At 38.3% G+C, this 60,898-nt stretch overlaps 3 protein-coding genes, 1 long non-coding RNA gene and 1 pseudogene across 5 annotated transcripts; 2 read left to right on the forward strand and 3 right to left on the reverse strand.

The window, feature by feature from the left end:
• The first annotated feature begins 7,055 nt into the window (after positions 1-7,055).
• On the forward strand, positions 7,056-25,352 carry LOC121055739. The gene is made up of 4 exons (XM_040528787.1): positions 7,056-7,346; positions 14,440-15,579; positions 16,814-19,432; positions 22,743-25,352. The coding sequence occupies exons 1-4, from the start codon at positions 7,056-7,058 to the stop codon at positions 25,350-25,352; spliced, it is 6,660 nt and encodes a 2,219-aa protein (XP_040384721.1).
• Positions 25,353-29,642: 4,290 nt separating this feature from the next.
• LOC102713584 lies at positions 29,643-33,167 on the forward strand. Of its 2 annotated transcripts, none has more exons than XM_006663231.3 (3): positions 29,643-29,919; positions 30,005-30,728; positions 31,325-33,167. In XM_006663231.3, exons 2-3 carry the CDS (start codon positions 30,363-30,365, stop codon positions 32,987-32,989), a joined length of 2,031 nt encoding a protein of 676 aa, XP_006663294.1. In that variant the 5' UTR covers positions 29,643-29,919; positions 30,005-30,362; the 3' UTR covers positions 32,990-33,167. The 2 variants fall into 2 exon arrangements, with proteins under 2 accessions (XP_006663294.1, XP_040385044.1); XM_040529110.1 differs by having other exon boundaries at positions 29,643-29,914.
• A 4,824-nt stretch (positions 33,168-37,991) lies between these two features.
• On the reverse strand, positions 37,992-42,551 carry LOC102720921. The gene is made up of 3 exons (XR_001551437.1): positions 42,355-42,551; positions 41,694-41,961; positions 37,992-38,235 (listed from the first exon to the last, which is right to left on the reverse strand). It is a non-coding gene; the product is annotated as an uncharacterized LOC102720921 (long non-coding RNA).
• Positions 42,551-48,178, reverse strand: LOC107303421 (annotated as a pseudogene).
• Positions 48,179-50,670: 2,492 nt separating this feature from the next.
• Positions 50,671-59,749, reverse strand: LOC102714134 (putative disease resistance protein RGA4). Its single transcript, XM_015842484.1, is given in 6 exon segments — positions 50,671-51,143; positions 51,238-51,400; positions 51,939-54,574; positions 54,577-54,643; positions 54,766-55,914; positions 59,450-59,749. Coding segments are annotated over 5 exon segments (4,176 nt in total). The 3' UTR covers positions 50,671-51,143; positions 51,238-51,376.
• Between the last annotated feature and the right edge of the window lie 1,149 nt (positions 59,750-60,898).

Here is a 60,898-nt window from a genome sequence, read left to right on the forward strand (position 1 = left end):
AAAAATTAGTTCCTGGACTAAAATTATAAAATTATTAATCCCTACTGTTTGGTTCGAGGGATTAAAAGAGACTAAAAGAGCATCATATATAGAAACTTTGGTTAGGGGATATGTGTGAAAGAAAGTTTTAGTCTCAATAAGTATCTCTAGAAGGGACTAATAGACTAATACAATTTTAATCCCATTTAGTCGCTCTTGTTTGGGTTTTTAGGGACTAAAGGAGACTAAAATGGAGGGACTAATGGATTAGTCACCTAAACCAAATAGGGCCTTAGTTTGACGGCATAAGTCTATTTGCCTATATTTCTGCATCATTGAGTACTAGTTAATCCGCTTGTCAATTCTTTATATCAGACTCACTCGTCAAAGCAATTGAACTTCATCGAGGGAACATGGTCTTTCTTTAGGAGATAAATCCGGGACAAATAGAAGTAAGAACAAAAGCCCCTTCTGTCTCAAACACTAGAAAGCATGGTATCACCAAAGCAACAATTGAGCTTTCGATAGACAGAATTAGTCTTTCTTCAGGTCCCCGCTACTCTAGTGATGTAGAAGATTAGCGCCCGATGGCACAAGACGCTTTGCATCATTTAGTGGAAAACACAGCCTCCCCACAGAATTCTACTGCATGTCAGATGGTGGAACTGTCATTTTAGGGAAGAAGAAAGTTGCCTCATTTGACAGCAGAGTGATCAGCATCACTTTCCCTCGCGTAGCTTTGATGCCATGAAAAAGCAGAAAAAGGACAGGAAAAAGAAAAAACAGTATCTTTGAGCAACTCCAAGAGTTTCTATCCTATCCTTCCATCTCTGTTTTTTTGGCAAATTAAAAGAAATTGTTTGCAACAGTTTGCTAGCCGACTTTTCAAAATTTAGCAATTTCCCATATTTTCTCATTTGCGTGTATATTTAAAAGTTAAAGTTTTAGTGGGCATTTAGAAAAGTAAGACGTACTCTTTCTCTCACGCTTCGGCCTGGAAAATTCATCAGCGACGTCAGTGTGATGCGCGTCGTCGCTTGGCCGCCGCCACGCGCCGCCCTCCACTGGCGGTCGAAGCCGCGCCGCGCGCCGCTTGCCGCCTCGGGGCCGCCCTGCGCCATCGGCCCCGCGCGCCACCCCGTGCACTCCGCCGACGGCCCTTGCAATATTCAGAACCATCCGTTGATTTTCTGAAGAATCCATGAAATGAAAAGCAAGCAAGCAAGTAGCTGATGAATTTGACCTCCACGAAAGCGAAGAAGCTACGTATGCACAGTGGGGCATCCATTCTGCAGTCTGCTCCATGTATATACACGTAGGTGCTGTTCTTTTTCTGAAGATGAGAAGAGAATTCTACCGAGAGAGAAACAAACAAAGAAAAATAGAGAATCTTTGAGAAGAAGAACAGAAGGAAGATGTTGCTGGCCACACACTACACAGGCCGCTACCTTTTCCGGGGCTAGGTGCGGCGCCGGGCGGCGGCGGCACGGCTCGTGGGGGCGTGGCGCTGGGGCATCGTTCTTGGGCATGGCGAAGACGAGATATTTTCTGCCGCAAGATCTTTCCAACTTCCATGGAGAAAATAATAATTATGGGCCAACTTTTACTTTTGCCAAATGAATTATCCTAAACTATTGGATAAAGAGTAGATTTTTTTCCCATAATTTTTTGGGACTTGCTAAAATACCATATTTAAGAAACTATTTTTGCCTAGCTCTTGGAGTTACTTAGTTGTCACACAAATCCTCATCAGATTTGAATGGTATCATAAATATATTACTTGTGGGAAGTTCAAACAAGTTTTAACAAAAAAAATGAATACAGTATCCAGGACAGCAAGTTGGGTTTAAACATATTTTTAAACTAAAATTTGGCACTCCAAAGTTCGCCAACCGTACGGCGTTGTTACTGCCATGGTCTACTACTGAGCTAGCTAGTTTTTTTTTCACCTTTTTTACTTTAGTGCTCTGGTAGTAGAAATGGGAGATCTTCCCTTTCTCAAAAAAGAATTATGCTTAGCTTTTTCTTTTGCACTATTTTGTGTTGCCCTAGTGTAGCAAAATCATTTTGAAGTCCAAAACTAAAAAATATATTGGGCCTGTTTGTGGAGTTTCTCTCAGCTGCAGCTTTCCTGTCCAAATGGTCCACAACTTCTGAGAATCTATACTTATAAATTATAAAAAATGAACTAATAAATAAGAATCTGGCTATCAAATAACTGCTTCTTAGAATCTAAAACTCCTCCAAACAGACCCATTATACCCTAGCATTCCGATCAAAGAACATAATAGCATATTGTGATATATAATGTAGGGGTAGGATGGATATTTTAGGTGGCCAAAATAAGAAAAACAAAAGAAAGAATATATTAAATAGGGAAATGTCAAGCTAGACCATTTATAATGTCATTTAGTGTCAAAATCGTTATTTAGAGTGTCGGAGCGTAAAAGCCATACCTTTGAATTGTCAATGTACTAATTTTCTTCATAATTTAGTGAGGCGCCACAAAGGGATAGGCCATTAGGTTTTTTTTTAGAAAAGCAAATGATATATTTACACATGAAAAATAAATTATTAATAAAATTTCATAACCTAAAAAATAAGAAAAAATATAAACTTTGGTGAAAAATCCTAAAATTAACTTTAAATTTAAGGTTAAAAATTTAAATCGACTGATAAGCATAGGTAGGAAAAAAAGGACGAAACAATGGGATTAGAAGATTATTAGGGAGGGGAGGATTGGCAGTCCATTTCAAGGATGAGAATGCACCTTCAGGGTGGTGCGAACAAGTCACAACAAAAGAAGCCCACATGCACTCTCCGAGCCCATGTGCTAGTGCGTGTCCTTCTCCTTAGAAAAGCCCAATAGGCCAGTCTTTCCACCCATGGTTTTACGGCTCCAAAAACATCATAATGGTATTATTCTATCGAGAATTTTAGATTATGAGTGATATTTTAACGGGTGTCATATAGAGGGTGACATTTAATGGAAGGGGTAGCATATTGTTATTAATTCTCATTCATCGTATCCTTCAGTTTGTGGTATTTGACAGGTTTTTACTTAGCTACTCTCAAGGGCAGAGCTTCTAGTGTGGAAAGGTATGGCCCAAACACGCACAGAGCTGCCCAATAACCGAAACCGTAGGCCCAAGACAAGGAGCATGAGACATCCTCACACCGAGGCACCGCACAAGGCAGCGAGGCTAGTGGATTAGTAAATTAGGTAAGTAAATATGAAAACATCGATTTTATTTTCTAATCGTACATTGTGATTTCTTATGCTGGTTTGGAAATTGGAAGGTTCTGATTTCATTTACAGATTAATTTTACTGAATCATAATTGTGATTTCACGTTAGTTTGACAATTGAGAAGAATAGAAGGTGGATAAGAAATGGAAAGGAAAGACAGCAGGAGGCAGGCACGTTTCAATTTCAGTTCTCGCTTCTGTGTTTGCATGTTAAGTGTTAGACTTGGTATAGTTATAGCCTCATATTATCATGTAATTAAGAGAATTGTACTGTGAACTTAGTAATCTTCAACTTAGTCACTTGTCACACATCATTTTTGGTTTGTCTTCCGCTACTGGCTACTCTAGAGAAATTGTATTATTTTCATCAAAACAAATTAAGGTCTGTCATTGAATGCCATAATGTACACGTATGATTCTTTTCGCATATATTAAGCATAAGCGGAACTATTTATTGATGATTAAAACATAATTTATGGGTAAAACGTTTATATATATTCTTAGTGACCCAAAATCCAAAGATGAAAAGTAAACTATGATAAAAAAAAAACCTCAAAACCAACTCCAAATTTATATTTTTAAATTTAAATTTTGTCTTGTAAGCATAAGAAAAAGATGAAAGCTTTCTCAAGTAGTTCCTCCTTGAGCTGTACATACACCTATGGGTCTTTACAAGTAGTTCCTCGTTCATTTTAACGAGAGGTCTAGCTTCTCATATTTGTTTGCTGACTCTTGTCTATTTCCTTTCTAACTTGCAGGTCCAAGCTATGAAAGGCTGATCCGTCTATTTCCTTGGTAACTTTCAGGTTAAATTCAATTGTTGAAAGATTCAACATGCTTACTATTTTGAAAGATTATTTCAACATGCTTACTATTGTAATAAGCTTCTTAAAGCAAAACTATGTTGCAAAAATTTAATTTCTAAATAAGCAATATTACGTGAAACATTGTTCTTACGTGCCACCGCTTAATTAGACCCATGGCCATGCATATGTACATTTGTATCTAGTACAGAAGGAAATATAATGAACAAGAGAGATAATTGTTTAATACAAAACATACAACTGCGTGTAAAGAGTGTATGCGAAAACTATATGCAGGCGGCACACCTGCATATGGTTTTTAAGACTTGCCACACGAATAGCATAGAATTCAACCGATTAAGGCCGGCCATAAGTTAACTTATGTCCCTGACATGAAAAACATAGTAATAAATTAGTACATGATTAATTAATTATTAATTATTAAAAAAATATAAATAGATTAATATGATTTTTTAAAACAACTTTTCTATAGAAAATTTTTGAAAAAATATACCGTTTAGCAGTTCGGTAAACGTGCGCTCGGAAAACGAGGGACGCTTAGTTAACTAGTGGGTATGGCCGCCTAATACTGCAACTTAGACTTTGTTCAGTTCCCAAAAATTTTCACCTAAAAACATTACATTCAATCTTCAAACATTGGACACCTAAATAGAGTATTAAATATAGATAAAATAAAAACTAATTACACAGTTATATGAGAAATCATGAGATGAAGTTAGTACATGATTAGACATAAGTGCTACAGTAACTCGCATGCATTAATGATAGATTAATTAGGTTTAAAAGATTTGTCTCATGGTTTACCGGCCAACCGTGAAATTCGTTTTTTCATTCATGTCCGAAAACCACATTCACGTCTGATCAAACACGTCAGATGTGATATTCAAATTTTTATTTCACTAACTTCACACCTTTAGTTTCGCGAAAACAGAAAAAGAATGCAGTTGACTGACAAATACTCAGTCACAGAATACAGTTGACAGACTACTGTTCATCAACAACCTAATATTCCGTCGAGGTGATGTGGCCTTTGATTTGATTCCTTCATTAGACTATTGAGGTATCCGTAAGGCCGCCACCATTTACTAATTAATGAAGACGTGGCCCACACAAAATATTACAAATAGTCATGAATATCCTTTATTTCCTCGTATTAAAGATTTTTTAAATTTATCTACATTCATTTATGTGCTAATAAATATATATATATATGGATAATCATTGCAAACCAAAAACAATAGCAGTAGTATTTTATTTATTTCTTCACTCTTTTCTAAGTTGTGTTCTTTTGTTGATAAAAAAATAATATGATAATTATAATAACTATTTAATGATATAAAAATCTAAGTTAACTACTACAAAATAAAAAGTCTATTGTATAAGGGTGAGATAATAAATTTCCTATATGAAAACTTTTATATAAAAATTACATCGTTTAACAAGGAAGTGCACGTAACAAAACAGCTGACAAAAACAAATACGATGGCACTGTTATGCATATCTTCTCTCACCTCTATCTTTTTTTTTCCGTTTCTGTTCGAATTTTAGAGTTTATTTTTTGCCATAGTTTATTATTTAGCCTTGTCTTTTAGATCACTGCATGTATATTTATAAAACTTCTTTTCATAAATAATTTTTCGGTTACAAATATACCATTTAATGTTTCACATAAAAAAAAGTCAAACAATCGTCCCCTAGTTCGGTTCGTCCTTGGTGTTAGCATGTGAATCTACTTTCCTACACCCTTTTTTAGTTTCCAAAATTTTTCGCCCAAAAACATCACATCAAATCTTTGGACACCTAAATAGAGCATTAAACATAGATGGGACGAAAAATTAATTGCACAGTTATGTGAGAAATCGTGAGACAAATCTTTTGAGCCTAATTAGTCCATGATTAACCATAAGTGCTACAATAATCTACATATGCTAATGATAGATTAATTAGGCTTAAAAGGTTCGTCTCGTGGTTTCTAGGTGAGCCGTGAAATTCGTTTTTTCATTCATGTCCAAAAACCCCTTTTGACATCCGGTCAAACGTCTGACGTGACACCCAAAAATTTTTATTTCCCAAGTAAACACCCCGTTCACTTTCGCATTGAATTCGACTAGCGCAAATAAAATAGGATCTGGCTTCGAATGTTCTTATTTATTGCATTCCACTTGCCTGCCCAGTGACTTTTGTCGGTAGAAATGGCCAGAGAGAATCTGTACCATTTCCCTTTCCAATCCTATAAATCACATACTTATGAATTTAATACGAAAAGTTCCCTAAACTATCAATTCACACTACTACAAAAAACAACTCTTTTGTGCCAAGTCGTAACGTGCATTTGTGACCGGCATGGACTGGCACTGATGGGGAGCACCCACAGCGTCGTACAATAATCAGTTAATTGGCCATGGATGGAGCAAGCAAATGGTTGACGAGAGGGAGACGCACTGCCCGGCGGGGTCCAAGATCGATGAGAACAAATGAGACCCCGCCGGCATAAATAACTTCTCGTCTTTTTTTTTTAATGCAAAACGAGAACCAGCACAAGTGACATTGTTATTTGGGCGAAGTATTGCCAAGAACCAGCATAAATGAGCTTTTTTTTTATTTTTGAGAAGTACCATGAGGTACAACTGTTTTTATATAAAATTATTTAAGTTAGCAAGATGTAGCAAATTTTACGTAGAAAACAATATCTTCTATTATCTTTTAAAGGATGCTAAAATTGTTCGGCATAAATAGGTGGTGTTTTTGCAAGATATTATCAAGAACCGACACAAATAGCTATATTATTTGGCTGTTCTTATACATTAAAAATCAACGACGTATTTTTTTTAATGATCTAATGAGAACGACACTACTATACACGGTCACGGATTCACTATACGCTGACGGTCTACACGTATATAATTAATTAACCCCTATCACTTGAGCACACTCATCGATTCCACTCACTGAAATTACACCAACTCGCTCGAGATCAGAGATACCTTAGATCGAGCAGCCAGCCATGGCGGAGGTTGGGTCCATGCTTTCCTCCGCCATCCTGAAAGTGGTCTGCGAGCAGATTGGCTCCGCCATTGGTGGCCAGATCTCGCTGCAGACGGACTTCAGCGAGGACCTGGAGAAGATGAAGACGACGCTGGAGACGGTGGAAGCGGTGCTGAAGGACGCCGAGGGGCGGTCCATAAAGGAGGAGAGGGTGAGGCTGTGGCTGAGGCGTCTGAAGCATGCCATGTATGACATCTCCGACATGCTTGATGAGTTCGAACACGACAACAGCAAGGCGGCTGCACGAAAGGTATACATCTCTTTTAGCTTAATTACCTACTTAGAATGCAAAAAAAAAAGTACATAATGCTTTCTTTGATACACTAAGGATCTATTCGGAAAATCAAAGAAATCAATTTCTAAAAATTGAATTTCTTAAAAACCATTCGGTTTATATGAATAAAGTCTAGGAAAACTAAAAAGAGTTTTTCTTTGCTACAAGTTGTACAGAAAAAACCTTAGAAAAATTTCTATCCACTCAAACGTCTTAAAAAAAATTCGTATGAATTAATGTTACTATGCATTTCTATTACTCTATTTTTCTAATTCCTATGGGTTGTAATTCCTCCTAACCGAATAAGCCCCTAGAAAGGAATCCCCATGTCTGAAAACACATTATGCTTCGAATCTGGCTAGTACAGGGCACCCCCTTTGAACATTATCAAGACCATGAGCTCCACCTATATATATATATATAAATATATAATGTGTAATACAGATTTAGTACTCTAAACAACTTTATCATCAAGCTCTAAAACATTGATATTAAACACAGAACATGTTTTGATCCGATATTATTTAAAAAATTCAAAATTTTGTTTTCTGAAATAGATAAGAGAGTTTTGAACAAATATTCAGGGTTCTAAACAATTCCAAATGAGAAAAAAAAATCAACTACAATTCAAGAGTATGGAAGAGTATGTAAGGATTAATTATAGTTTTCATATAAATTTATACTCATCCGACTTTATATGTTTATGATTTTTTCCTGAGATATGGGTTTATTTTCACGGTTTATTTTCCTGGAACAGCGTGGACAAATGATTAGTACAGAATGGATCATGGGAAGTCACCCACATCACAACCAATATGTTTTTTTTATAATCATCTTCAGATTCTTTGGCCTGACCAAACCAATATAAATCGATTTTATGCATTTAATCTTAACCTTGAAAAATCAGTTCAAACATGCATAAAAAGATCTTAAAATGTTTGGTCTGCTCAAAATCATGATTCATAAAAAAGATAAGTAGCCTTAGGGGCTATTTGTTTAGAGGGGCTAATCCATAAGTCCCTCCACTTTAGTCTCTTTTAGCCTCTAAAATATTAAATAGGATGAACTTTTAGCCTCTAAAATATTAAATAGGATGAACTAACAGAGGCTAAAACTACCTAGGTCCATAAGTCTTTGGGAGAGGTGCTAAAATGGACTAAAGGTCTATAGCACACCTACTCCACTACTCTTGGCTTACAGTTATGTGTGTGCTGTGTACTATTGATAGGTCATTTAATGAGGTTTTAGTTCCTTTTAGCTTCTCCAAACAAACAGGATATTACTAAAAAAGTCTTATGTTTTATTCTTATGACTTATGAAAACAAATAGCACCTTAAAGGAATCGGAGACATGGGATGGCCCTAACGAAGACCCTTTCAAGTCTGAAAGTCATGTCCAAAAATATTATCCACTTTAATGTAACACTCCCACGCGTACACTTGGAAATTACATTCTGCGACTGCCACCAGAGTCCCTTCATTATTTAGAAAAAGGTCATTTAAGTTTATCCTATTCTTTCTCTAAGTCTATGATCACTCAAACATGTTTATGTTAAATCTAATGTAAGGCTATGCATGACTAAATGATTATTATGTAGAATTAATGGTGATACTGACCGGTGGAGCTTGATGAAGCGGTATATGCCTATTATGCTAATGGTGTGTAATCTGTGATCTTGACTGGCGATGGAATTCGTCCTCCAATCCCCTCTAACGCGTCTTAGGATCAATAGAATTAGGTTTTAGGGGTAACTTGTCGTGCGTGAATGAGGCTCCCTTTATAATGTGTTGAGTGAATCTGGAGAGATTCCTCTCGAGAAAAATGGCGCGTATGATCATTGTGTTCAATCAAGGAACATGTGAATGAGTATAGAAGACTTGTTCCATATCTTTAAGAGCGTATGGGCTGCGTATGGATCGGGCCCATTACTCGTACTTTTGGCTCGGTGGCTAGATTTCAACCAACAGTTTTATGTTAGCTAGATTTGTGGCTTAAATAAACAATGACAAGCTAATTTCTAAATGTTCATTCTTAACACACAAAATATTAGTTTGTTCTATCGTGTTGAAATAAGCAGACCATTTAGTAGATTTAGCTATCGTTGAGATCAATTAAATTTTAGAATAGCTATAAAAATATGTGGTTTTTTACATTCCAGTGCCACACTTGATTGCAACATTTTATGCATTAAATTTTGGTTAAACCTTAATATGTACCCAATACCATCCATTTTCATTTTGAAAGAGCATATGAGGAATGTAAAAACCAACAATTGTATATGTGAACGTCAATCATCCAAACTAGAGCTAGTATTAACTTTGCATATTTATTTAATGCAAGTAAAAGAATTATATGTCATATATTATATCACTTAAATGCAATAGCAATAACTCATATGAAAACTAAAACACATAGAAGCTAAACTAGTAGCCACAAAACCTCATAAGTATTGCTTACCAACCACAAGAAAATACTTACAGTATATAACAAAACTCTTTTTTAATCTTTTTTGTTTTTATTATTTTTTATTTTAAAACACACCACGCATGAGTTAAAACATATACGCAAAAATAAAATCAGAAGTTGAAAATATGAATACAACAAGAAAAACCAAAAAATCCCCCTCAATTGATGCCAAAAGAACGAACAACTCTGAATTCTCTATGAAAATAGGCAAATCGAGAAGCCTACTACAAAAGCAAATGTCAAAACCTAAGTAACGGGGTTAGATAATAAAAACTTATGCATCTAGGACTAAGACACATGACTAGAAACAACAGGAGCAAAACTAGTAGAAAATTCAACATGTTTTCTGTTAGAAGAAGCTGTTCGAGGCCTATCTGACCGTAGGTGTACCTCCGGTTTGACCGCTGGTACATTGTCGATTTGACTATCCTCCAACGAGAAAAATTCGATTGTTGCCATTTTAATTTTTTATAAGCAACTTCTCTTTCTATTTTTTGTTTTTGAGCAAGTCTAAAAATAAAACACATCTAAGTGTCCATCTTTACCACAAAAAGAACATATATACTTATCATGATGTGAACAAGTTGAAATAATATGTTTAACACTAACAACAAATTTAGTACTAAAGATAGGTTTAGCATTCATAATCTTTGATGAAGATGCACTCGAGGAAGACATGATACCAGCAGATTTAAACACAGTGGTAGTAGGTTCATGTTTAGACAAAAGGGGATGTCTAGAAAAGTGAGCATAACGATTAAATCTTAAACCATGATTATCTGTGCTAATTTATTATTGGTAAAGAATCATGTTGAGTTTCTTTTTACCATCAGAAATTCTTTCAAAAGAACTTTTTAAGTAAGAAACTTCACTAGTCAACTTAACACAATTCTCATAATCAATCTTAACATGTTTTTGGTTACAACATCTTAGACAAGAAAGCACTTCGTCAGATTTCACAATGTTTTCCATGCACTCAACATGACCCAAGGCATTTTTGAACTTCATCTTATTTATAGAGCATGTTGAGCAATTTTCAGACTTCAGAACACTATGTTGTTGTTTTAACCTTTTTGCACAAATCAAATTAAACATCGAATTAAAACATCTTTAGTCAACAACAACTCATTTATAGTGCGTATGTGCATAGCAACTTCAAGAGCAAAAGTAGACTCCAGTTTTTTGTTAACGTATCTTAATTGAGAAATTTCTTTGAGTAAAACCTTATAACTTTTACAATCATCATCATCAGGAATAAGAGATTTTAATTTAGAGATTTCTAAATTAAGGGATTCAATGGTGAACTCCTATTGTCTATTTCTTTCACATTTTTAATTTCTTGAATTAAAAGATAGGATGATTTCTTCAAGAAATTCTCTTGGGGGATTTACCTCATTATCTTCATTCTTGGATTCCTCATCGCTATGAGCCATACGACAGAGATGTTCTTTCCCTTATCATTGTCTTCATCACTCTCGAAATCAACAACAGCCATAAGACAGAGATGCTCAAACACTGCATATACTTGATTCGATAATTTCTTGAGAGCTTCCCTTGATCTCTTTCCTTTGAATGAACTCCTCGGCTTGTCATCCTTGAACTTGTCTCCATGGTTGTCCATCTTCGCTCTCCCTAGGTTGTCCATCTTCGCTCTCCCTAGGTTGATCTAGCTCTTCACATGCAAAGCAACAAACTTGACCTGCTCTTTTCCTGAACCTAATATTATTCATATCTCGAGACAACTTGTTAATAAGTATGGCCAAGTCCTCAAGTTGCTTGAGTTGATCATCAAACATGGCGTTAAAAGCAGAAAAAACATTAAGTGCCAACAAAGAAGAGCCATTATCAATAGAGGATGCTAGAGAACCCAAAGCAAAAGACATATACTCAACTTTACGAGATAGAATATTCATCTCATGAGTTTTGAGTTTAGTGTCAAGCTAATCCAACGTCAAAGTAGACATGTCTACAGATTCCTGAATAGATGTAACTTTCATCTTCCAGATAAACATGTCAAGACTATTCAAAAAGTGTCAAGAAACTTTAGATTGAGAATAATTTGTTTCAAAAGAAGCATCAATCGATCTAAGATTGCTTAAAACTTTATTAAAACGAGCAAGATAATCATACAAAGACTCCCTAGATTTCATCTCAAATTTTATGTAATCCGTTTTAAAAACATCTTTATGAAGTTCCCTGATATTGGAAGTCCCCCATTGAAAATTGTTTAGGGCTGTTTAAATCTCATTCGTAGTTTCGAGATGAGAAACGCAATCGAAATCTAAATGAGGCATTTTATTAAGTAAAATATTGAGAGCTTTGTAATTATTTTCAAATTTAGTTTTTTAAGCAGAAATATTAATCTAATTAGGAATTTCATAGGGATTTGCAAAATTTAACCAAATACCATAATCCTTGGCTATAATATAAGCTTTCATCTTTCTGCACCAATAGGGAAAATCAATACCATTGAAAACATGTGGTTCAGTTGAAAATTATTGGCCACGACACTCAAGATCAAATAAAAGCAAAAAGAGATGCAAACGAGGCTATGCTACCACTTGTAGGGTCGAAACAGAGTTTATCAAACCTACTAGAGGGGGAGTGAATGATAGGTATATCACAAATCCAAATCTCTTTGCGGAACTAAAGGGCTTACCTCAGATTAAATACTCACCGAAGTCTCTGTAAGCTGCTGGTCAGACCACTCACTAGCCACCGGTCTCACCGCCGTTCATCCATCAGTCTAACCGCTCACTAGCCACCGGTCTGATTGTCAAAATCCTAACAAAACATCGATTGACAAAACTCGAAGACATAGATTGAAACCCTCGACTTTATTGATCAACTAGCGTTTACAAAGTGCACCAATAGCACTCCTCTCAAAACTTTACATCTAAATCAAAATCTAGGCTAAAACGTATTATCTCTCAACTAAGTTTCACCAACAAGTGCGCCAGGGGCGTACAGCTCGATACATATTTATACCCTCAACGCGGCGATGCAAAGCCCACATATCCGGCATGAATTAAGACTCCCAATCTCATAGGAAACCTATCCTTAATTGTATCAAATATATATTTATTTCTAATATAACTAATCTTCTCATATCTGAAATCCTTTCTGAATTCAACTTCACATTACCATATGCACACAATCCCTCTTGTATGCCATAAGGAAACTTCATCACCATGTGCATTATACTCTAGCCTCTAGTATCCCACATGATCTCATGATCCCTGGACGTTGATTACTCCCTAGCCAACTCTGATCCTTCACCGGCAATACTCTCCCAACAATAACAACAGTTCACATATAGAAACCATATTTCTAGTACAAGTTCACCCAACTTGACTCACATTAGCATAACAATAGTACACATACTTATAGAAACCATCTAGAAGTCAAATCCACAAATAATAAGTCTGAAACGAAAAAGATCATCCAAAATTGAAATTGTTAGTCAGGCCTGGCGGTCTAACTGCCCACATACCTACAGTTTGACCGCCCGTATACCTGTGTTCTGACAGCCCGGTCAACTTATCACAAAAACAATTATTCATAAATACACATTACCAATTGTTCATCATCAAAACTTATAGATCAAAACCTTGATCTTACACCTTCAACAACCAATATTGTTGTTTCTTGTTGATCCATGATCACGGCAGAATATATAGGCCCTGTTAGGGATAATACATGCACAACCGAGACATAGATTTTACATGAAAAACTCTTACGGGAAAAATCACAGGTACCAGCTAGTAACAACCACAATAATATGATGATTATAATACATGAAAATACAACGGGTCGTCTCGCCCTTCCCGTGCAGCTTACAAAAGATATATAAAGGGGAAATCTAAAAGAGTAATAATAGGAAAAGACTATGACTCTTATTAGGAAACTATAGGAGCCTTAAATGAAAATGACTAGGAGTCATATTAGGAAACTAATAATATAATCCAAATATATTATAGATTACAATTTGGATCATATCTCTAACAGGCTCTGTGTACATTTTTGTGAGAATACTCTTTGCGTATTTTTTGTATTATGATTGGGAGATTTACAAAGTATCCAATGAACCAGGGGAAAAAAACCTGGAAAAGGAAAATGGAAACAAAAAACAAAGATCCTTAGGCCCTGTGTGCAATCAGCCACAAAACATTTGTGCTATCACAAAGCATGCATGAAGCATTTGATTGACCATTCTTAAATCATTTACCGGGTTTCCATATACAATGTAAATATATGCATAAGTAGAAAACTGATGACTACTTGCGTGGCTGGAGATCCACCCAAGTAGAACTTCTTATGAATGTGAGATATTTTTCGAACTTCTCATGAACATGACATTTCGCATTGAACAGAAGCAACTAATACAAGATATGTAAACACCAGTAATATCACACACTATTCAATTCCTCAATTAGAACCATAAAAACTGAAGGAAGAGAGCACTATTATTCCAATTGGATCCCCTGCCATTGTGCTTATATCTCACAGCTTTCTTTTAAAACATAATTATTCTATGGCTATAAAATTAAAAGGATCCCTCCTAAACCAATGTACCTGACAAATGATTTACAAACTATCACAGTTAGCAGGTGTGATCAGCTTTCTTCCCAAAGTTATCATGGCTAACAGGATGAAGTCGATGAGAGATAAGCTAATGGAGATTTTAGATGAACATCAGAAATACAACTTCACGTCAGAGAGCAGCTCTAGAGAGAAGAATGTTAATGATGAACGGGAGACAGTGTCAAAGGTGCAGGAAGGACACATCCATGGAAGAGCAGAAGAGAAAGAGAGAGTACTGTCTTATTTGTATGAGAGCATCAACGACCAAGACATCACAATCTTGCCTATATATGGCATTGGAGGAATAGGCAAGACAACCCTGGCACAGCTGGTTTACGATGACAAGAAATTTGTCATTGATGGCTATATCCAAGCATGGGTGTATGTATCACGCATATTTGACTTGAAGAAAATTGGTAACTCTATAATTACGCAAGTATTAAAAGGTGACACTGAGAGCAACTTAACTGGAAGGGAGAGAATCAATAAGCGGCTTGAGGAGATAATTGCTGGTAAGAAGATTATGATTGTTTTGGATGACGTGTGGGAGAATGACCCAATCAAGTTAGGGGAGTTGAAGAATATGCTAAAGGTGAATGGAAGCAAGGTTCTTGTCATAGTAACCACACGGGAGGAATGCATTGCAAGGGAGATTTGTGCTGTTCAAACACCGTACAAGCTAGAGCACTTAACTGATGAGATGTGCTGGGAAATAATAAAACAAAAATCAGCTTTCGAAGAAAGAGATGATAAAGAACGTTTGGTCGAGATAGGGAAGGAGATTGCAGGAAAATGTGGAGGTGTGGCTTTAGCAGCTCAATCACTTGGATACTTGTTGAGAAAATCCAAGAATTGTAAGGACTGGGAGTCGGTGAGAGATAGTCATATCTGGAATGTATCACCAGGACAGGATTCATCTTCACCACTTGCATCTTTACTATTAAGCTATGAAGCTATGGCTCCATTCTTGAAATTGTGCTTTGGCTATTGTGCAATATTTCCAAAGGGGCACAAGATAAATAAAGATGATCTAATTCGCCAATGGATTTCTCTTGGTTTCATTAAGCCACCGAACAACCAATCTCCCAGTCAGCTTAGTGAGGATTATATTGCCCAACTTTTGGGAACGTCTTTCCTTCAATTTTCAGAGTTGCCCTCGGTGAGTTAATATATATAGCTCTACAATGGAACTGATATAGTTCTTTGTCTTGAACGTCTTAATCTAGTGCATATATTCTTCTGCCTTTGATATAATCTTTTCTAGTGCATAATATAGTTGATATAGTCAATGAACTAAGGTCCAGTAAGTGCGGACAAGCTTTTCCCACGCATAATGCAATATAATACTCTTTGCATATTTTAATAGATGGAAACATTGATTTTTTTATCACATGTTGGACCATTCACCTTACCCAAAAAAGTATACAAATATATAAAAATTAAGGTATAATTGAATATGTTTAGCAATAATATCAATCACAACAAAATAAATGATAATTACATAAGTTTTTTAATAAGACGAATGATCAAACTTGTGCCAAAAAATCAACGGTGTGATCTATTAAAACATGCGTGGAGGTATTAGGTTCATAAGGATGCTCTGAACTCAAATTAAACATGATAGGGTATCATATTTGAAATTGCAGTATATATCAGTGACCATGAGATCCTTACTAGGGTAGGTTGAATTATTTCTTTTTCCTTCAACGGGATTAACCAATTGAAAGAAAATAAAGATAATCTGGACAGCGAGATCATAAAATGACTTAATCGTGGGTAGCTCAGAGCTTGATAATCTGAACCTCAACTACCCCATCTTGTATTTCTTATTACAGCGCTCGATAATTTTCAACTAAAAATTTGTAATTTGGTGCAACTTACTGTTTGTAATAAGGATTATGTGAAAATAAATTTTTTACAGGGTTTCCGAGCAACTTTGTACTGAATGTTAGCATTTTTTGGACGATCAACTAGCCTGTCAGAGCATTTGTAGATTTTAGCAACCATGCTTTACCAAAATTAAAATATGTGTTTTATGATACTCTCTACCAGTAGTACAAGTAATATAGACCATATGTTTTTTCTAATCCAATGGATCGGATCTATTTATACTACCACAACAACTACTCGTAGTACAATATTTTTTATACTGCTAATAGAATTTTAAATCAAGGGTCGAAATTCTTATATTAATGGTAATATTGACAATAGAATAATACCGGTAGAGATTATCGTAGTCAAGGTCTTACCAAAATGAATAGGGGATGCCCTGTTACAGTGGAAAATTAGGGTGCACTATAAGAAGAAGATCAATTTTATCGTCGTTGAGAAAGTACCGAGATGTATAATATTTTTAGTGCAAAATTTGATATATGTAATTACTTTTGCTGCAGGTCGCTGTTGTGCACGACCAATATAACATATCTTTCACCATGCATGACCTGGTGCATGATGTGGCAAGGTCAGTCATGGTTGATGAAGTTTTTTATGGTAGCAAAGACAACAATACTGATGATAGAAACTACCGCTATGCACCTCTTACCGTTTGTAGCAAACCATCAAAGCTGCCTGAATCTTTATTCGCCAAGTTGAGGGCGATACGTTTCATGGACAATACCAAGCTTGAGCTTCGTGATATAGGATTCTCATCTTCTAAGTTCCTGAGAGTCTTGGATTTAAGTGGGTGCTCCATACAGAGGTTGCCAGACTGTATTGGTCAATTCAAGCTATTAAGGTATCTTAATGCTCCAGGGGTCCAATATAAAAATATCCCAAAATCTATCACCAAGCTCTCAAATTTAAATTATCTCATCCTTCGTGGATCTTCTGCAATCAAAGCACTGCCAGAGTCATTCGGAGAAATGAAGAGTCTGATGTATCTTGATTTATCAGGTTGTTCAGGAATCAAAAAACTGCCAGGATCATTTGGCAAGCTTGAAAATTTGGTTCATTTGGATCTGTCAAATTGCTTTGGTCTTACATGTGTATCTGAATCTTTCGAGAGGCTCATCAATCTTGAATATTTGGATTTATCATGCTGCATTAATATTGGAGACCTAAACGAGACTTTGGTTAACCTTTTGAAACTGGAATATTTGAACTTATCAAGCTGCTCATATATTGAATTGATGTGCAGAGAAGAAGTTAGGGGAACCCTCGGTTACTTCGATCTGTCATCAAACTTTTGTGTTATCAGAAGGCTACCTGAAGCATTGACCAGGTTCAACAATCTCAAGTATTTAAACTTATCAGGTTGGTCGAAATTAGAAGAGCTACCAACATCATTTGGAAATATGAAAAGTTTAATACATCTAGATTTGTCAAAATGTTCTAACATTAAGGGTATACCAGAAGCCTTGGGTAGCCTTACCAACCTACAATTTCTAAATTTATCAAAATGCCACAACATTTTCGAAAATGAGTTGGCTATTGAAGAAAAGGCAGAAGCCATTAGCAATCTCAACAAACTCCAGTATTTGAACTTATCGAAGTTAGTGCAATACCATATCAAATCAACACATGTAAGTTTCTTTGGGTGTATCAAGACCCTTTCCAACCTAGAGCATCTGGACTTGTCTGGCAACGATTATCTCGAGAGCCTACCAGACTGCTTTGGGATCCTTAGAAAGCTACATACACTGGACCTCTCGGGCTGCAGGATTCTGAAGACAGTACCAGCAAGCATAGGTCAAATTGATAGCCTGAAGTATCTGGATACCAATGGATGCTCTTATCTGGAGTGGTCCACGTTGCGTCAGTTGAACAACAGTTTAGTATCGTTGCCACATTTCATGGTCCAAACTAATGACGATGGCTCAAGCAGCAACATTGGTCTGCTTCAGGATGAAAATCCTCCTGACTTGGAAATATGCAGTCTTGAAAATGTGAGGTCCGTTAAAGAAGTCCAGATAATAAGGCTAGTAGAGAAGCAAAGAATCGAAGTGTTAAAATTGGAGTGGACTAAAGATTCTGAGAGGTCTGTGGACGACGTGAAACTGTTGGGAGAGCTAGTTCCACCAAGAACTTTAAAGATTTTCAAGATAACAGGTTATAATGGCGCCAAGTTTCCAGACTGGATAATGGGCATGGCTTATTATCTCCCTAATCTTCTCTGTATTACCTTGATGAATATACCCAATTGCATCAATCTACCACCACTTGGCCAATTACCTAATCTGGAATGGTTGATTCTTAGAAATATGGAGAGCATCGTAAAAATTGATGGGGAGTTGTGCGGCGGCCCAAGTCCATTTCCTCGGCTCAAGATTTTTGTCCTAGGGTACATGAAAAACCTGGAAGTGTGGAACACAACATACCCCTGTGACAGTGAGGATGGCATGAGTGAGTATATGTTTCCAAGGCTTTGTGAATTGAAAATAATTAGTTGCCCCAACCTGCGGTTTACATCATGTCTGCCTAGAACTGAGAAGTGGACTATTCGTGGGAGCGATGGCGTCATATCCTCGTGGGCCGAAGGAGTGCTACGCAACACCGGTGCATCCAGCTCCCTTCCCACCGTCACTAGTTTGGAGGTTATCATAGGCTGCAATGTCTCCTCCCTCAATTCTCTCGGTCTCAGAAGCTATGGTCTCCAAGCAGTAGAGCTGCCAGAATGGCTAGGCCAGCTCACATCTCTGAAGAGATTGAAAATACGATGCCTTGAGGTGGAAGCATCTCTGGAGAGCATCAAGCACCTCACCTCGCTTAAGAAACTAAGTCTGTCTAATTGTGAAGCCCTGACAGCACTACCGCACTCCGTGGGAGACCTAAGCTCACTCAAAGAATTGGCCGTCGAACATTGCCCAAACCTGATTGGATTCCCAGAGGGCATGGGACGCCTCACCTCTCTCAAGAAACTTGAGATTTGTTATTGCAAAAGCATCAAGTCCTTGCCTAACGGCATAGAAAAACTCACCATGCTCGAAGAGATACATATTGAAGGCTGCCCTGAATTAAAGCAATGGTGTGAATTGGAGGATATCAAGAAAAGGCTCGCTCGTGTGAGTACACTGGTACGTGACAGACATGCTAAGCTATCTGCATTTCTGCTAGTGTTTTGGTCTAGTTACTACTCTTTCGCATCGTCGGCATGTCCTGCACAGAGGTTATTCTGTTTTGCATTGTTTGCCAGGATTTTCCCATACAGAAATGCATATATTTTTCATTTGTGCTGCCTTCTAAATATTTTTTCCTTCTAAAATGGTTTTCTTTACGAACTAATATTCATCAGCAAGTGTACAACAAAGGAAACATTTAGTGCTGTCTGCCAGCACAGCTGTGAAGGGAATAGTTTCTCATAGTTTTTCTTATTTAGCACAAGTTTTTCATGGTTTGAGAAGGCATTAATTCTTTCACGTGAATCAGAACCAAGTTTACAAAAAGTCTTTTATTTAACTGTTTTGCAGTATATAGCTGGCTATTGCTACCACTGATTTTGCAATGTCCAATGGTGATCAAATGCATTATATGTCGGCATTCCTCAACACGGATGCTGCATGGTATGTCAGATCAGTTGCTCTGTTTCACAATTTGTTACTGCTAGACGTTAACATATCTATTTTTGATAACTTGTTCTTTGATTTCTCTAGTTGTTTTGTTTCTAAACTTAGAAGGACTTAAGCATCCTGACAAATTTAAATACCGGAGTTCCAGGAGTGTGCATATCATTTTTGGCAGCACGCCGAGCTACTGTTGGGCTTAGGTAACAGGAGGTATCAAATTTTACACTAAAATTTTGGTACCTCTCGGTACCTATAAAATTGCTCTAAAACTAAATATTAAAGTTGACATACATAGCACTATTGTAACATTGTTGTTATGAAGCTATAGACTTCATAGGTTTATGGCAAATTCTTTTTGTAAGTACATAGTTTCACGATATATTAAGCCTCGAATATATAGTTTTGTGTGGTAATTCATGTGAATTATGTAGTTGTGTGGAACATCATCATAAATCTATAATTTTATGATAATTTGGTCAACCTAGGTACATGTTTTGAAATTGTAGTCTCAAAAATATGTAGATAAAGTTGCATGCTTTTGTATCCATTTCATCAATTTATGGAGATATTATTATTTATCAGACACTAGATTAATTGGACGTGTAGGATCAAAACAGAAGAACTAAGGGGGTGTTTGGATCCCCAGGGATTTTTTCAGTCCCTGTCACATCAAATGTTTGGACACTAATTAGAAGTATTAAATATAGACTATTAATAAAAAATACCTCATATTATGGACTATTTCGCGAGACGAATCTATTGAACCTAATTAGCCCATGAATAGCGAATGTGATGCTACAGTAAATATTTGTTAATTGTGGATTAATTAGGCTTAAAAAATTTGTCTAATGAAATAGCATTTATTTATGCGATTAGTTTTGTCATCAGTTTATATTTAATACTCCTAATTAACGTCCAAACATCCGATGTGACAAGGGACTAAAAAAAAGTCTCTGGATCCAAACAGCCACTAAGTCTACCAGAAGGGAGGTGATTGGTATAAACACCAAAAACCAAATTGTTTTCATGGAAATAAAAACGACCATCTAATCTAATGAAGTCATCGACGCCACCAGTCCAACCACCTCCTTGATGCCAAGAACACCATCCGAAGATGTGATAGAAGTAGATCAACTTTATAGCATCAAATTATGTTTACAAAGTGCATACGAAGTACTCATCTCAAAGCATATATTTTTTATCTTACAAAAGTTATACCTCTAGAGCCTCAACCCCACTTTTATTTATACCATAAATTCCATTACCAAATGGGAGTAGAAATCTTTGTTTTGGTAGGAGGACAACTCGTAGTCCTAGTAGGTAGCAAAACCTCAATTTCTAAAACTAATTTTATTTACCAAATTAAATTCGCTCCTGCCAAAGTCCGACGTCCAAATTTCTTCATAATTTCTCCTGTGCTTGAACCCACATCTTGTGAAGCATGAACGAATCCATCGTCACGAGGTGTCCGTCCACCATGTGTCACATTGTATCCAACACCATTGCTCGCATCTTTGACTGTCTAGACCTTAGCTCCTCCCTGAGTCTAGTCTTGGTCTGGACGTTGATCGATGTTGATTTCCATGTTTCCTGACTCTTGTCCAACCATGTCACATTGCATCATGTCTATACTAGACCTCGGTTCCTCCCTAAACGTAGTCCCGATTCTTGCTATTGATCACGATTGACCGCAAGCCACTGTATAAATAGAGATAAACCGACCATTTTCGAGCACATATATCAAAACATGACCCACATTAATTACACGCACTCGTACCAATACCACTAATATTTCTAAACCAATTTCTATTTAATATATCAATTGCAAAACCAATTGTTTATCATAAAATATTAATCATGAATGTAATCTTACAAGATGCACTTTGCCTCTAAACGAAAGTTATACACACTACGAAATGAAAATGTTACTATAGAAACTATGATAATAGGAGCATTACTTTTATCTACCGACATGAACACATTAGAGTGTGAATTATGCAGGATTACGAATAGATTAATTTTTTTGGGGTAGGGGATTAATTCTTTTGGGTAGGGGAGTGCGGCATCTTTAGTGATGCTTGCGATGAATATACCATCTAATTGTTGATGTTGATGTCCAATAAACAGGTTTGGAATGAAACAAAACAATTGGAGTGTCTCCTACTATTCCACATATGTTTTATATATTTACAAGAGAAGTGTAAGTTCTCAACTTTTTTGGAAAAAATGGCAGGAGACTATGCTATATACACGTTATGTCCTTAAAGACCTATTTTAAAACAAAAAAAATCTTTTCCTGCCAATAAATGATGTCATCGTAGAAATAAATCTGAACCGTTGATCTATTTTTATTAAATGGGTTAGATTTATTTATATTACCATCTCACTTGATGATAATAGAAAACATGGCCAGGACATGATTGTAAAAACAATAGCTCAAAAGGCAAATCGTACATTCGTGCATGTGTGGACGGATGCGCCATCGAGTACATGCTAGGTAGCGTTATGATACAATGAATGGATAAAAACTCTTACGGAGAATTGATAAAATGATAAATATCAACATTACCACTAATCAGTAAGTTAGTAAATTACCAACATATCCTTATAAACCAACGGTCCAGATCGATTATACTGGTAGCATTATACTACAAGTAGAGAGCATCATATTGTTTCTCATCACGTTAATTAAGCACACATCCATTTCCCTTTATTGAGGAATTTTGTCAAAAAGTCAAATACTTGATAAATGCCTTGTTTAAAATAAAAAAGTTGAATTCTCCTATTCCATCCTTACATTTGTGTTTAATTTAATTTGTAGCAGACTACTCGAACACATAATTATGATGATGTCACAGTGTTAACAATGCACGATCTGGTGCACGATTTAGCAAGATCAATCTTGGCTGATGAATTTCGGCATAGTGGTATACAAGACAATGCCCAGAGAAGTAGTTGTCGGTATGCATTGCTCAGCGATTGTAGCAAGCCATTGGAATCATACACAGATTTCCCTGGTAAAATAAGGGCATTGCGTTTTCTCAATTGTGGGACAGTACAGCTTCATGAAGATGCATTCTCATCTGCAAAGCACCTCCGTGTATTGGACTTGAGCGAGTGTTGCATCCAGAAGCTACCAGAATCTATTGGTCATTTGAAGCAGCTCAGGTATCTTAATGCCCCTGGAGTTCAACATCAAAGGATTCCCGATTGTATCACCAAGCTTTACAAACTGATGTACCTCAGTCTTCGTGGATCTTCCACAATCAAGGCACTGCAAGAGTCAATTGGAGAAATGAAATGTCTAATCTATCTTGATTTGTCAGATTGTTCAAGCATAGAAAAACTTCCAGGTTCCTTTGCTGAACTAAAAAAACTGGTCCATCTGGATTTGTCAAACTGCCGAAATATTGGAGAGCTATTAGGGGATTTGGGTAATCTTTCAGAACTGGAATATTTGAACTTATCAGGCTGCTCATGTATTAAAAAGCTACCTGAAGATCTAAGCAGATCCAACAATCTCACGTATTTGAACATATCAGGTCTCGAGAAATTAGAAGAACTGCCAACATCATTTGGGAGTATCAAAAGTCTGGTGCATCTGGACTTGTCAGGTTGTCATCAGGTTAGAGGTATAACAGAAGCCTTGGGTGGCCTTACCAAACTTCTATTTCTAAATTTATCACATTCTTACAATATTTTTGAAGATGACTTACATATCAGAACCAAGGTAGAAGCCATTCGTAATCTCCACAAATTCAAGGATTTAAACTTGTCTGGTTTACTGGATAAAAATGTCCGTAACAAACCAACATATATCAGTTTCTTCGAGTGTATCAGTACCTTTTCCAACCTAGAGCACCTAGACTTGTCTAAAAATAGAAATCTTAGAAGCTTACCTGACTGTTATGCTAACCTCAAAAAGTTACATACACTTGACCTCTCAGGCTGCAGTTATCTAGAGATGATACCTGAAAGTTTACGTCAAATTGAGAGTTTGAAGTTTATACATACCAATGGTTGTTATCGTCTGGAGAATTCCAAGGTGTGTTTCCTGAACAAGAGTTCAATCTTGTTGCCAAACTTTGTGGTCCAACCTAATGACGATGGCTCTAGCAGCAACATTGTTCTGCTTCGGGATGTAAATCATCCTAATTTGATAATAAGTTGTCTTGACCAGGTGAGGTCCATTGAAGAGGTTCAGTCAATAAGACTGAAGGAAAAACAAAAACTTGAACGGTTAATATTGGCGTGGTCTCGTCATCCCATTTCCTTGGACGACAGGATATTGTTGGGAGAGCTTCTGCCACCAATAAGTTTAAAGGATATTGAGATAGATGGCTATAATGGTGCCAAGATTCCGTTCTGGCTAATGGACATTGTTTCTTACCTTCCAAATCTTGTATGTGTTACCTTGAAATCATTGTCCTACTGCACCAACCTACCACCACTTGGCAGACTAACCCTTGTAAAACTAAACAAAATCACAAAAATTGATGCGGACTTGTGCGGTGGCCCAAGGGCATTTCCTCGACTGAAAGAGTTTTACCTCCAGGACATGGGATGCCTGGAATTGTGGAACACAACGTACTCCTATGATGGGGATGGTTCAAGTGAGTTCATGTTCCCCAAACTTCAGATATTAGAGATTTATGGATGTGAAGTGTTGACGCTTAGACCATGTCCTCCTAGAGTTGACAAGTGGGATATTAAGTGTAGTGACATGGTCCTATCCTCATGGGGAGAAAGTGCATCCGACACCATTGCATCATCATCGTCCCCCATGGTGACTACTTTGAATGTCTGGCCGAGGGTGAGTCCTTTTCGTCGAAGGTTGCCTCTGAATGAGTGGAGGTTGCTTCACCACCTCCCTCACCTTAAAGGTTTGAAAATCACCGATTGCATAGATCTGACTATGTCACCTAAGATTATTGGAGCCCTCTCCTCCCTCCAGTCACTAGCTCTATTAAACGACGACAAGAATGTTGAGCTGCTGCCAGATTGGTTGCCTCAGCTCACATCCCTCAGAGAATTGGTGATAAGAGGATACGTGACGAAAGAATCGCAGGAGTACATCAACTATCCCACATCACTGGAGACACTGGCTCTATCCTGTTGTCAAAACATGACAGCAATGCTGCGTTCGGTTGGAGAGCTCACTGCTCTGCAAAGGTTGACCATCTTAGAGTGCCCAAACCTGAATGATTTGCCTGAGAGCATCCGACTTCTCACCTCTCTCAAGAAGCTGAAAATCAGCAGTTGCAATGGCATCAAGTTTTTGCCGGATGGCATTCAGGAACTTACCAAGCTCGAACATCTAGAAATTTCTGGTTGCCCTGAATTAACAAAGTGCTATGAATTAGAGGTGAACAAGACTAAGCTGGCTCATGTAAAACACATGGTATGTGCTCTGCAAAGCCATCTGCCTTAATACTCCTATTTTGCACTTGTCACTCTTTCATATCGTGTCGTTTTTAGTACGGAGTTCATTCTGTTTTGTGTTGTTTGCCAGCATTGTTTCTTGCAGAAACACCTATATTATCTTTTCATATAGAATTTTACTCTCATCCTTCCTTTTATACCGCGAGATACCAGTACCTTGGGATACTAATATCCCTATTCGCGCTATCTGCCCACGATCAAGCTAGTACCTCGAGGTACCATGCAATCGTGACCGTTGGATCTATCGTCACTAACAGTCGGGATTTTAGTATTAATTTGATCGTGAGGTGGATAGCACGAGTAAGAATTTTAGTACCTTAAGATATCAGTACCTCGCGATAAAAAAAAGAATGAGAGTAAAGCTCTTTCATATATGCTCTCTCCAAAGTCATATTTTTTTAAAAAAATAACAAAAGGTAGACTTTATAACTAATTGCCACTCAAAAGCTTTAAAGAACGAAAATGTCTGACTGTCCATCAGCTGTAATGTGAACGACAATTTTTTATCCAGCACAATTTCATCATCCCAGAAGAATTTTTTTATGACAAATCTGAATGTAATTTCCCGTATGTACAATTCATTTCATTCATCGGAACTCCAACTTATGCATAAGTATGTATCTTACTTTATTTGTTTTGTAGAAAATTTACCGTTAACAGAAAGGTATACTGTATTGAGTGCATACCAGGATACAGAAATGAAGGGCTTAACTAAAGTGGTAACTACTAAGTGTGGCTGATTGAAATTCAAATGGCCGAACGATGATCATTAATGAAGGACCAATCTGCAAAGGCCAACTGTCCTTGGATTTTGTTAGTTACCGGTAACAAAATTCCAGTCCTGTACATCAAAATACTCTGTTCTTCAACATTAATTATGACATCAAGAGACGTACGCAACCTACTGTTCTTCAACATGGATACAGGTATGTCAGCTCATCTTCTGGTTCGTTCATTATTTGTTATTTCCAGAAAGAGCTTTATTTTCATTTTCTTTTTACCTCGAGATAGGTGTCTCGAGTTAAAAAAAAGATAGGAGTAAAACTCTTCCAGAAAATAACAGATTTCTAATTGTGACACCTTCTCTGTTGATCTGTACTTTATTCATGCAGCTGATGAGGCTACCGGCGAGTTTCCTGCCACCACGCTCTCATCTTCAGTCACCGTTCAACAGCATATCAGAATTCAGAACTAAACCGTCATGATTAGCACTTTTCATCTTGTATTGTATCGGATCTTCCTTTGACTTATTTGTTTTCCAGTATGTCCAAACAACATATCATCCAGGTACTCCAGGCTTTAAATATCAAAGAGAACTAATGGATGGAAAAGGTTTTTGAGATCATAAGAAGTTGAGCACTGATCTTGCAACGTCCAAAGGTGAACAAATGCATTTAGACAGCCTTTAAAATTAATGCGGCACAGTATATCAGATCAGATGCTCTGCAACACAAGAAATTTTACGGCTGTTGATATAGTACCTATATATAGGTAAGAAAATTTTAAGAATTAATTTTATTAAACTCTATGTGGTTTGATCAAATATCACGAAACTATAAATTTAGCACCAATTTTTCACAAAGCTATATATTTAAGGCATTGCATCAAAAAAATATAGATTTAACATCTTTTTTATCACAAAACTACATCTTTTGTAACTTAAATAGATACTAGTATTTATTTAACCTATAGTTGTTCGATAATTTCACGACCAAATATGTAGTTTTATGATAAAAACCTTAAATCTACATTTTTACGAGAAACTACATGGTAGCCCACACATATTATGTGGTTACCATAGTTATAATTGTATATATATATAGCTGAGTTCTTATCTTGGCATTGATTTTTATTTTTCAATTGAAATTTCAGATTTTTCTTAATTGTATTTATAAATTGATAGATAGGGTTTTGTCTACAAAATCACCTTGGTAATTAACAAACCTACCACCCAGCTTCAGTCTCTCGGCAAATTAAGGTACATATTGAAGAAACATTATTTCGTCGATCGTATCAGTTAATTGCACGAGCCTGCAGGAAGTCAGTTATAAGAAATCTTGAAACATATACACAAAATTCTATGTTTTTTTAGGAAGTTACAAGAAAATAAATTCATATGCTTTGAAACTTGTAATATGATAAATCAAGGTCTAGTCCGATTCCACGCACAATATAATATTTTCTTCTTTTTTTTATTGTCTCTGATTAATCTAAGAATTTTTAGATGGTGGGAGTTTGGAGGCTTCTTTTTCTATTAATATATTAAGTTAAATCCGTAGTGTTTTGATAATTTTGATTAGTTTAAATTTGTAGTGTTTTGATAATTTGATCGAAGTACATATAGTTTCGTGAAATTAACTTATTAGCATAAATAGAAGCAAAATGGTGGACTGTTAGTGGCCAAAGCTGCAAATGTATCCGTGGATCGTATTGACACTTGGACAAGACAAAGGTGTCGGGTCAAGTGCCTGTGGCCGGAAATGGCCGACATGCAACGGAACGGTGAAAGCTGAGATGAATGTGGAGGTCCGGAAAAAAGAGAGAGCGTGCTTGCTTGATTTGCTAGTAATTAACTCCCCGTGACCTCTGGCTAGCGTCACTAACGGATCGAAGACCACTTTAGTCTGCCTTTTCTTGACAAAAAAAAAGATTATTTGATTTCGTTGTTTACTTAATTATAAATGACGAAATTAACTATTATAGAATTAAAAATACTGTATATAAAATTGTGACGATGGAATTCTCTCTATTTTTTTTAAATGTGTCGTTTAACTGTTCTAAAAACATGCATATAAAACCAAAAAATAATCTGGTCATACAAGAACATAGCCTAATCGAAAGCCGCCGGGAAGAAGTACTTAGTAACAAGAAGGATTTCGTTTGTTCTGAGCAGCGCTTTACATCACATTCAACTTTCTCCAAACCAGTGACAGGTACGGCCCCTGTCATCAGTAGTCTCCTTACACTCGCAACTTGCAAGTTGACTGCATCTTCTGAATATACAAAATTTCAACACTGTTAGTATAGCCGGTTGGTGAGTTGTAGCCGGTTTGCCTTATGACTTTGTGAGATGTGCTCATCCTAATGATTTCATGACTAACGAATCAATCCATGTGATTTTACCGGCAGCCTTTGATTAATTGTACTCAATCTTCAACAGATCAACCTTTAGCCAAATAATAATAATAATAAAATCCATGTGATTTTACCAGCCTTTGATTAATTACTCAATCTTCAACAGATCAACCTTCAGCCCGAGGCACCGGATGCTTCTGCGTAAGCCACCCATGGCTGCAGTATTATCTTGTGCGACCTCCGCTCCGCTACTGATGTGCGAATAAAATTTGGTACTCCATGTAGTTCCTTAAAAAGACCATAAATTTTGTGCTCGAATATATATTTGGCTGTAATTTGTGTAGTAAATATTGTTGATTAAACGATGTTGAAGATAATAAAGAGGGCTGTATAAAATTGATATAAGAGTTTTTTTAACGTCTTAAAAAAAATATCTCAAGGTACCACATTTTTCTGTATAAAAAATCAGTAACTTCGGATACAATGTACCTTAAGATGTCAAAATTTTGTACTAAAATTTTTTGTACATCAACATATTTTTTAAGAATGGTAAAATATTCTTGATGGAAAAATTGGTATTTTTTTATAATGAAAATGCATTACGTCTTCGACTTGTGCCCCTTTTAAACATAACCTTAGGACTCAAAAGTAAAAATGTAAATAAGGTGGTGGGACAAATAGCTAGCCCCTTCCAATAAAAGATAATTAAACTAAATAGCGTTTATAAAATTAATATTCTTATCAACCCATTTTAACCATGTATCCTCTTACGCATAGTATCCTATTGTTCCTTAGTGGCGGATTTTACGGGTGGGCAGGAGGCCTTTAGGCTACACTACCGGCGCCGGGACTGTGGAGACCCCCCTCTAAAAATATTCTTCCATTGATATGTAAGTTGTGAGCCTAAAAATATTTCTTCCATTGATACGAGTACGTTGTGAGGGCTGGAGATGATTTTGCTGGCAGGAAGGAGAGGCTGGAGGCTGAAGACGACTCAAAAATGCTATGTTGGGTCGCATATTAGAAAAAGCCCACACGATCACTCTAATTTCTATTTTGGGCCAGCCCACTCAACCAATTATAGTGAAATCCAGACGTCCATTCTCCTCTAGAAGTGAAATCCAACCGTTGATTCCCAATCCCCACCCCCACCCATCCAAAATCCCTAATTCACAACACCCACCTCCCACTCCCAGGCGGCTGGCGTGTGGATCGGGCAGGCGGAGGGCGGTCTGGCGGAGAGCGGACAGGCGGCACCGCCGGAGGCTAGCAGCGCGGTGCCGGCACCGGCGCGTGCGGGCGGGTGCGGCATCCGGCAGGGGCGCACGCAGCGCGGGTGGGGCAGGCGGCAGGCAACCGGTGGTGGCGGGCAGCGCCGGCGCCCGGCGCGTGCAGGCGGGTGCGGCAGCCAGCAAGGGCGCGTGCGGCGCCGCGGGTGAGGCAGGGCTAGAGGCGGCAGACTGCTTTGTTCATCCGGTCAGGTCAACCCCCCCTACTGTTTCTTGCTCAATCCGCCCCTGGTTCCTATAATAGCGTCCTACACCAAGACTATTGATTATTATGCAGAAATGAATCGGAAGACCAACAAAAACAAAGACTTGCGACGGCTAGCTGGCTGGCTGTCATCACACATAGTTGACTTTGCGCATTTGGTCGATACTGGTAGTATCCAAAAAAAAAAAATCATCCTTATTGAATACACGCAATTAGGACCGGCCCTGCAGATCATAGTTAACTTAAGCACATTGTGTAGCACGTAAATAAAAAAAATGACTGACAAAACGGTCGAGTCATTAGTAAAGACACAGAACATTATAATTAATAAGCCAAGAACAAAACTGATCATATATAAGAGACGAACGGTGGCACAGAACACAAGCACACATATAGCTAGTTTGCAGATGAGAAAGATCGAGACAATTAAATGGGTCTGTCAAGTGCTGTGCAGTGGTGGGAAGAATGGCAGCTACGCATCCTCGTGCTGGCCAGCCTCGCCGTCCAGTGCTACCTGGCGATGTTTGCCAGTGCCCGTAAGAAGCATATCCGGGCCCTCTTCAGATTCAGCATCTGGCTGGCATACCTAGGCGGCGATGCCCTTGCCATATACGGCCTCGCGATGCTTTTCAACCGTCAGAAGAAGCCGCAGTACAAAGCTGGTAGCCGTGACCTTGAGGTCTTCTGGGCGCCTATCCTGCTCATCCACCTCGGCGGACAGGCCTTCTCCATATCCGCCTTCAACATTGAGGACAATGAGCTATGGAGACGGCACATAGTAACCTCTGTGTCTCAGGTATTAACTAAATTGGGGAAACAAAACTTCTCTTGTCTTTTCTATTTAATTGCATCCGTTCACTATATGAATCTCTGGCTCACTTGGAACAAAGAAAATATGGTCTTTTTATCATCCTAAAAAAGTATCTTAAAGTACCAAAAATTTTAGTGCAAAATTCTGGTACCTTATGGAACATTTACACCGAAAAATGTGGTAACTACAATTACTTTTTTCAGGGATGGTAAAAAAGCTTAGAAAATATATACTCCCTTCGCAATTTTTCTATTCGATAAACTTTTGGATGATCATTCATCTTATTTTAAAATTTTACATAATTATTAATTATCTTGTTATGATTTGTTCTATTATTAAAAAAGCACTTCTAGAATGACATATAGTTTTGTATATTTGCATAAAAATTTAGAGTAAGGTGAACGTTCAAATGTAGATCCAAAAGTGAACGGTGATTATTTGCACAAAAGTTTTGCATGTTTGTGCAAAAATTTAAGTAGCATCTTACCTTTGATTTATTTATTGTGTTATGCTGAAGTACTCCATGAGCCAAAACATCTAACAAAAATCAACAACACTCGGTTACTCCAATATTGATTCAGGTGGCAGTAGCTCTGTATGTATTTATCAAGTCTTGGTCTCCCTCAGCTGACCAGAGGTTACTAGCTGCAGCAATTGTGCTTTTTGTTATTGGGTCTTTCAAATGCTTTGACAAGCCATCGGCTCTCAAGAGGTCTAGCTTTAGTAGCATAGTCAGTACATTCAATCCTTCACCAAGGACCGAAAGTACCGACAGAGAAGTAGAAAGTGAAGAATACATACAAAAAGCAAGGGATTTCATGCAACGCAATGAAGAAACAAGAAGAAGCAGTAGCCCTGACTCTAACTCAACAATCTCTCAGGAGGACCTTGAAAGATTGGAGAATCTCTCTACGCCTGACAAGCTATTTGTAGACTTTGCATACTCTTTTCCTAACCGTCTCACTAAACTGGAATCCTTCTGGTTGCTGGACACCCACAAAGTCTATGCCTATGGAGCATTATGTAAGGGACTCTCCAAAACATTTGATCTTATTTATTCCAAGGTTTGGAAAGACGAGGATCAAAATACCCCTCAACTACTATGTGGTGACATCCTCTCTGGCTTTCTGTGGTTAATTACTTTAATAGTGCCAATCGTGCCCATTGGCCTCTTCCACGGTAGCCACAAAGAAGCTTACAGAGGTATTGACACCAATGTTACATTTATATTGTTGTATGTCACTTATTTTCTGGAGATTGCCACCACCATAACATGGTCATATTATTTGGACAATGGATGGTCCAATGTGGTTTTCCAGCACAATCTTATAGGGTTCTTAGCCCGTAAGAAAAGACATAAAAAAATTATGGCCATCATGCATTTCTTACGATGCAAAGGCCTGCTTGACCAGTATTTTCAGCTGGAACCATGCTACTCGTCCAAGGACATTACAGACTTAGTTTCCGAACATGCTAAAGATGGATGGCTGAATTTTATAATGGATCTTCAGAGCTATTCGAGATTCAATGATAGCAGGGGCCATTGGACACTCGAGCGAAATAAATGTGAAGAAATATTTATTCAGCGGAGTATAGAGAAGCCCTTTGACGAAAGCATTATTCTCTGGCATCTAGCCACGGATTTTTGCTCTCATCGTATGGGCGCATCACCTGATTCTGATGAGTCTGCCAACCGGTGTCGACAAATCTCCAACTACATGATGCATCTTCTGTTCGCTAATCCTGAGATGTTGTTGCCTAGCAGCAGAAGGGTGATGTTCACAACTGCCTACAGTGAACTGGAGAACATCCTGCAAGGTGAGGATGTATCGCTCCTGGATGAAAAAGAACTTACTGAGAAGATCATTGACAGGGCAGAAAATGCAGAATACAGCTTTATTTCTGACTCCTGGACTCTTGCTAAGGATCTGATGCAATTAGGTGATGAGAAGAAGATGTGGAGAGTAATCAAAGGTGTATGGATCGAGATGCTGTGCTTCTCTGCTGGTAGATGCAGGGGCTACCTGCATGCCAAAAGCCTTGGCTCCGGTGGGGAGTACCTCACCGTCGTCTCGCTAGTGATGTCGTATGTTGGATTGGAGACATTCGCGGAGCGGCAGCAGAGAGTGCAGCTTTGGCTATCCAACGAGGAGAGGGTCAGCATTGCAAGGCAAAACATAGAAGATGCAAAAAACCAAGCCGACGCTGATGCGTCAGCTGAGGTCCAAGTTGTTGTATCATCCTAGCAAATATAATTTTCTTTTTTGGTTTTGTTGTAACTTTCTCTCAATGCTTTGGCCACCAATTAAGCTCCAGTGTCATATTCATTGTTTCGGATTTCTTTTCTATTATTTTCTACGCTTATTGTAAAATTTGTGTGAGTCTATTATCTTGTTTTGTTGTTGGTAGTGCTCTATGGCTGAAATGCTCTAATATAGGTTATTTTATCCTCATTAACTAGTGCTGCCCTTTTTTTTTCCTTTTTTGAAAAACCGACTGGGGGAGAACCCAGCGTACTTGTATTAAGCAAGGGAGCAGCATGTACAATCCGTACCGGCGATACGGCTGGTTCTCACAATCCTCAAAGGTTTGCAGAAACCAGAAGGAGAAAGGAAAGAGAAAAATGAAAAAGAAAACGTTACACATGGACTGCTAAAACAATAATCTCGCAAGTTCTTTCGCTCCACAGAAGGCCCAAGTTTTGATCTCGTCAGTTATTTTCTCTAACAGCTGACTTGGGCTCATTTCTTTCCCCTGGAACACTCTTTTATTATGCTCGCACCAGACCTCCTAGGAGACTAGGATCTGTAAGCTTCTCAGACCTTTGCTTGTTGTCTTATCGCCGACTTGCGTTCTACTATGCCACCAGTCTAGGAGAGGTTGTTCTGGGTCATGATCATTTAGTAACCAGTTATGGTTGATTCGTTCGGCTAGCCGTGCCCAAAGCTGGCGTATGATTGGGCAATCCTTGAAGAGGTGTTGTGGAGTTTCTAAGTTCCTGTAGCAGAATTGACAAAAATAACAGTTTGGCCATTCCCTGATTTGCAATCTGTCAGCCATCCATATCTTGTGCTGCAGCAGTAGCCAAGTAGAGAACTTACATTTTGGTGGCGCCCATGTCTTCCAGGAGGTTTTGTAGTCCGTTGAGCCAATTCTGCCGTTGAATTGCGCTCGGTATGCTGACCTAGCTGTGTATGTCCTTCGGCCAGACCATCTCCATGTGATTTGATCTTCTGTATCCTGGTTGAGTCTTGTGTATGTGTGCCAAAGTTGCTCGGCTATACCAAAGAATTCCTGTATGGATGTTTGAGTCAGATTATTCCTTATACCTTCTATCCATCGATCGTTTGCTAGTGCCTCTCTGACTGTGATCGCTTTCTGTCTGGACCGAGCATATAAGGTTGGTGCTAAGTCCATGAGTGGCCGGTTACCTGTCCAGTTTGATTCCCAGAATCGGGCTCTCTTTCCATTCCCAATGACCACCTTGGTAGCTGCCGCAAAAAGTTTTTTGTCCATAGCGTCGCATGGCATTGCCATTCCCACCCACGGTTTTGTCGGGCTTTCCCATTCGAACCATAGCCAACGCAAACGTAGCGCCCGTGCAAATTTCTCCAGGTTCATGATGCCCAGCCCTCCAAACTGTGTTGGGGAACACACTCTGTTCCAATTTACTTTGCATCTTCCCCGTCATCTCAAGGTCACCGACCCAAAGGAATTTCCTTCTGATCTTATCAATGTCTTCGAACAGTTGTTTCGGTGGTTTCAGAACCGTTAGGCAGTATGTTGGGATGGAGCTCAGAACTGCCCCAACCAGCGTCTTTCTCCCCGCCTGGTTGATCAGTTTTCCTTTCCAGCCAGCCAATTTTGCTTTTAGTTTGTCTATCAGGGGTTGCAGGTGAATTTTCTTGATTCTGCCTGTTGTTAGAGGCAGTCCCAAATAGGTGATTGGGAATTGCAGTCTCTCTCCATGGAAGTTCTGAAGTGTCTCATCCATGTCCAGTCCAGCACATCTAATTGGTACCACCAAGCTTTTTGACAGATTCACCCGGAGGCCTGTAGCTTGGCCGAAGTTTTGTAGTATGCTGATCAGATTATCTACTTCATTTTTTGCCGGGTTTAGGAAAATTGCTGCATCATCCGCATAAAGTGATACTCTGAACTTCGCTGCTCCTGACGGCAAAGGTGTAAGTATGCCTAGGTCCGTCGCAGTGTTAAGCATGTTGTGTAGTGGATCTATCGCCAAAATAAACAGGTATGGCGATAGAGGGTCACCCTGACGCAATCCCCTTCTATGGGCTATGCGTTGTCCGGCCACTCCATTGAGCACGATCTGGGATGAGGCAGTAGACAGCATGAGCGAGATCCAATCCCTCCAACGTGGGCTAAAACCACGATATTGCATGACTTCCAGAAGATAATCCCAAGATACCGAATCAAATGCCTTTGCAATATCTAACTTAAAGAAGCAAGCCGGTTTTGTGTGCATGTGTAGCAGTCTGATCAAGTTCCTCACGTAGATGAAGTTGTCCTGGATGCTTCTTCTTTTGATGAAGGCACTCTGTGCATTGGAGATGATCCCATCCATCTGTGCGGCCAACCTTAGCGACAATACTTTGGAGATGAGTTTAGCTACAGAATGTATCAGACTTATCGGCCTGAAATCTGTGACCTCCGTGGCCCCCTCCTTTTTTGGGATCAGGATCATGTTGGCCCTGTTGAGAGGCCCAAAGTTACCTGTTCTGAGGTTATAGAACCTGTGAAAAATGCCAATGATGTCATTTTTGATGATCGGCCAGCAGGTTTTGTAAAATAGGCCTGTGAAGCCATCTGGCCCTGGTGCCCGGTCAGCCGGCGATGCCTTGATTGCCTGGTAGATCTCCTCTTCAGTGAAAGGTGCGTCAGATATTCGTTCCTGCGATGTGCCGATATTCATCGCCTCCCAGTTCAGCGTGACATTTCTTTGTTGCCGGTGTCAATGATCGTGCAAAAGGTCGGCAATACCTTTGTGCTCATGTGCCTGCCTTTTTCCTAGTCGCATAGTTGAAATAATTTTTTTTCTTTTCCTGGCATTGATCTTTATGTGGAAGAAGCGGGTGTTGGCATCTCCTTCTTTGATCCATCTCACTCTTGACTCTTGCTTTTTCCTTGCTTTGTGCCCTCGTGTTGCTGTAGGAGTACCTCACCGTAGTCTCGCTAGTGATGTCGTACGATGGATTGCAGACATTCGCGGAGCGGCAGCAGAGAGTGCATCTTTGGCTGTTGAGCTAGGAGAGGGTCAGAATTGCAAGGCAAACGATAGACGCGGCTGCAAGAAACCAAGCTGACGCTGATGCGTCAGCTGAGGTCCAAGTTGTTGCATCGTCCTAGCTTGCAAGTTGCAACAATATAAATTGTTTTTGGTGTTGTTGTAATTAATATTCTCTGAATGCTTTCGCCACCAATTAAGCTCCAATGTTATGTTTCATTGTTTCAGATTTCTTTTCTATTATTTCCTAAGCTTAGCGTAAAATTCGTGTGTCTCCTGTTAGGGATGCAATGGGTAAATACCCATTGGGTATCTGTACCGTAGACCCATACTCACTAGCAAAATTTTATACTATCAAAATATCCATACCTATCATGGATAGAAAAATTTCACTAGACCCATACCCGCTTGGGTAAACCTTACCCGTCGGATCACCGATATATCCGCAACAATTTAAAACAATCTAAAATTATATACTTTCTATAGAAAGTATATTACAGTAGACAATGAATACTTTAGACATCACACATTCATATAGTGTGGTGAAAAATGTATGGTGGTTTAAATAACTAGGGTTTTGGTTAATTGGGTTAGACTAATTTGATATTGGGCCATAACGTGCATTTAATTAAACTTGCGGGTATTTATTACCCATGGGTAAACGAGTACGAAGATCATAAGAATGTTTTCATACCCGCGTACCCATCGGGTGAATGTATTTACCCAATTACTTATTTATAGGTGATATATTTAGTTTATATCCATACCCTAATAGAGTAAATACCCATCGGATCTGAGGTGCTGTGGGTCCCCGTTGCCTCCTATCTTCTTTCGTTGTTGCCTCGTTGGTAGGGCTCTATGGCTGAAATGCTCTAATACAGGTGTTTTATCCTTATTACCTAGCGATACCCTCGTGTTGCCGCAGGAATAATGTAGAAACCAATGGTAATTAGCATTTTTGTAGATGATATTTTAAGAAGAAAAATAGGAGCTTGCCAAAAAAATACTGCCAAAAACTTTATGGCATGAGAGGGCTGTGGCGTATATAGGATTTCGCGACGAGTGATCTGACCTACATTTTATTAAAAAAAATACCGCACATGTAACATGCCAAATTGCCAATATAGTGTAGACAATAGAATTAAAAGAAAGTGCACATGATATATTATTAAGGTATCTGACAAACGGCTTAAAATCAACAATTATGTATGAAATTTCTATTAAACTCACCCGGCTACAAATGTTAATTGGAAGAATATTACTGTAGATTATCTAATCTACTTAGGCCACGTTTGGCTTGTGACCGTAAGTTAACTTATGCCCTGGCATGGAAAACGTAGTAATAAATTAGTACATGATTAATTATAATTATTAATTATTTAAAAAATATAAAATAGATTAATATAATTTTTTAAAACAACTTTCCTATAGAAAATTTTCATAAAAAATACACCGTTTAGTAGTTTGGGAAGCGTACGCGTAGAAAACGAGAGGAGATAAGTTAACTAGTGGAGGGTGGCGAACGCCCAATGCAGAGTGTTTAGTGAGGGTGCTTAACAACATGATTAAGCTAAACACTATATTATATTGTTAAGCACCTCACTAAGCACCTGTATTGGAGGGTCCTAACACGATATGGTTAGCCTAAAGATCACCCTAGTGCAAAAATTTAGGGACACTGATCATTTCCTGAAGCCATGGCGGTCGTCTCTGTTTCTTGTGCGAATTTTGGAGAGGATGTATAGAGGATGCAGTTCCTCGAACCACTCCAGAGTGCTTAAAGCAGTTGTAGCATAGCGATCACCGGCTTGCTGCCGAATGGGTCGCCCGTCATCTGCAGCAGGGTAGCGGTCGCCAACTGCACTGTCCGGTCATCGCCGCACATTCTTCTTCCTGTAACGCCCTAGATATCCATGTAATAGGTGCACTACACAAAAGCATACTTGAAACCACTGACTCCCAAATTATATTAGAAAACTTTTAGCAAACTCTCCCCTATAAATTGAGACATCCACAACCGGCAGCTGTACGAGAAACGAGTAATAGTAACATCCACGCCATTCAATCCATAGCTAGCACCACAAGGTCAACACATACGCTAAGACATGACCAAAATAATATGGAAAGACCAAACAATGACATAGACAAAACATATTGGATATGAAAACTATTGTTTAAATTGTGTGCAGCTAGTGTGTATAAACAGTGTGTTATTCCCCGCCTATGCATGTTGGTTTCATTTTGTACCTGAAAACAAAATAAACACAAGAGTAAGTATAGGTATACTCAGCCACTGTAATATGGAACTTAAAAAACATGCCTAGAATATTTAGTGAATAATTAAAGAACTAACTAAGACATATTTTTCTTTTCTTTAAACCAAATGCAATCTTGTTAAATGAAATTAATTTTCTTATTTCAAACAAACACAAGAGTTCAATAAGAGTAATTTCAACACCAGACATTCATGAATTGAAATAGTAGTTTTCATCCCGTGTAATCATAAATAAATCCTTAGCATTTACTTGTAAAGTCGAGTAAACAGGGCCAGTACTTACCAACAAGAATATGAATAAAGAACTATATTGCACATCCATGACTCGCATGAGACATGAATTATTTAAGAAAAATAAAACATTCATAATTGGCATGTAATTAACATGAACCAGAATGAGAATAGTGAATATTCATATATAAATAACTCCATGAAGATAACCTCAACTTGAAATAGGAATAGTGTAGAACAAATGATCAAAACATGATGACATGAATATATAATAATTCAAAGTCATGCAATCATCACCATAATCATATTCGTCATGCACTTGCAATAACTCTAGCGATAACTTGGCTCAACACTCTTTACGTTTGAATCCTCCACACTGAGCAAAGCATCATATAAAACCTCTATACATAACCTTTTATCGCTACTTAGAATATTTAATTTAAACAAAAGATGGGGATCCTAATTTTCTATCAACCCATGTTAAACTACCTATAGCAGTCCCTTTGTTGTTTCATACATAACATGTAAACCACCAAATGATAGTACTTCGGACATCTAAAAAAATTCTCCATAACTTTTATTTTAGGATAAATATCACACTATGACTCTAGATCTTGGATTAAAGAAAACAAAACTCTGCACTAGTTTCCAAATCTGTTTGCAGTATTGTTTCTATGGTTTCTCCTAAACCGTTTATCGGAATCAATTAAAACCAGTGGCTTTAGAAAGACAACGACGCGACTACAAACTTTGTTTAGGTCACATATCCTGAATCTTGATGAACTAATTCCAAATTTAAAAATACAGGTTCGACCCATAATAAAGAATTTCAATTCCCTCGACCGGTGAATAAGCCGATTTCTATTTGAAATTAAACTTCTATGTACTGAAAAGAACTAACTCTTCCAGAAAACAACTCAAGATTGAGACAGAAACCACAGATTTTTAGGAACCACTGAAATCTCCATTCCTCGCCTTCCCTTCTTCCTCTTTTCCTTCTCCTCCCTTGGTCAGCAGGAAAAAGAATATATAGTTTTTCTAAAAGTAGACATCAAGAATACACAAAAACTAAATGATGTAAGGCATGCGCGTGCGAACCAAAAAAGTCCACGTTCTTCTCCAGCAAAGGATTTTGGATTTTCGTGGGCACGCTTCCCCAGATCATAAACATCTTTATCCCTAAGTTTTCGAGATCAAAGTTTCAACCTTGTAGTTATTAAATCAATGGTTTTACGCTCTTAAATAACTATTATAAAATCAGATAATCTAAAAAGTCAGAAAATCTCACGAGAAAAAAACATGGCCTATGTAATGCCCATACCACATAGGGGAGATCAACCTTCCTCGTGACACCACGTAAAATCTTTGGTTCATGATTATACTTACATGCTTGCTATATTCTAGATGAGTTCATCTTCCTTTTATTGCAACACATGACTTGATTTGCTATGTGTATGCTAAGCTCTTATACATTAATTGACATAATTTCTACGTTTGGTGAAATCATTGTCAAAAGGTGGAGAAGAATTTTGGAAGAAAGAGAGCATGCTTTTGAAAATTTCTTTCTTTTCAAAAGTGAAAGATGTTTCTTTTAAATGCTTTTTGGAGTTGCTTCACAAAAACAACAAACAATTTTGAAGTGTTTGCCAATGTGTTCATCAAGGGAGAGATTGTAAGATCAAGGAGTGATCTACATGTTTTTGTGATGAATAAATTGGTGGTTTGCGAGATAAATGTTTTTGTGATATTTGACCGGACGGTCAGACCGCAGGTATACGGGCGGTCAGACCTTTCAGATAACTACGATCAGACCGCAGGTATCTGGGCGGTCAGACTAGCAGGTCAGCCCCGAAAGTTTCAGCTTTCGGTTTTCTTTTCGGTTTTGGATTTGTTCTTCGTGAATTCGACTTCTAGTTGGTTTCTATACGTATGGGTACTGTTATTTTGCTAATCATGAATCAAGTTAGAGATAGCTTGGTCTCGGAATATGGTTTCTTTGTTTGATTCATGTGTAGGTGACTTGATGCCTCGGGAGAGTGTTGCCGGTGATGGATCGGGAGTCAATTTGAAGATAAGTTGACGTCCGGCGGTCGAGATATCATGCGGGATACTTAGGCTAGAGTTCAATGCATGTGGTGGTGAAGATTCTATGTGGCATACGATGGAGATATTGTGTGCGTATGGGATATGGAAGTTGAGTTCGGATAGAGTCCGGATTTGAGAAGATTTGTTGTATTAGAGATAGAGATATGATTAGTTATGGATAAGGATTGGTTTCCCACGAGATTGGGAGTCCTAATTCGTGCTTGATACGTTGGCCTTGCATACTCACGTCGAGGTTATAAATAGGTACCGAGGGGTATGCCCCGGAGAGCTTTTTGTGCCGTTTGAGAGAAAAAGTTAAGGTTTCGACTCTATTTCAATTCTAGATCGAAAGTTTTTGTTAGGAGTGCTTTCTATGCACTTTGTAAACACTGGTTGATCAATAAAAGTCGGGAGATTCAATCTACATCTTGAAGCTTTGTTGATCGGCGTTTTTCCAAGTTCCCGACGGTCTAACCGCAGGTAGGCTGGCGGTCTGACCGGCCACACAACGTCGGTCTGACCGAGGTTATGCGAGTGGTCTGACCGGCCACATAACGGCGGTCTAATCAGTGGTGCATTCGCAGTGCGACCGGAGGCTTCGGTAAGGCTTTTGTGAAGGTAATCTTTTGTTTCCGCGAAAAGATTTTATTTTTTGATCTAGGTACTATTTACCCCCTCTAGTAGTTCTTTTACTCTGTTGCGATCCTACATAAAGAAAAGGCAATATGAATTTCGGAATCATGAAAACGTAAAACAGAACATACCCGTTCTTCATATCTTTAGGATAGAAGAAAATTTAGTTTTCCTAAAAAAAAGATCAAGAATACACAAAAAATAGATGATGTAAGGCATGCGCAAAACAAAAACATTAAGGCCATGTTGGTTTCCAGCAAAGGTTTTGGATTGGGCACGCTTCCCTAGATCCTAAACTACACGTTTAATCCATAAGTGTTCTTTATATATAAAAGTTTCTCATTTGATTTTTCTAGATCAAAATTTTAACTATGTAGTAGTTAATTCAATAGTTTTACACACTTAAATAGCACAAAATCGGATAATCTAAAAAGTCAAAAAATCTCAAGAGAAAAAAACATGGCCTATGTAATGCCCATACCACATAGGGGAGATCAAACTTCCTCGTGACACCATGCGATTTATAACAGTGCAGTAATTCCCGTACAGAATAATCGAGCTTGCTGAGTTTTTTCTGTGCAATCTGGCAAAGATTGATGCCATCACACAACCTGATCTCATGTTTCTTGAGAGAGGAGAGACGTCCACGTCGATGTTGTACAACTGCTTATGAATTATGATCTCAATCAGCCATGAAGACCTTATTATCCCTTGATTTTTGTATGGCTTTCTAACAATCAGAGAAATTCCTGCAAAATATAAAAAAATGAATGATTTCGTATACGTTGATTCTACTTCACGCAACCTTCTCAAAGCACAGAAAACAGGTCAAAACTATGAGAAACTGTTCCGTCAAATTAATTTGAACTGGCAGACAGCAATAAACATCTTCTTTGTTTGTTAAGATGATAGCATCTTCTCTCTTGTTTTTTTTTTTACAGTTTGGAAAGAAAACCATTTTAGAAGAAAAAATATTTAGAAGGCAGGATGAATGAAAAATATATGTATTTCTATATGGTAAAATCCTGGCAAACAAGCAAAAGAGAATAATCTCGTGCTAGACAAGAAGATGATGTGAAAGAGTAGTGACTAGTGCAAAACAAGAGGAGCAAGGGAGATAGAAATACACTTCTGTCACATACCAGTTTTTCCACGTTAGCGAGTTTCTTCTTGTTACCCTCTAATTCATACCAATGCTGTAACTCAGGGCAGCCTATAATACGTATATATGCGAGCCTGGTAAGGTTTTCTATGCCGTTAGGCAAGGATTTGATGCTTTCGCAGTGCCGGATCTCAAGTTTGTTGAGAGAGGTGAGGCGTCCCATGCCCTCAGGAAAGTCAATCAGGTCTGGGCATGATACGATGGTCAATTCTTCGAGAGAGGTTAGGTCTTCCATGCTGTGCGGTAGTGTTGTCATGGCTTCACAATCGGACAAACTTAGTTTCTTTAGGGAGGTGAGGTGCTTGATGCTCTCCAGCGATGCTTCCACCTCATAGCAACATATTTCCAATTCCTTAAGAGATGTGAGATGGCCTAACCAATCTGGTAGCTTTACTACTTTCCAACGATAGTTGTCCAGTCTGAGAGATTGTAGGGAGGAGAGGGCCTGGATGGTCTCCGCTGAGATAGCCAGGTCACTGAAATCCCTGATACATAAAACTTCAATGGAAGAGAGGTGGTGAAGCAGCCTCCACTCACGCATAGGAACATTGCATCTTCTAACGTCCATAGCAGTGACTGCGGGAAGGGAGCAGAATGCAACTGTGGTGCCTAGTACACTTTCTTCCCATGAGGACATGACGCCATCACTTTCAGCAATAACCCACTTCTCAGTTATAGGAGGACATGGTGTAAGCCGCAGTTTGGGGCAACAATCTATATGCACTTCACAAAGGCTGGGAAACATAAACTCGCTCATGCCTTCCCCACTACAGGAGTATGTTGTGTTCCATATTTCCAGGTTTTTCATATAGCGTAGGTAAAATCCCTTGAGTCGAGGAAATGGCCTTGGGCCACCGCATAAGCCCCCATCAATTTTTACAATGCTCCGCATTTGTTCAAGACTCAACTCTTCTAGATTAGGTAATTGACCAAGTGGTGGTAGGCTGATGCAATTGGGTATACCCGTCAAGTTCATACGAACAAGATTAGGGAGATAAGAAGCCATGCCCATTATCCAGTCTGGAAACTTGGAGCCATTATAACCTGCTATATCAAGCATCATTAAAGTTCTTGGTGGAATTAGCTCTCCCAACACTTCCACGTCCTCCACAGACCTCTCAGAATCTTTAGTCCACTCCAATATTAACCGTTTGACTCTTTGCTTTTCTACCAGCCTTATTATCTGGACTTCTTTAACAGACCTCACATTTTCAAGACTGCTTATCTCCAGCATGGGAATATTTACATCCTTAAGCTGAACAATATTGCTGCAAGAGCTGTCGTCATTAAGGTGGACCATGAAGTGTGGCAATGCTACTAAACCTTTGTTCAAGTGAAACACCGTGGACAATTTCAGAAAAGGGCAACCAATGTTATGTATGTACTTCAGGCTATCAGTTTGACCTATGCTTGCTGGTATTGTCTGCAGATTGGTGCACCACGAGAGGTCCAGCGTATGAAGCTTTCTAAGTCGACTGAAGCAGTCAGGTAGGCTCGTTAGAATTTCGTTGCCTGATAAGTCCAGATGCTCTAGATTGGAAAGGGTCTTCATACAATCAAGGAAGCTTTCAAATGTTGATGTTTTATGCTCATCACCTAACTTTGATAAGTTCAAATACTGGAGTTTGTTCAGATTGCTAATGGCTTCAACCTTCGTTTCAATATCCAAGTCATTCTCGAAAATGTTGTGGCATTCTGATAAATTTAGAAATTGGAGGCTGGTAAGGCTACCCATGGCTTCTGGTATACCCTTAACCGCGGAACAGTGTGACAAATCAAGGTGCATCAGACTTCTGATATTTCCAAAAGATGTTGGCAGTTCTTCTAATTGCTGAAAACCTGATAAGTTTAAATACTTGAGATTGCTGAATATGCCCAAAGCTTCAGGTAGCCTTTTGATATGACAATATTCTGACGACAGATTCAAATACTCCAGTTTGGTGAGGGTACCCAAAACATCCACTTCACTCCTCCCGTGAATATATGAGCACATTGATAGGTTCAAATATTCCAGTTTTGAAAGTTTACCTCAAGCCCTTGGTAGTTCTCCTACAGATTTGCAGTCAGATAAGTTCAAATATTCTAGATTGGTGTGGACTCTCAAACGATTCTGATACGCCTCCACTGACCTGACTACATTTTGATAAATTCAGATGAACCAATTTTACTAGCTTGCCAAATGACCCTGGAAGCTTTTCTATGCTTGAACAATCTGATAAATCAAGATACATTAGACCATTCATTTCTCCAATTGACTCTGGCAGTGCCTTGATTGCAGAAGATCCATGAAAACTGAGATACATTAGTTTGAAGAGCTTGGTGATACAATCAGGAATCCTTTCATGTCGAACCCCTGGGGCATTAAGATATCTGAGTTGCTTCAAATCACCAATAGAATCTGGTAGCCTCTGTATACAACACTCGCTTATGTCCAACACACGGAGGTTCTTTGCGGATGAGAATGCAACTTCATGAAGTCCTATTTTCCCGCAGTCAAGAAAATGTAATGCCTTTATGTTAGCAGGGGAATATACATATGACTCCAATGGCTTGCTAAAATCTTTAATCAAGGCATAGCGACAATTGCTTCTGTTGGCATTGTCTTGTATACTACCATCAAGAAATTCATCAGCCATGACAGATATTGCTAAGTCATGCACCAGGTCATGCATTGTTAACCGTGTAACTTGATCATCATCGTCATCATTGAACACTCCAGAATTCTCCTGCAAAACCACAGAGAATTGAAAAGTCCCAAAATGAGCAAATAAGGGCAACTTGTTTAGAGGATGATTAGACATAGGGCTAACTCTAAGACAAGATGGCATGTCTCAAATGATAGCATAATCATGGCCAGTTAAAAAATGCTTATACATTGTAAATGCTTTTTCAAATTTTTTTATTATACTTATTTTTACCGATTTCAACTCCAAAATTAAGGTTGAAAATTCAAATTTAACTTATAGGCATAAGGAGAAGTGAAAAGATGGGGTGTTAATCCCTTTCATGCTACAATAAATAGTAAAAAGATTTTTAAAAAATTATCTACATTCATACTCAAAAATATTTATGCCAAAGGTCTTTCAAATTTTAATGGCACCTTCTTGGCTCACACACATATTTTCATAAACATAATTAATAAGACGTAGTGAGAATGATGTGTGACTTCATATGTTAATATAGAGAGTTTTACTACCATCCTTCCTTTGGTACCGTGAGGTACCAGTACCTCGAGGTACCAAATTGTTTTTTATCGTTGAATCTAACATTGCACATCCTACTCAGTTAGATCCAATAGTGGGAAATAATTTGGTATTCGAGGTATCAAAGAAAGGATGGGAGTTTGATAAATATAATAGAAGCGTTAGACGTACTCACTGAAGATGATTTTAAGTCTTGAAGGAATGACAGACCCAAGAGCTCCTTGAGGTATCTCTCACCGAGCTGACTAGTGGAGAATATATTTGTTTCTTTCGACGACTGTGAGGAATATGTTTTTGATCTAATGAAACCAAGAGAAACCCATTGGTGAATCAGTTCATCTTTAATAATTTTGTGCCCTTTTGGAAAGATGGCACAGTATGCAAAACATAGCTTCAAGTATGAAGGCATACTGCTATAACTTAACATCAAGTATGGAAGCACTTTACGATCCGGTGAATGTGAAGCATATATATTATTCCAAATGTCATTGTCTCTCACCAACTCCCATTCACTATAGACATTGGTTGTAACATGTATCCAAGTGATTGAGCTGCCAAGGCCACACCTCCACACTTCGTTGCAATGTCCCTTCCTATCTCCTCCAAATTTTGTTTGTCATCACCCCTGGATTCAAAGGAACGTTTTTGCTTTATTATAGTCCAACACATCTCACTCGTTAAGGGAGCTATTTTGTGCAATCTCCTTATTGCGCGTGGTTACTACTACAACCACCTTACTGCCCTCACCAACCTTTAGCATTTCCTTCAATTTATCAAATTTAGATCCATCATTTCCCCACAGATCATCTAAGACTATTAGAATCTTCTTTTCAGCAAGTAGCTTTGCAAGCTGGTTATGTATCATTTGTTGTTCAGTCAGATGGCTCTGCTCCTCTGATAATTGTGAAATTGTAGAGATGCCAATTTTGTCAGAGTCCAATATTTGTGACACGTAAACCCATACCCGAGAGTAGTCTTTAAATAAGGCATCACTCAAAATCATTTTTGTCAATGTTGTTTTGCCTATGCCTCCAATCCCATATATAGGAAAGACAGTGAAATCATCCGCCAAGCTCTTAGTTAAATGATGAATTATTATTTGCATCTCACCAGTTCTTCCCACGATAACTGTTTTGTCTACTGTTGATGATGTTGCCCGTTCATCAGGAATATTGCACATATTGATGCTAGGGCTTATGTTTAATGTGAAACTCGTGTGTTGATCGGTGATTTCCTTCAGTTGCTGTCTCAATGCCTTCACTTTATTAGCTAGCTTGATCTTGGGATGAACAGTGAGACATGGTACCATAGTTGCTAACTGTAAGAGACCCTTCTTCAAGGTGGACTGCATGTGAAATAAATGATTTTAAAATTTTGAGGTTCCCAAAATGACAATCTGAAATCTAAAGTTGTAACAGTTATCATATACTTCCTCCCTCCTTTAATATATGGCAATGTTACAGTGCTTCACACTACTAGCGGTACGAGGGTAGTAAATTTAATATTTTTAATATGTATATTAAAAAATTTATTTAAAACATTGGTAATATTTACCAATTCATCTATTTTAACACGATATATGACACACAAATTTATCGTAGTATTATATATTTTAGTTCTTATTTTATCCCTATAAAATTTCTACTACACCTACTACCGGTGTAGTATAACACAATCGAGGTATTTGACTTTTTGACACTGGTAAGATTGAGGTTCGATTATTTGACATCCTGGTCCACTGTCATTGACTCAGATGGTCCCACATGTCATACTCATGAGTGCAAACATAAACAATTGACCAACGAAAGTGTCAAATCATCAAATTTATCAACACGCGTTCAGAGCACTTGGATCTAAAGCAACGAAGTTTTCAGAATTATTTGAGGGTATGTTAAAACATCCTTAATATAAGGGTTTGTGCAGATAAATCTGAACAAGTGTTTGTCCATATTCATTGCTAGAATTATGAGACAGAGCTAGGGAGCATTTGAGAAATAATATAAGGTATTTTTTCCCCAAAAGAATTTACATCTTAATTTGCTTCTTATACACCACACTGCTCCAAAAACAAATGATCTGTTGGACAACAAAATAGTCTCCAGGGGTCAGGTGCTTATAATTTATCCTCTTTGGACCATTTCATGGGTTTGCCCGACATGCAAAAATATCAAATTCACTCTTTCAGGCTTCTAAGAGAAATTATCCTATTTCTTGTGAGCATAATCAAAGGGATCAACCGAGAACCCAGGGGCATGTAAGAGAAAATTTTATTGTATGCAAAGTTTATATTAGACAAAATGTAGTTGCATACATACATACCATTTTCTCAGTGGGTTGCTGAATCCACTGCGTGTCAGCTTCAAATTCATCGATGATGTCAGAGATGGCGTAGGCGGCATCCTTGAGGCGTTTCAGCCACAGCCACACCGTCTTCTCATTCATCGACTGCTTCTCGGCGTCCTCCAGCAGCGCCGCCACCGACTCCAGCGTCGTCTTCATCCTCCTTAGGTCGTCGCTGAAGTCCCACTGCAGCGTGATCTGGCCTGCAATCACGGAGGAGATCCGCTGTCCCACACAGCTGAGGACAGCGCCGGCAAGCATACCCCCCGAGTTCCGCCATGGCTAGCTAGCTACCTCGTCTTCTCCCACGGAATGCACGCAGGTAGGGGATGCAATCAGCAATGGCTGCTGGGTGGCTTGCTGCTGTGGTGTTAATTCCCAGGTTAAATTTGTCTGAAAGTGCGCTTTTAAAATTTACAACTAGTTTATGCTCCCAAGTACCTTCGTTTCGTGCGTCAGTGGTGGAGGGTGCTGGGTATTGTTTTCTGTGGATGGATGTGTGTGTCGGCGCAGCGCAGTGGGTGGATGATAGTTTGGGCCATGATTTCGGTATATCGAGATAAAAAGCTGTAAGATTATAACCATCATTAATATTTTATGATAAATAATTGGCTTATAAATTGATTTATTAATATAGATTGGTTTGAGTTCTAGTAGGATTAGGAGTTCTACTTCTACTGAAACTAAGAGTTCTATTAGGACAATGAATCCTAGTCCTAATTGGTGAGAGAGTTTTTGGTATAAATAGACGAGGGGTTGAGGCTCTAGATAGATAATCATTGTATAGTTTGAGGGAGAGAGAAAATTAGGATTTGTGAGGAGTGCTTTATATGCACTTTATAAACATAACTTGAAACAATAAAGTTGATCTACTTCTCGTGTATCTTTGAGTTGTGTATTTGGTGGCGACACAACGATAACTTCGTCAGGTTTGGTTCTTTGTGTTTTCATCCTACAAGTGATATCAGAGCTCTGGTATCACTTGTAGGATCGAAACACAAAGAAACAAACCTGATAAAGTCATCGTTGTCTCGTCGCCAAAATCACAACCCAAAGTAGATCAACTTTATTATTTCAAGTTGTGTTTACAAAGTGCATATAAGACACTTCTCACAAACCCTAATTTTCTCTCTTTCATAAATTATACAAATGTAATACATACAGGGCCTCAACACCTAATCTATTTATACCAAAAACTCTCTCACCAATAAGGAGTAGGATTCGTTGTTGTCCTAGTCCTAGTCCTCCTAGAACTCAAACCCGTCTATTTCCAAATCAGCAACCATGTTGGAGTCCTTCTCCTGTACACGTACACAATAGTATGTACTGCCATCCATAACCATGCATGCTACTGTAAAATCACACATGGATTACTATAGCAGCACATAGTATCCTCTTTGTATCTCCTTTTCTAACTTGGATTTTCTTCTGATTTTATCCGTAACTAGATATTAAACCCCACTTATCTTAAACCATTCAATTTACCCGTCCCTCACAAAACTGGGCGGTTTACCTTTATATGGCGCTGATGTGATAATACAGTAACAAAAATTACTAAAAGATTGCTAGGAACCATATGCCAGATCTTTTCTCCTTCCCGTTTTCTCCCATCTCCCTGTTCTTCCTCCCCACTGAAGTGTCATCGGGAGGGCCTCTCCAGCGCTCATGGTTTTGTGGGTTCGATGCAGAGGATCTGTCTTTCGATGTTTTTAAGTCGTGTGTATACTTATATAATATTTTATTTTATAATGTAATTCTTTTCAGATATATCTAGATTTATCTATTAATGAATATATGTTATATAGAAAGAGATTTATCAATGGTATAAAATTTTATATTACGAAACATTGTACCATATTGTTTTCAAAGAACGAGAGAGGGGGAGGGGGGAGTGGATCTCAATGCGTGTGTTGTACGGCCTACTCCCGTTGAGACCCAGTTTAATAAGCCACTGCTAAAGCAAATGTTTAATTGTTGTTGATTTCGTACATTCAGGCAAGCTAATACCGGCGTTGGAGACGATGTAATCAAAGGGCAGAGCACATAGGTTTGTGTGTGATATCCGAGGTAGTTTATCCCATGTCCTAACCACCGTGGTCTTCAGTAATCAGTGGGCAATGTTGATGAATACAGAAAAGGAGGAGGAGGTGCTGAAGATGAAGAGTGAAGACAATAGGAATGGATCAGCTTTCTTAACGGCGTCCGTAGATTTCCTGGATTAATCTGATTTCTGTTCTGCTTCGGTAGTAGCGTAAGTAACCAGCACCGAAAATAGAGATTAGTACATGATTAATTTGATTTTCTAAGACAACTTTCAATACAAAATTTTTGCAAAAAACCATGCCGTTTAGCAGTTCGGGAATCACGTGCGAAAAAAAAAGAGGGAATCTGGCTTACTTACCGTGGTGAACGTTTTAATAGCTGCCAGGGATGGTAGCTTATCTATCGAGTCGAAACTCAAAACGGTCAGTATGTGATTTCGAATCTAGATTTTCCCAATTCCGCATCTCAATTCACCAAAAAAAAATTCTTTTTTATTTGTATGTTGATTCACATTGATCTTATTTTACTTGTTTCAATTGCAACTATAGAACACATTTTTTTGCAATAAAGCAGGTTAGGACTAAGCTACTAAACAAGATGAATTTTTAAGAGTGTTTCATACTCTATACAGAGAGATATTGCAAGGAAGGTGACTACATATTCAATTATCGATGATTTTAATAAGACAAAGAATCATGCAATGAAATTTAACTAAACATATAAGATATATTGATCAATTTTGGAAACTATTCAGTTATGTGTGTTGACACTGCATAAAAAGTTAGGATAAATTGTTAAATTTTTGGACCGACAAATATTTGCCTGGCAGCTGCCCCATCATTTCCTGTCTAGCTCCGCCACTGTAATCGGTAGCCTTCTTACTTTTCATTTCTGCATCTATCGCTCCAACTGTTTACAGAGAGAACGAGAGAATTCGATATATCCGTGTTCTAAATTAACAACTGATCAAGTGGCACAAAACAATGCTGCTCCTGCTGCTGCTTCGAGAGATGCTTAACAGCCATCTGACACCTTAGCTCATACTGGCGTTGGAGATGACAAGTAACCAAAGGTGGTTTCTGTCTACTGTTCGGGAAGAGCATGAGTGTGTGAGTAGTTTTTATCTCGCCAAAGCACGCCTGACGGTTTTGCTTAGGAAACTACTTGAAACACCAGTTCCGAGCTGCAGAAAGAAGCAGGTAATGTGGGTGAAATCATTAAAGATCCTTGGTAATATGGATGCAGCATACTGCATTTACTAAGATCGTGAAACCAACCAGGGAAATCTTGCTATATCCATGTCCATGATAGTACTTTGACCTGATCAATAACAGCCAGCCATGAAAAATATCTTGTAAGTTGTTTGCAAGGGCTTTGATTTTTCAGCCTGATATCCGCTACAAACTGTCTGTCTTGCTAAAACAGGTACCAAGTAATTATCTGCACAATGCACAAATAAAGTTCACTTCCATTAGAAAAATTCAGTTCGCATTAATGAAAATCGTTAGAATAGGTTTAAAGTTATAGCAACTAAGAGAAATGGATCTCTTGATGATGATGCGAGAACCCTGTAAGAAACGCCTTACAAGACCGACCTTTTATTCTGCAGGCATTCTGACATATTGTCACCAAAATGTTCCCTTTCTTTTAGGCATTTCAATGAATATTGATACTGTAATTGAGTATAATTCACGAAAGAAGCTAAAAATTAAAAGGTACTAACATCTAAGATCTTGACTTTTTTTTTTTTCATGAGAGATTCCTTATAGAAGAAAAGCAGAGTAAAATCTGTACTGAAAAGGGATATACGATGAGAGGATTAACATGTTCAAAACAAGATCATGCACAGGGCATGTTTCAGCAGGAAAAAGAAAAGAGTGACGATACATAGAAGATTGAAAATGTTAAAGGATTTCAACATGAAACAGTTCTGTGGAAAACATGATCAATACAGCTGATAGCTTGGTTGTGATCATACCTTTTCTTTTATGTGAGCGAGTTTCTTCTTATTCTCATCTAGTGTACACCAGTGCAGTAATCCAGGGCACTTTTTAATCCGTAGTTTTTTGAGATTAGTGAGTTGTTGTATACTCTCTGGCAATGAATTGATGCCCTTGCAATCAATGATCTCTAGTTCCTTTAGAGAGTTAAGGTCACCCATCCTTTCAGGCAGAGCACGAATTGTGGGACAATCATACAATTTTAGCACTTTAAGGGAGATGAGATTGCACAAGTTCTCTTGGAACTCATTCAGCTTTGTGCACCTCGTTAATTCCAAATATCTAAGAGAGGCAAGTTCTCCTACCCACCCTGGTAATGATGTCATGCTATAGCAACACAAAATTTTAAGTGAGTGTAGTGAAGTAAGCTGACTTATGTTCCCTTCCAAGTCATCCAGGTCTTGAATATCTGACAAACTCAGGTCCTGCAGACATGTGAGCTCACCCAACCACCGTGGCAGTTCTGCCTGGACGTTCTTTGTTAGGGTCAGTGATTTCAAGGGGTTGAGGTTGAAGGCTCGGATGATCTCTGGAGATGAGCTGGTCAGATTGTTGCATTCTTGGATATGTAAATCAATTAGAGCAGGGAGGTGGCAAAGCAACCCCCACTGATGCATAGGCAGCTTGGAGAAGGAAATTTGAACACGAGTCACTCCACAAGAGGAGGAAACAGCATGGTGCCATCTCTCTCCCCACGATGATAACACATTGTCACTGCTTACTATCTCCCATTTGACAGCTCTAGGTGGGCACGATTTCAGCCTCAACCTGGGGCAATCAGAAGTTTCAAAGTACTGAAGCTCAGGAAACATGCCTTCTTCTTGAAAACCTCCCAAATCCAGCTCTTCCAAGCTGCCCATACCCAACAGGTAAAATTCTGTCAGGGAAGGAAACGCATTCGACCCACCGTAGATGCTCCCGTCAATTCTTCTAATGCCGTGCATACACCCAAGAATGATCTTTTCTAGGTTTGGTAACTGACCAAGAGGTGGAAGGCTATTGCACTTGGGCAAATCCCACAACATAATTTCGACAAGCTTGCCAAGGTGATGTGCAATTCTCATTATCCAACCTGGCAATCTGACGCTACTATAACCCTTTATCACTAAATTCTTTAGAGTGCCTGGTGGAACTATCTCTTCCAACACATTCATGTCCTCCACAAACCTATCTGTCCCTCTAGTCCACTCCAATTCGAGATGATTAATGCCATGTTTTTCCATCAGTTTTATACTCCGTGCCTCTTGTACGGACTTCACATTTTCAAGTTTACTGAGGGCCAACACTTGATCAAGCTTTGCATGTTCAAGGAGAGCAAGATTGCTGCTAGATTCACCGTCACCAGCATGCACCACAAAATCAGGCAACGTGAAGAGAAAGTTGGATTGAGGAAGCTTGTCCTCATACACATTGCAACCCTTCACATTTAGAACCTTCAGACTTTCCATTTTAATCAAACATTCTGGAAACCGTGTGAGAATTCTGGAACCGGAGAGGTTCAAGGTATGTAGCTTCTTCAGGCTGCCAATGCTTTCAGGTAAACTACGCAGAACTGCATTGTTAGACAAATCCAGATGCTCTAGATTGGAAAGCCTGCTGATACAGTCAATGAATCTATCAGTTTCATCAGATCCATGAAACATAAAATCCATGCACTGGGATAAATTCAAGTATCTCAGATTTGTTAGACTGCCAATGACTTCTGGCCAGCCAATGACTAGATGTTCAGTTGATAATACACAGCATGATAAATCCAGATGCACCAAATTTTTTAGCTTCCCTAAAAATATTGGTAATTCTACTATTTCACCACAGCCTGATAAGCTCAAGTACTTGAGTTCCACAAGTTTACCCAAATCCTCTGGTAGGATTTTGATATTTGACTTCTTTGAAGATAAGTTCAAATATTTAAGATTGGTAAGGGTGCTTAAAAACTCCACATCAAATACAATCAGCTCTAATCCGCATGAAAGGTTCAAATATTCCAGTTTGGTGAGCTTGCCAAAAAACTCAACATCTAGTAGACACAGATCTGAACTGCATGATAGATTCAAATATTGTAGTTCCGTGAGGCTCCCCAGGCATTGTGATAAACTTTTGATACAAGAGCAATTTGAGAAATCAAGATGCACAAGCTTTTGAAGCTTGCTAAATGACTTTGGCAGTTCTTGTATTCCTGAACAATCTGATAAATCAAGATACATCAGCCCCTCCATTTCTCCAATTGAACCTGGCAGTGACAAGATTTTGGAAGACCCACGAAGGCTGAGGTACATTAACTTTATAAGCTTGGTGATGCAATTAGGGATCATTTGATATTGAACCCCAGGGGCATTAAGATACCTCAGTTTCTTGAACTGATCAATAGAATCTGGTAACTTCTGTATATAGCACTCACTCAAATCCAAGACACGCAAAGACTTGGCAGATGAAAATGCACCATCACTAAGACCAATTTCCTTACAGTTCATGAAGCGCAGAGCCCTTATCTTGGCTGGATAACCTGTGGATGACTCCAAAGGATTGATGCAACTATTGAGCAGTGCATAACGGTAGCTGATTCCAACAGTGTTGCCTTGTTTGCTAGAGAGCAAAATTTCATCGACCATTACCATCTTGCTACATCATGCACTAAGTCGTGCATGGTTAATAGTGTGACATCTTCATGATGCAGTCCAGCATTCTGCAGCAAAATGAGTTATCAGCATGAGGATTTCATGTTGGAATAATAATCATTTATTCCACCTCAACAAGTAGAGGTGAAGGGCATGGGTAACCTCATCTAGTGTTGCATAATGTACTCACCGCAGGTGACTTTGAGTGTTGAAGGAAGGACAAACCCAACAGTTGCTTGATGTATCTCTCACTGAGCTGCCTAGTGGAGAATATGTTCGTTTCCTCAATGAAACCCAAAGCAACCCATTGGTGGACCAGATCATCTTTTACTATGTTGTGACCTTTGGGGAAAATTGCACAGTAGGCAAAGCATTGCTTCAAGTATGAAGGCATACTGCTATAGCTTAACATCAAGGATGCAAGCACCTTGTGATGTGGCGACGGTATATCCTCTAAAGCTGATATCTTCCAAATATCACTATTTCTCACTGACTCCCATTCACTAGATGTCATAGATCGCAACATGTATCCAAGTGATTGTGCTGCTAAAGCCACACCGCTGCATTTTGTTGCAATTTCCTCCCCTATTAGCTCCAACTGTTCTTTATCGTCTCTAGATTCAAAGGCACTCCTTTGCTTTATTATACTCCAGCACATGTCATCTGTCAGTGGTTCTAATTTGAGTGGTCGTATGGTACAAAACTTTGCTGCAATGCCCTCATCACGCGTGGTTACTAGAACAACCAGCTTAGCACCCTCAGCAACACTTAGTATATCCATCAAATGATCCAATAGAGATTTATCGTCCTCCCACAGGTCATCTAAGACAATCAGAATTTTCTTCCCAGCAAGTAGTTCCCTAAGATGACTATGTATCATCTGCCCTTCAGTCAACTGGCTCTCCTTTCTTGATAGCTGTGATATAATTGAGTTGCTAATTTTATTCAAGTCAAATGTCTGGGAAACATAGACCCACACCTGACAGTAGTCTTTGAATTGGGTATCATTGAAAACAAGTTTTGCCAAGGTTGTCTTGCCAATGCCTCCAATACCATAGATAGGAAGAATGGTGATAGCCTGATCCACCTGCTCAGATAAAGAAGCCAAAATAACCTGTTTTTCTCTGGTTCTCCCTACGATGAGTGCTTTGTCACCCATGATCGATGATGTTTCTCGCAAATCGGCAAGTTTGATCTCACCATTGGTGTTAGGGCCAGCCTTCAACCTGAAACACTTGTATTGCTTGGTGATCTCCTCCAACTCCTCCCGCATCATCTTCATGTTGTTAGCCAGCTTAATCTTGGGACAAATCATGAGACAGGGGATATTACATGCCAACTGCAAGAAACCCTTTTTTTTCAGAAAGAAGTACAAGATCTTTGCTGCTACACTAAAAAATGTGATTGTGAATGCAAACTACGATAGAGATGAAGATTTGTCGTCTGAAATTCATTTCATACATTTGGTGAACAAATTTACTTGCCTTGTGAATTTGTGATAGCAGTATAAAGCTAAATAATTGCAGAATGCAGTGATGGGGTACAGCAGTAATGCAGTTCACCCGACTGTGATTGAGAATCTGGCTTCACCGCGGTCCCAGATCTGCAGCCATGGCCGGCTCCCAAACAGCACCAAGCACACCGCCGGGATGCAAATGCCGGCGTTAATCGCTGAAAGAGGGGGAAGTACCGAAAGAAGAAGGGGAGACTGGAAAATGGTAACCCGACGGAGCCAAAGATGTGCAGCGAGGAATCCGACATCGGCGACCACCGGCGAAGCGCCATTTTCACCGGCGCTTAACAGGCGGCGACGGCGACATGGAAGGGTAGGAGGGGAGGCTGTATGGTTGGGAAGGGGTAGAAGGGGTCATGGAAAATGGGAAGCAGTATATATAATTAATCAGAATTATACAAAATTTTAATATCTATATTAATACATGTATGCATGGATATTGCTCCCTTTACTTGTTTTTATTTGACGACGTTTACGTTTGGATTCAACTGTTCGTCTCATTTGAACAATATAATTATTAACTATTTTGTTATAATTTAATTTATTACTTAATACAACTTTAAGCGTGACTTGTAGCGTTGCATATTTGTATAAACATTTTGAATAAGACGTATAGTTTCATGTAGGTCCAAAAGTCAATAATATCAAATAAAAAAATAGAGCTAATATTGTTTATTGGAGATGTTTAAACATCTAAAATTATATAAATAGATGTAATTTTATACCATTATTAATTTGAGTAACCAAGAAAGTAATCATGATGTGTGAAGGTTTAAATTTCATGTCAAATAGTTTAGTTTATTTTTTAACATCGATAAGCACAAAATGATGATTGTATCAACTATACGTGGTGCTTTTCTGACCGTCGCCGATTAACCGTCCGACTTAACGGTCAAGTCAGTCGTTTTGCAAAACACTTGTCCAAAATAGTTTTTTTTTAAGGATGTCTTTAGTTTAGAAATGGGATATAGTTTTTAAGAAGGTCTTTAGTTTAGAAATGAAGTGGTTCTACTTGTACCATTGGCACGATGGATAATATTGTACTTTCCCCCGTTTCATAATATAAGATGTTTGATTTTTTTTCTTATAATATTAACCATTTGTCTTATTTAAAAAATTATAGAAATATCATTTATTTTTGCTTGTAACTAACTTTATTATCAAAAAAATTTTAAGCATTACTTGTCATTTTTTATATTTATACTAAATTTTTGAATAATACGAATGGTCAAACGTTGTAACTAAAAAAGTCAAACATCTTACATCATGAAAAGGAGTTACGTCATGAAAAGGAGGAGGGAGTAGAATGATAACTCAGTGTCACTAAGAAATAGAGATGGATTAGATTTTTTTGAGGGACGCATCGTTTCTATGTGATAGGAATAAAAAGATCCATAAATCCTACAATAATCATCCTAGATTGTGTAGGAATGAACTCCGTCCAAAAAAACAAGTTTTAACGGTAGAACTACCTATTATAAACTTATTGTTAAAATAATATTAGAGGAAATAAGAACAATAGTTTTTAAAGCTCTATGTTTCTCTCACTTATCTATTTAACTACATTGCAATCCACATGCTGTTGCACGGCAGGATGTTGGTGTATACAGTGCAATACAAAATTGCAGTATATGCGACTAATAATATCACTAATACAATAGCAAAAAAAACATGCATATTAGAAAGACTATGGGTTAATTTGAACCTTTAAAGTACCAAAAATAATGCCTAAGCCCCAAAAATGAATTACAAAGCATGCATAAATAATTTATGGGTAAAATTTTTATATATGTATTTTTAATAGTTTAAATGTTGGTGCTGCAAAATAGACTAAAACAAAATAGCCCCAAAATCCACTGTGAATAATTTATGGTAAAACTTTTATATATGTGTTATTAATGGTTTAAAAGTTAGTGCTGCAAAATAGGCTAAAACAAAATAGCCCCAAAATCCACTATGTATTTACATTTCAAAACATAAAATTTTGGATGTGGCTAATAAGATGACGAGATTAGACGATAGATTAACTAGATGAAAGTTTAAAGTAAGATGTTGATGTGTACAGTACAATTTAAAGAACCATTAAGATGACTGATTTTCTTAGAAGGTAGCACTGTTTTCTATCTAAAATTTGGTATTTCTTGTTATTTTATATAGAAAACAGTGGTAACTTATGGTACCTCCTTAGAGATGGAAAAAATACTATTTACATATAGTTCAATAACCAAAAAAGGATTGAGGCGTGATGGACATTTAACTTTTTGCCACTTCTACAAATGTTCATAACAGATTTACCACTGGACTCACATGTTATAGACTTATAAGAGCACATATGTCATAGATAGCGAGTGACGTATCTGTTTTAACCACTCGCAAGAGTGGCAAAAAGTTAAATTTCCCGAGGCGTGATAGAAAGACCGTGTGTAATTTTGATCCATTAAAGTGTCATTGAACGATGACAGATGTGTTGTCCTCAACATGAGAGTCCGAATTCTTTTGTTTTCTCCCTCCATTTGTGTATGTGAAACTAATTACGATACATAAGCATCTGTAGATGAGAACCCTAATATGTGTCATTGTTAGGAGTTACGGGTGTCTTAAGATAATTTATTTACTTTGTTTCTTATTTCGTTGATGGAGCTCATACTTTATTCTTGTACCAATCATTTTAGTGATTTTGTAATGAACATTTGGATGTATTAGCGCCTTTTCGGCTAGGACTGTAGTGACCTAAAAATTTACAGCGATATAGATCCTCAAACCAGATTGATCCAAATCAAGCTTGGTTTAAAAGATAAAAACTAGTTAGTGCAGTTAATCTATTTATAGATTAATACTAGCCTCTATACCGATTTATGTTGATATGAGGGTAAACACTTGCCTCATAAGCGGATGAAAGGTTTATGCGATAAACCTAGGAAGGATATCCTGTTCTCACAGAGAAAACAGACGATTTCCCATACAAATCAACAATAGAATGATTTAATTGGATGTTAAGGTGTTTTGGTAAGTTGTTTCAATCAAATCGGTCATAGACATTTAACTTTTTACCACTCCTGCAAATATTCATAACATAACAGATTTATGTTGGTCATAAAGTTTTGTCCACTTCCTATCAATTAGACTTACAAATCAATTAGCTAGGACTCACCAAACCTCAAGCACAATCAAAAGAAACCTGAAAAACCGAAAAATGCTCCGTTCTTTGCCAAACCAGTCCAAATTTGCTACAAATTTATCCTAGTACCAAATATAATCGTCAACAAGAGTTGGTTTTCAAAATTTAGGTTGATGGAGGCAGTTGCATGGCAAGAGTTAACTAATTAAGCTGGGCTGGCTAGATGCATCATCGCACACATACCTCACTCGCAGCCGTTTGGATCCCCTCTTCGCCGTGGCCTTCAAGCTCATCGAGCATGCCGGAGATGTCGTAGGCGGCGTCCTCGAGCCGCTTCAGCCACAGCCGCACCGCCGCGTCGCCGACGGACCGCCTCTCGGCGTCGCGCAGCACCGCCTCCACGGACTCCAGGGTCATCGCCATCCTCCTCAGGTCCTTGCTCAGGTCCATCTGCAGCGTGATCTGTCCTCCGATGGCAGAGCCGATCTGCTTCTTCAGCATGCTGACGACGGCCGAGGCCAGCATGCTCCCCAGCTCCGCCATGGTAGCTCCCTCTCTCTCTCGCCGGCGTTTGAGTATCTCTGTGTGTGACTGCGATGATCAGTGGGTTCGTATGCCCTGGTAGAGTAGTGGCGTTGACAATGACTTTCCCCGGTTGGTGGCTCTAATGCCTAGGATATGTTTTTGTCGTGACTTTATATCACCAACACAAAACAGAACGTATATGCACCAAAGTCGAATACTGGTTACAAATACCGAAAGAACTTAAGTGTACAGAATACTTAAATACTTCAGCACTGTTCATTCCATTCACCCCTTTCTATATGGTAGGAGTATGCGCTTTTATTGTCCCAGACTCACTTTGTACAATTACTAGAACACCCATGGGTGGCTACTCATAGGGCTCAAGGTCATAAACGTAATGTCTCTAGTTTTTTAGGACTACTTTGCCAGCTGTCCTAAGTACTTAAGTGCACTTGAGTGTTGATCCCTGAGTATCTATGAAGAATATATCCAACCTGAAAAACACTTTTAAAGAAAATTACCCCCACATGCTCCCAAGGCATATCGTTGCAACATGCTGACGAGGCATGTTGTTACAGCATGTTCCGGAGGCATATTGTCATAATATGCTCCTGAGACATATTGTTAATCCGCGGTTGGGCGAATAGGATGGAGGGAATCCTGTATCAACATGTTTGGTTGCAAAAAATTAGTAGGTTATATAAGAACTGTCTTATTTATTTGGGACAATCCTTGCGTACCCCTGAAATTTTAGCTAATCCCCTTTATGCCTCTAAATTTTGCTTACATACCTCCATAATTTGATTGTGATCCCTTCCATGCATCTCACGTCAGTTGACCGTCTGATTTTTATAGAAATGACAGTTTTGCCCTTTGGATGAACGTAGAAATTTATGAATTACATTATCTGTAAAAGTTTATCGAACGACACTTTTAATACTTATGTGTTTGTTGTGATATATATTATTTATGACAAAAAAATTAGATAATGAAATTAAAAAAATATGTATATTTTATTTTTTAAAAAATTATAAAAATGAGGAGCATTCGTATAAAGATAGGACTGTCAATGCTCACAATATTTTTTTAAGAATACCCCCTATCAAAAAAAATCTATTGTCCTATTAAATTTCAAATAAAAATTTTAATTTATTACATTTTTATTTT

This window comes from Oryza brachyantha, chromosome 11, assembly GCF_000231095.2.
Source record: "Oryza brachyantha chromosome 11, ObraRS2, whole genome shotgun sequence".
Lineage (NCBI taxonomy): Eukaryota > Viridiplantae > Streptophyta > Magnoliopsida > Poales > Poaceae > Oryza > Oryza brachyantha.

Bases quoted from the DNA above. Each gene is read 5' to 3' on its own strand.
- LOC102713584 (XM_006663231.3), top strand. From the start codon at position 30,363: ATGGGTCTGTCAAGTGCTGTGCAGTGGTGGGAAGAATGGCAGCTACGC. The intron at 30,729-31,324 runs GTATTAACTAAA...ATATTGATTCAG, and splicing joins TAGTAACCTCTGTGTCTCAG to GTGGCAGTAGCTCTGTATGT.
- LOC121055739 (XM_040528787.1), top strand. From the start codon at position 7,056: ATGGCGGAGGTTGGGTCCATGCTTTCCTCCGCCATCCTGAAAGTGGTC. The intron at 7,347-14,439 runs GTATACATCTCT...AAACTATCACAG, and splicing joins GCAAGGCGGCTGCACGAAAG to TTAGCAGGTGTGATCAGCTT. The intron at 15,580-16,813 runs GTGAGTTAATAT...CTTTTGCTGCAG, and splicing joins AATTTTCAGAGTTGCCCTCG to GTCGCTGTTGTGCACGACCA.